At 40.1% G+C, this 72,089-nt stretch overlaps 3 protein-coding genes and 1 long non-coding RNA gene across 7 annotated transcripts in view; 3 read left to right on the forward strand and 1 right to left on the reverse strand.

Moving 5' to 3' along the window:
• Positions 1-5,867: 5,867 nt before the first annotated feature.
• Positions 5,868-6,489, reverse strand: LOC112261023. The gene is made up of 2 exons (XR_002955083.2): positions 6,323-6,489; positions 5,868-6,098 (listed from the first exon to the last, which is right to left on the reverse strand). It is a non-coding gene; the product is annotated as an uncharacterized LOC112261023 (long non-coding RNA).
• Positions 6,490-10,644: 4,155 nt separating this feature from the next.
• On the forward strand, positions 10,645-37,998 carry LOC112260968. The gene is made up of 11 exons (XM_042329538.1): positions 10,645-10,714; positions 11,019-11,056; positions 11,452-11,490; positions 11,854-12,139; positions 12,431-12,569; positions 29,171-29,186; positions 34,216-34,486; positions 36,525-36,691; positions 37,064-37,155; positions 37,263-37,380; positions 37,729-37,998. The coding sequence occupies exons 2-11, from the start codon at positions 11,023-11,025 to the stop codon at positions 37,752-37,754; spliced, it is 1,188 nt and encodes a 395-aa protein (XP_042185472.1). The 5' UTR covers positions 10,645-10,714; positions 11,019-11,022; the 3' UTR covers positions 37,755-37,998.
• A 4,798-nt stretch (positions 37,999-42,796) lies between these two features.
• Positions 42,797-48,331, forward strand: LOC112260969 (fucolectin-1-like). Its single transcript, XM_042329334.1, has 5 exons — positions 42,797-42,861; positions 46,050-46,277; positions 46,569-46,695; positions 47,813-47,859; positions 48,190-48,331. Exons 1-5 carry the CDS (start codon positions 42,797-42,799, stop codon positions 48,329-48,331), a joined length of 609 nt encoding a protein of 202 aa, XP_042185268.1.
• Positions 48,332-55,658: 7,327 nt separating this feature from the next.
• LOC112233951 (sterile alpha motif domain-containing protein 9-like) overlaps positions 55,659-72,089 on the forward strand; it is a 52,113-nt gene continuing 35,682 nt past the window's right edge. Inside the window, exons 1-5 of one of the 4 annotated variants that reach the window (XM_042329478.1) lie at positions 55,659-55,739; positions 55,872-55,922; positions 60,705-63,638; positions 63,939-63,975; positions 67,027-67,910. In XM_042329478.1, coding sequence (XP_042185412.1) covers positions 60,776-63,638; positions 63,939-63,955 — 2,880 coding nt within the window. In that variant the 5' untranslated portion in view covers positions 55,659-55,739; positions 55,872-55,922; positions 60,705-60,775 and the 3' untranslated portion in view covers positions 63,956-63,975; positions 67,027-67,910. Of the gene's footprint in view, positions 55,740-55,871; positions 55,923-57,653; positions 57,768-60,704; positions 63,639-63,938; positions 63,976-67,026; positions 67,911-72,089 lie in introns of those variants that run through there. The other 3 variants (XM_042329475.1, XM_042329477.1, XM_042329479.1) reach the window with 3 other exon arrangements.

Below are 72,089 nucleotides of genomic sequence, written 5' to 3' on the forward strand. Positions count from 1 at the left end.
ACGATGGCGCACGCGGTTTGGGTTCCGTTTTAAATGGAATTGAGTGTATGTAAACTTCTGACCCACTGGAATGTGATGAAAGAAATAAAAGCTGAAATAAATCATTCTTTCTACTATTATTCTGACATTTCACATTCTTAAAATAAAGTGGTGATTGTAAATGACCTAAAACAGGGAATTTTTACTAGGATTAAATGTCAGGAATTGTGAAAAACTGAGTTTAAATGTATTTGGCTAAGGTGTATGTAGACTTCTGGCTTCAACTGTATGTAGCCTTGAGAATAAGTATAACTGGTGAATGTGATTGTGGGTATGTGGTTTAAGTCTCTCTGTGCACAACCATCACAAGAAACTGGGTGATGTGACAAAATCAATTACTTTTCAAAAACCTTTCAATTTCACATTCAGCAGTATATTTTAAACAAATGTTGTTACCTAATACCTCATCAGTGGGGTCTCAATGTCAGTGCTTCCTCTCGTTGGCCTTTGCCTCCCTGCCCTCGGTTGGGTTAGCCTGTCTGTCTATCATAAACGCTGGGACAGACAACGTCTCAGCCTTTCTCGTGTCCCTCCTCCTCACGGATACACTTGCAGCTGATTACCTCCCCTGTTATGTAACTGTGCTAAGAAGCATTATCGGTTGGTAGTATATTTGTTTGAGAGTTTTTTCCTGTCAAGATTCTGCGGTCTGTTTTAATCCCACCAAAGATAAATGTCAGAGTTTGAAGGTATTAGCAGTGGCCATGTCTACTTGTTCATCAATAATACAACACCACAGGCCCTTGGACGGTTAGTTATGTTTTCTTCTACCTGCCGTGCCTGTGACCCATTACTGACTCTGTTCTGTGTTGGTTTGTCTTCAGGAACAGGGGATGTCCTGGTTGTCTTACCTACCATAGATGAATGCACTGACTATAAGTCACTCTGGATGAGAGCGTCTGCTAAATGGCCAAAATGTAAATATATGTAGAGGCTAGTTGCAACTGAATAGCAGATGTACTTGTTTGTGATCCTCCTTGATTGGCCAACAAGTTTTCACTTTCTATCAACAACAGTTATTCTATTCATACTTTGGAAAATTGTGATGTTTTTAAAAAATGTTTTAAATATTGTAAACATTCTAATGTTCAATACAACATTGACCATAATTCATTCAACTATTGTTTACGAGCTACATCTTTTATTAAATGCTTTGGAAAATATCAAGAATCATTTAATCAGAACAAACAATCCAAGTCATAATAATATTACTAAATATTAACAATGAGGATGTAATTAGCTACAATAAAACAATTTTGGGGTCTTGATTATATAAACTTGATATCCTATATTTTCCTCATGAACATGTGAACAAAAAAGTAGTTTTCCTCACCATATCACATATCACATGTCCTTATTTAGGGCCTATAACAATACCATAAAGTTGGTAAGAGGGCACATCTTCACATCTTTGCAACAATGGCTTCTATGACAGCATGGACAGCGACATTGATCGCCATTGATGGTTACTGAAGGCTAATTGAGGGTTATTTGAAGGCAAATAATTATTTAAAGTAATAATAATCCAAGAATTTTAATCATAGAAAACAGTTTGTCTTTAATGTGTAACGGTAATGTTTTATAACTCTGGTCCAGGGTCACATTCCCAGTCCAGAGCTTTGGTCCAGGCCTCCAGGGAGTCTCACTCTCCTCCTGCTCCACAGTCACCTGGTAATGAAACATGACAGACAATAAAACATTAACACACTGCCCCCTACAGCTGAATCACAGGAACAACACTCAGAGATTGGTTAGTGTACAGCAGTACGGAACGCCATTTGGGTCTTAAAGCAGGTGGTCAAAACGCAATATTTTTAATGTTGCGTTTGTAAAGTAAGCAGATGCAGGCGCTAAATTAACGCGTGCTGGCGCTAAATTAATGCATGCACGCGCTAAATTAACGCCCACACTCATCAAATAAGCACGTGCAAATGTGTTAAATAAATGGCTGCAAGTGGTCCTGCACACATCAAATTAACACCTACAGCTGCTAAATATACACCTACACATGCTAACATAACGCATTTTTTAATATGCTAATTTTACCAGCCAATTTCCCTAGCTCCTCCTTTCATTAAATCTGTGTACAGTCAGTTTGATGCAACAACACCACAATTAAAGATGGCGAGAAGGAACTTCAGCTAGCTAACACGGAGGACGGATATGTTTATGGCTATGCAGCTATGTTGGAGGCTTAGACACTGAGACAGCAGTGCAAGTAACTTAGGCCTATGTGTCGCTAATATTGTAAGTCTGATTAGGCCAAGGGAGTATTTTATATTTAGCTAGTATATGTAGAATATATATACATGTTGTTGTAATGAATGCTGGTATTTACATGGCTGGATTGCTAAATGAGTTACTAGTTCTCTTGATAACGTTCCTTAGCCGCACACCCCGGCCATAGCCACAGTGTATGGCGCCGTCTTATAATATTTTTTATAGCCCTGCTTGTTACATAAAGGTGACTTATTATCGAGGAGTACTGACGTCAAACATGTTTTAGTTTTTTTAATGAAAAACAACAACTGAAGGTCTAAAACTTCAGGCAGGCTGGCTGGCTATAATTTCAATGCTACCTAGCCTTAGCCGCACTAGCTCGTGATCAGCATGAAAACATTTACAAAGCTCACAAAGCTCATTTAACCTAGGACAACCCTGTAAAAACTTTGTTAATATCTACAACATATCAGCTTTCCAACAGCACAGATATTACTTTTGAATACCTTTTGAAATATTAATATTTCATCTAAGCCTAGGATGTAGAAAGGAACAACTTCATACATAAACCAGGAACGTTAACGTTAGTACAAGACAGTATGTTGTGCCTCACTCTAATAATTTGATCTATTAACCACTCTTAATTTCGCCTACTATTCTGACTTGGTGGGGCACATGTAGCCTATAACCTATTTTAGAGAAATGTAATCATTGAATATTGTAAGAGTTTTCATAGTCTGCTTATATTCCCCCTTTAATTATCCTACAGTTCTGACTTCGTGTACAGGGAGAACACTGTAAGAACGGCCCATGTTCTGAATTCTGTTGCTGTACAAACAAATAGTTATATTGACTATGTCCGTCCTAGCTCGCTCATGAATGTCTTAATCGAAATCATGGATTGCCTCTTCTCCACTTGTCTTCCCCTTATGCCACAGTTTGTACATCTCAATTGTCATTAGAAACCACATTTGTTTAAGCAAGTCAGCCATATCAGCTATGTTTTCTTTAAAGGCAGAAAATGAGGCTGAATGAACTCTTTTGCTGCCAGAAAAGGCTCCGCTGATAGCCAGGTGTAGAGTGGTAAGATGTTGGGACTGTTGTTGGGACAGCTTTATGTAGGCCCTAACAGTTTGGGGGCACCGTTTGTCACCGTTATAGTGCAATGCATGTATTGTTTAGGGTAGTGTTTTATAGTAGCATTGCTGGCATGCATCCCACAAATGTACATTTTTGGTCCCACCAAGATTTGACATGCTAAAATCGCCACTGAGTAGGGTACTATGGAGCGTTAAGGGAGGTGAGGGTATGAGGTCGAATCCCATTGAAGACACTATTTGGAATTTAGTTTTATGTGAAAGCACACTTTCTGTACTGTTGTTCAAATAATTTGTTTTATTTAGTATAGTATAAGCTTCTGTGTTAAGCATTTTTGAAAAATAGTAAACTTGAGGGAAAAACGGGAAGCATGATGTGAGATACAAACCTGGTATTACAACTGATTATACAAAGGCAACGATTTACTGCTGTGCCACAGAGTACAGAAGAAAACAGTGAAGAAAACAAACGTCTGCTATTTATTGCTGACCAGCAGATGTCCCTACTGTGCATTGAGAATGAAGCCCAGGGCAATGAACCATTTTCTGGCTCAAAATGATGAAAGCGCAAAAGCTAGCCCGTTTCCCATTACTAATAGTTACTAGCCAACCCACTCCAGACACAGCAAACGTTAACTGTTGAATAATACACGCAAAACCAAACCAGCGATTATCTGCTGCATTTAACATAATTATGAGTCCAAAAACAGTATGAAATTATTTTAATCAAACATTTTATAACTTACAATGTTGTGTATGAAATATGCAAAAGTTATGCGGGTTTGAGTGATGAAAGTTGGACAGAGGATCTCTAAATCTCTGCGCAAGAAAAACCTGGATTAAAAACTAATGTTAGTCTATTTTCTGCCAATAGTGATGTTATTATGAGCCAAATGTTTAGGCTACAAATGGCCCATTTGCGAGATTGATTTATCATTTCAATAGGCATAGGCTAGAGACTAAACACTGGGTTTATTATTGTAATTCAATTTTGCCATGGTTTGCTCAGATAAAGACAGGTAGCCTATGGCCCCTGATAGGCCTACATCTCATTTCAAATAGTCTACAGTAGCCTGGACAAGATGTAGGCGAGATGTAAACTGAACCATTAAGCAGCTTGCTTAGTTCAAATTAACAGACTAATTTATTCAACATGAATAGCGAGGTGATTAAGAGTTATGTTCTTGTGTTTCCCAATAGCCTGCTAGAATAGGCTACTGAGGATGGGGTAATCATTTTAATCACCGAATTAAATATTAATAATATGTAAACGAATATGCTTGTCAACAACAGCCAGTGCTAATTTTTAAAATGTGTTTTCCCTGCCTAACCGACTAATGTTACGATTCAATCTAATGCGTGAGCCTGCCTCACTGCCTGACAGTCAGCAGCAGAGGGTCACAGTGAAAGGAATGCCATGGCAGCCGCTGTGCAACATAGAAGTAGCCCAAAAATCTGCAACCGGCGACAAATATATTTTTACCGGGGACATCGTTTTCAAAGTGGTCCAACATTTTTGAAAGCCACGAATATGGTAACACTGGTTTTTAGAGTTTGAAGCCCCTGAATAAATTATTAGGAAACCCCGTTTCAGAGGAGCAGGGCAACAATAACAATGTGTTCAACGATCCCAATGAGCATGCGCAAATGGGTTGAAAACCCTCCCTCTTGTAGTGAAATTTGGGCGTGCGCATAAAACAATATTAATCCAGAACACTAAAAGAAACTGGTGGGCCAACTACTTTTAACAGTTGAACTAAACTTTTTCACATTTCTTTGTCCAGTTTAATTTCCAATGATTGTTGTTCTAACGTTTTGCAAGTTGGCTTTTTTTTTTTTTTTTTTTACAGCGTTGAGATCAAATGACTGGCATTTAGATGCAGTTTGGAGTTTGGACATGTTAAACCTGAATAATTATCATTCATGATTGACAGGGATGATGGCCTATTTTGAAATAAGTATGCCTAACTTGGTATTTGAGGGTATTAAAGATATAAAGATTTCTTGAGACAATATATGTGGGAATATGTAGACTTTGCAATGGACGGATGGTATTTTATGCATATTCTACAATGATATTCAATAGTCTACATCTATCTGTACAAACCTTGATTGAGAAATTATGATGTAATTGAAAAAAATATTTTCATTCCCACACCTAAAAAAACCTCCACAACACCACTGATGTTATGTATGCCTGGGAAATTAACAATTGTTTTGTTGACCATACTAGGTAAAACCCTGGGCCCTAGCTATGAGCTCTAAACAATGACTGGAGTTTTTCCTAGTCAGGTCACATGATCAAGAACAAAAACTCCTGGCTTTCCAATTTTACTCAGCTGTCCCACACCACGCACCTCTCTCAATGGCAAAATGGTGTGTGGCGAAATGTCCTCTTATGCCGAATTGAACTGGTTGATTATCTCGTTAACGAACGTGTTGATGTGGAGGTCAGGACGTTGGAGTCCCTGATATCCCAGTAGTCATAGATACAAGCGTTTGATAGATAGATAGATAGATAGATAGGGTATTTATTCCTCCCTGGGGGACAAATCAGTGTAAACCAGTGGCAGACAAAAAATACATACAATTTACTGTATGAGACATAATACGAAGTTGGGATCCATAGAAAGTTCCATAAAACATGGCGTACATTTGCAGAAGTTTTTTCCACATGGAGTGGAGACAGGGTGGACGAAGAGATCCAGGCAGATGGAACAGCGCAACTGGTCTTCTGTCATGCTGAGAGATGCCATATACATACATACATACATACATACATACATACACATACACACACACACACACACACACACACACACACACACACACACACACACACACACACAAATAATGTTAGGTATCAATTTACAGTCAGTAACATTGTAATAACCCAACAAACAGGATTGTATTAACATGTTGTTACATAATAATGCAGAAATTGCCTTGACAAGGAGTGTTCCTACCTTAATTCTTTAACTTTTTTTCTGTCGACAGTGGAGAACAGTGGAATGTAGTCGCTCACACAGTGAATGGAAAGCAGACGATACCAATGGTTCTCGTTGTTAATCTGCACAAATGAATTATCTGTAACAGTGTCACATACAAGAAATGAGGATCTGGACACTTCCACTTGGAGGTCATCAGCACTTCTCCCTCAGTGAAATATATGTATCTCTTAAAGGCCATGTTTCACTTTAAACCCCGCCCCCCAAACAATAATGAGTTGTGCATATACATTATGTATCAATCTGATATGTCACTCTTTTTCAATCCAACAATGTAAATTGGAGTTATAATCGATTATATACTGTTGGCTGGAGTGTGTGCAGTGTGGGGAGACTGAAATAAAGTGAATTCTTCAAAGCATCCTAAGCACCTGCTTTATCAGGTAATTTACCAACAGGAACATTTCAGTAGGCGGTTCAATAGGCAGGTCTCCAAATTACATGGCACAAATGTCATCTATGTGTCTATACATTCTGGAATGTTTTCCAGCTGGAAAAGTTAAAAAAATAGCTCTCTCAAATAAAGAGTATGTGTGTTTTGTGTTGAAAAACTGAACAGTGAAATGAAGAAAAAGTAACAGAAGAGAAAGGGGGAGATTGAGTGAGGGAGGGAGGGAGGGAAAGAGGGATATGTGGTGAGGTATTTTTCTAACCTCACATCCACTGAGAGACAGACAGACATACAGACCGACCGACAGACAGACGACCTTACCACAAAGGTTCATGCTATCTGGAATGCTTGGGACGTCCCTACCCTATTGAAGATTACATTTAAAATGGTTAAGGTAAGGGTTAAGGTAAGGTTTAAGGTTAGGGCTAAGTAAGGGTTAAGGTTAGGATAAGGGTAGGGGTTAGGGTTTAGGGTAGGGTAGTCCCAAGGATCCTAGATAGAACTTGCAACAAATCTCTACACTAGAAACAGTTTCTCAGGCAATTCAGTTAGGTCCAAATGTCACGTTAGTCGTATTGATGAGACCAAGGCGCAGCGTGGTATCCGTACATACTTATTTTAATGAAGAATAACCACTGAACAAGAAGCTATATACAACGAGTGCTGACAGGCAACTACACATAGACAAGAACCCATCCAAGCCTAAATGGAAAATGGCAACCTAAATAGGATCCCCAATCAGAGACAATGATAAACAGCTGCCTCTGATTGGGAACCAATTCAGGCCACCATAGACCTACAATAACCTAGACTTACAAAAAAAACATAGATCTACAAAAAACCCTAGACAACGCTAAAAGCACGCATACCCACCCACGTCACACCCTGACCTGACCAAAATATTACAGAAAACATATATAACTAAGGTCAGGGCGTGACACCAAATATGACTAGTCATAGTTTGGAATTCAATATAATGTAAATAAATTAAAATGTAATATTTTAATGAAAAAAATAAGAATGTGTAAAAATATAAAAAATACATTTTTGTAAAATACTTTTTATGGAATTGAAAATAAATCTCACAAATGAGACTTTGTATTTTAATCAATTCCATTTTACTGTCCCTCCTGGTTATAATCTGTCGAAATCATTGAAAAAATAAAGGTGGAATTCCACAAAAAATATTTTCCATAGGGACTTATCATCAGTCAATATTTAGACTATAAACTATTTGCATTTCTAAACCATTAGTTGTATGAAAAACACTGTTTGTGTGTTTTGATGCGGCACTGAAACCCCAAAAAGTGTTTTCACACCACTCTCTTACAGAAACCTTCTGTAAGAGACCATATTTAGGCAGAACATGGCTGCCAAAATATGGTTCCCAATCAGAGACAATGACAAACACCTGCCTCTGATTGGAAACCATATTTAGGCAGCCATGTTCTTTGCGTATTTTGTGGGTGGTTGTTTCCTGTCTTTGTGTTCTCTGCACCAGATAGGACTGTTTCGGGTTTTGCCACGTTTGGTAATTGCCGGACTCTCGTTTGGCCGGGTGTCCAGCTCTAGAAAGAGTCTTGGTGGTTCCAAACTTCTTCTATTCAAGAATGATGGAGACCACTGTATTCTTAGGGACCTTCAATGCTACAGATATTTTTGGGTACCTTTCTCCAGATCTGTGCCTCGACACAATCTTGTCTCGGAGCTCTACGGACAATTCCTTCGACCTCATGGCTAGGTTTTGCTCTGACATGCACTGTCAACTGTGATATATACAGGTGTGTGCCTTTCTAAAACGTCCAATCAATTCAATTTACCACAGGTGGACTCCAATAAAGTTGTAGAAACATATCAAGGATGATCAATGAAAACAGGATGCACCTGAGCTCAATTTCGAGACTTATAGCAAGGGGTCTGAATACTTATGTAAATAAGGTATTTCTGTCAAACATTTCTAAAAGCCTGTTTTCCCTTTGACATTATGGGGTATTACAGTATGTGTAGATTGAGCAATATTATTTAATCCATTTTAGAATAAGGCTGTAACGTAACAAAATATGGAGAAAGTCAATGGGTTTGAATACTTTCCGAATGCACTGTGACTAACCATGGGAAATACTGGTAACTGGGTTATTCACCATCACTTAAACCATCCACTTTATATGCATAGTTCTGCGCCCATAGTTACAAGGTATCCAAGACTATGAGTGCTGATCTAGGGTCACTTTTGCTTTTCAGATCATGAAAAATAAGACAAACGGGGACCATATCATGAGTCTCAAAGTAGGAATTATATTGGATGCCATTAAACTTTTTTTTTTAACAGTGATCTTTCACACAATGTTTTATATTTTACAGTTAGTCTAAATTCTGCATTTGAACAGATTTAGAAATCTGGACAAAATGAAGACATCCCTTTTTTAATACTAGAGAATATCTGATACCTCAATTTCATTGTTATGTTCTTCTTCATAAGAAAGTTTAATAAGAATATTTGAATAATAGATTAATTGATTGTAATTCTTCAAAGTCAAATGTATTCTGAGTAAAAGCTCTTATTAAATAAACTACTGTTGACTTATTTCACCTCAGCGAGGGGTTAAGGTTGTATGAATGACTGATAATCAAATACACCCAGGAAGCAACACACACACACAGGGTGGTGGGCTACGGACCATTGCTAAACAAATACACCTCACCTTACCTTCCCCGTGTTTGGCTAATAGAGGGTTGTCTTCAACCCTGTGCTTTGGCAAAGTGGGTGGGGTTATATCCTTCCTGTTTGGCCCTGTCCGGGGGTGTCATCGGATGGAGCCACAGTGTCTCCTGACCCCTCCTGTCTCAGCCTCCAGTATTTATGCTGCAGTAGTTTACGTGTCGGGAGGCTAGGGTCAGTTTGTTATATCTGGAGTACTTCTCCTGTCTTATCCGGTGTCCTGTGTGAATTTAAGTATGCTCTCTCTAATTCTCTCTTTCTCTCTTTCTTTCTCTCTCTCGGAGGACCTGAGCCCTAGGACCATGCCTCAGGACTTGGCATGATGACTCCTTGCTGTCCCCAGTCCACCTGGTCGTGCTGCTTCTCCAGTTTCAACTGTTCTGCCTGTGATTATTATTATTTGACCATGCTGGTCATTTATGAACATTTGAACATCTTGGCCATGTTCTGTTATAATCTCCACCCGGCACAGCCAGAAGAGGACTGGCCACCCCACATAGCCTGGTTCCTCTCTAGGTTTCTTCCTAGGTTTTGGCCTTTCTAGGGAGTTTTTCCTAGCCACCGTGCTTCTACACCTGCATTGCTTGCTGTTTGGGGTTTTAGGCTGGGTTTCTGTACAGCACTTTGAGATATCAGCTGATGTACGAAGGGCTATATAAATAAATTTGATTTGATTTGAGGGGTAGATCTTTGCTATATAATATTTTCGTAGCCTTTGTGTCGGGTCTCTCAACGAATCATCCGAGGGTGGTTCGGCCACCAGCCATCGCTATTACAGAGCTCTCACTAATAACGATTCAGTTCAAGTATAACTATCACTTGTGTGATAAGCTTGTCTCTCCTCATTTGATAATACATAGATTAACCACCACACACACAAATGTAAACACACATGGGGTGGTGGGCTACGGACCACTGCTAACCAAATACACCTCACCTTACCCTCCCCGTGTTTGGCTAATAGAAGGTTGTGTTTATAAGGCGCCAAACGGAAGAAAACAGATTAAAACAAGGAGTGAGGGACTATCTGATCTTATCCAATAACAAACCCACATTTTTGTTTTCCGTTGAAAAAGTTGCTACATTTTTTCTGCTGTGTGCCCTAATGAACATGACCCAGGTTTGCATGTTTGCCAGACAGAGAGAGAGAAAGGAGAGTAAGAAGAATCCATCACGCACACTGAGACGGAGGAGAGGAGCGAGGGATTCAGCGGAGGACAAGATAGCCCTGTCAATACAGGTATGTTAATCTTATGTTTGGATATACTGTTTTATTGTTCAAAACCTTGGCGAATACTATAATAAAGAATTATGATAATATATCAGTAAAGAAATGGGTTATTATCACATAAATAAAAGGTTATTGTTGTGGTGGTATGTGTGGTAATGTCTAATGCTGAAAAGGACAAGAATAGTACATCCACATCCTATACATGGCAGGTGTTGGATGTCCAGAAATAGATCATATTAACTGATCATTTGAAGGGGGAATTGTTTTATGTTATTAATTCATATTGACTGATGAATATGTTGCTACATCCCAGATCCATGGAGTGGAGTAGGAGAGCTATCCCTGTCTCTGGTGAGAACTAAATACCTACAAGGGTTAGGGTCAATTCTATTTCAGTTCCTGTCAAATCAGACAGTAAATCACATTCCAATTAACCTCTGAGAGATTCTTATGACATTGCCAGGAATAAGATTGAGTTGCATTTCCAAAAAGACAAGTCCTGTAGCTTTCAAATGAACCAATCAGAATTGAAAAGATCATTCAAATTTCAGTGTACTTCCTGAATTGACTGAAATGGAAATTGAGTTGACCCCAACCCTTCCATCTAAAAGTCAGAGATCTTTAATGATCAGCATCACCCTATAGCATGTTACACAATTTGTCATATAATGTTAAAGTGTATTCACAATATTATTCTCTATGACAAATTCATAATATTATTCATTCATAATATTGTTGTTTTACAGGGATCTTCCTACTCTTTTGGAGGGTCACCATGCAGATAGGTAAATGCATGTTTAATAAAGCTGACAAACAGACAAAAACAAACAAACCAAATCAACTAATCAATGAATTAACTATCAGTATTGGCCACTGTGACAGACCCTAGGCCTAATAATACATTTTGTTCAGTTAATGTCCCAATTAACAGTTACTAATTACATTTGATAATGTTGATGCAGGTGTGTGTGCAGGGGATATTTCTATATATTTGAGGTGTTTTCACTAGGAACCAAACGGAACAAAATGGCCGAAACAGGGAGGGACTAATCTGAACTGACCTGTCAAACGTTTTTAGTTGCAAAATGTATGGCTACGGTTTGCATGAATAAACCTGTGTATTATATCTGTCTCTGTCACTCAAACAGACAACGTGGCATTGAGAGGAGTGACTGCTCAGTCTTCCCTTTTTTATTGGGAAAATAGTCCAAGTAAACTCATCGATGGAAACCACAATTCTAACTATAACTATGGTGGATCCTGCAGCAGCACTGCATTTAACACCAACCCCTGGTGGAGAGTGGACCTGCTGGATGTGTACAGAGTGACAGCTGTCAACATCACCAACAGAGGAGACTGCTGTCCTGAGAGACTTGATGGTGCTGAGATCCATATCGGTAACTCACTGGAGAACAATGGCATCAACAACCCCAGGTGACACATACTGTAGACATTTGTACATATTTATTTATTCTCTTGTAGGTGTTCAGATATGGTCTTCATTCTTCTGGGGCTGTTCTGGGTCTGTATTACACCGGCATCAACAACTCCAGGTGACAAATGGACATGAGTACATTTTTATGTCCAGTCTTGAAGGAGATTGGATACATTGGTCTTGATCCATGCTTCTGATTCAGTGGCTATATATTTAACAGAATGACTGTATTCTCTATGGTACATTGTAGAGAGTCCTCATTCCCCCCTCCCTCCCCCCTCCCCTTTCAGATGTGTTGTCATATCCCACATCCCAGCAGGAGAGACCTACACCTTCCAGTGTAATGAGATGGACGGTCGCTATGTTGTTGTGGTCATCCCTGGACAGAACAAGATTCTCACTCTGTGTGAGGTGGAAGTATTTGCCACAGTCAAACCTCCAGGTACTTTTTTACCAGTGCGTGTATTTATTCTGTCAGTGATGGTATGCCGAATAATAACTTTAATGACCAGAATAGATTTCCTGTCGAACACATTTAGTGGAGATGATAATTGTTTTCCAATGCATGTTTTTTTGTATTTTTTTGGTGGGAGACAATGCAAATTAGTAAAAATCTGTGTAAAATAAACCGTAAAACTCATAATCTGGCAGTGTGACATTTTTTTCTTCTTCAACAATGTGCGTTATAAAAATAACTCTGTTTATGCATCGCTCAGCTTACTAAACTCTAGTAAAACAATCACCTTTTGAGTTTTGTGGTATTTACGGTATTTTGCACAGATTTGAACTATTTTGCACCATGAAAAATAGCACCAAATGTATTTCAGCCCCAAAGTCAAAGAGAATGGTGGTGAGGATGAAGATCCAATCGGATGCTGATCTGACGGACCAGGCAGTCGGTGACCAGCTCCTACAGCAGGCGAGCGAGAGGGAAAGGGGGAGGGAAAGACAAAGGGAGAAATAGAATGCATCTTTGTATTTGAACATTTATTAAACCGCTTGATCTTTCATCTAGCTGCATGTAGAGCTCGTGAAGCAGGGGGTATCTGACTTTCAACTGCGCTGGAGGACTCAGCCAGATGGACAGATTTTCCACTGTGAGGAAGAAGAGAAGGAGGGTGGACCCACACAGACAGGTAACAACAAGGAGCATATTATATAGACTGTTGTCCTTATTGCAACAGACAGGCATTGAAGACATAGTGCTTTTATCAGAGTTGGGGTCAATTCCATTTCAGAAAATAAATTGATATTTTAATTCCAATTCCAATTTTCCTCATTGTGTTTCAATGATGAACATGTGGAAGTGGAATTTCAGTTTACTTCCTGAATTGACTGAATTGAAATGTAATCAACCCTAACTCTGGGTCTTATTAACTTATTGCCAAGTTGTTATTGTAAGAAGAGAACGTGTTAGCGAGTCATAACTAAATTAGTACATGAAAGCGTTTCTGTATGTAATTTCTCTTTCAGGTGTCTCTGGAACTGAAGGGGGCTAGCCTGGTGAGAGACTCTAAGGAGACACAATAGTTTTAGGATTGGACTGCCTTGACGACATAATCTATCTACCATAAAACTTGAATTAAATGCAAAATCTCAAATAGCTGCCTGTCCCTTCTAATAGCCAATCCAGCAAATAAACGCCTGTTTCAAAGAAACACGGGGTCTAAATGAATTGTTTACAAGGTTACCATGAATTACTGATAGATATGAAATGGCAAGAACAAAAGCATCAACAACTTTGGGAGTACAGACCCCCAGAAATTGGCACCCCCAGTAAGAACTGACAAAAACACAGTAAAAGATGTGAATAATGTTTCTGTCAAGGATTGTTTTTTTTTATAGAGGCATGCCGAGACAAAAGAAATGTGACACAGTGTGTAAACGATAACACATTAGTGTAGGAAATTGATTAAAAGGCTGGAATTTAACAACTAACTATGCAAATGTATAAAAACCTGTGTGCATTAAGGAAATAGATGCCTGGCTCAAATAGAAGCATTTATCTAATATGCGGCTGTTGTGTTCAGTGATTTAAGCAAATAAGTGCCAGGGCGATAAATTGAAGTTGTCCTGTATTTAAATGAATGTATAAACAACATTATTCCTTTCAACATGTATAAGTTAGTATGCAGTTTGGTTCATTTTTATTTCAAATAATGAACATGGTTTAGTCAAGTATATTACTTCAAGCCTCAATTCTTTTGACTTACAAAAGCAGCACCAATGAGTTAGCCAGCCAACTTTGAAAAACAACCAAAATAAAGACTGATTTTCAGGTACATTATGTTTTTGGTTTAGACCATGCCCATTTCAAGCTTATCTTTCTACAATATATAGTTATTTTGGAATATTTAGGCATGTTTGTGGCTAACGCATTGATTCTGCTTGGCAGTATACCCAATCTGGTCTTTTCCAAATCGAAGCTTAGCTTTTGGTGTTTTAATTTAATTGTGCAGAAACCATACATATGTGTGACATAAATTCTCTACAAATTGATGTACTCCCCTGTTAAAACATTGAGACAGAGTTGGGAAATAATATAAGTTAATGTATGAACATTTTATAGAATTTAAATAAATGCAATAACCTGAGAAATATCACAGTGTATCGTCTGCTCTTGGAATGTACCTGCTGTATTACAATGATATTCACTCATTCATTACTGTATTTCAACTGATATTCACTCATTCATTACTGTATTTTAACTGATATTCACTCATTCATTACTGTATTTCAACTGATATTCACTCATTCATTACTGTATTTCAACTGATATTCACTCATTCATTACTGTATTTCAACTGATATTCATTCATAAAACCAGGATAGACCATAACTACTGTGATACTGCAGTGTTCTTTCTCACACCATGTCCAAGAAAACTAAAATGTACATCTGCCCCCAAATAATAACTTGAACTAAATAATCTCACCCCTAGCCTGGTAACCTGACTCAGTTAGCCAGCTAACGTTGACAAAACACCAGATATAACTATTGATTTTCTGGTTCATTAAGAAATCTCACCCCTAGCGTGGTAACCTGACTCAGTTAGCCAGCTAACTTTGACAAAACACCAGATAACTATTGATTTTCTGGTTCATTAAGAAATCTAAACTTAGATCTGTGTTTAAGGTTGTTAAGTTAATTACACCATGCCCATTTCAATCTTTCTCTTTCAAAAAATAAATGAAGTTATTTTGAAAATATTAAGTTATCCATTTCTTACTATTGTTGTCAACATAGTAGAGGAGTTTGTTTATTTGAATCTATTTATGTCCCCAATAGGGCAAAATCTTCCAAGAGTCCATGAAAAACAAAAATTGATTAGAGGACCATATTTTGTCCCCTTGACATGGCTGGGGAGGAGGCATAACCTCTTTGTTATGGCTAGCCTAAATAAGTTCACGAGTAAAATTGTGCTTAACAGATTCAACCACAAAGACCAGGGAGTTTGTCCACAGCCATGCAAAAATGGGTTAACATTATTTTGAATATCCCTTTGAGTATGGTTATTAATTACACTTGATGGTTATCAATACACCCAATCACGGAAAAAAATGCAGGCATCCTTCCTAACTAACTCAGATGCCGGAGAGGAAGGAAACCACTCAGGGATTTTATCACGAGGCCAATGGTGACTTTAAAACAGTTACAGAGTTTAATGGCTGTGATAGGAGAAAACTGAGGATGGCTCAACAACATTGTAGTTACTCCACAATATTAACCTAAATGCAGAGTGAAAAGAAGGAAGCCAGTACAGAACAGTAATATCCAGAACATACATCATATTTGCAGTAAGGCACTAAAGTAAAACAGCAAAAATTGTGGCAAAGAAATTCACTTTATGTCCTGAATACAAAGAGTTATATTTGGAGCAAATCGAACACAACACATCACTGAGTACCACTCCATATTTTCAAGCATAGTGGTGGCTGAATCATGTTATAGGTATGCTTGTCATTGGCCTCGCATTTGTAACTTGTTAGCGAACGTATCACATCAGCAACTGTAAAGCATTTTACTAGATACCTATGTAACATAATTGACGAGGGTTGACATTGGTTATGATTATGACTTTGGATGCATTTCAATCACAAAGCTATAGGCATGACGCAAAACAGGATTCCAAACAGATGTAAATTAGAAGTATTGGATGTCCAGCAAGCAGGCTAGCTAAGTTTACTAGCAAACAGTGAGGTGAATCAATAGTACAACAATTTACTGTTGTAAATCTGTAAAACTGAAGCTGATTGTACTATAAAACATATTTGCTAAGCATGCTTGATGGACATGGCTGTAGGTAGATACTGTCTGCCTACCTACCTAGGCTCATTTGTATGGTCTGGTCACTGCAAAGGTTGAGGGTTGTGCCCCATTTCTTTCTATTAGGCTAGATATTGTTGTATATGTAATCTCTGTGCCTGTGCCCATGCATGCATGTTCAACTAGTCTACCCTAATGTTGATGTTTTGCTGGCACGGTTCAACTGTTGTTCAAACTGCAGAATAGAGTATAATTTTGTTCAATTGTCTTCCAGACAATATTGTATGGTACCTGGGCATCATCCTGAATTGTATTCTAGATACAGAAACAGAAGGCCTTTACATGCGTCATTGTAGCAGAACTGTATCCCGTGAACTGTATCCCTCTCAAGGGATTAGACATTATGTTCGATTTCAAGCAGATGACTCATCAGGAACTGAATGGCAGTTTGAGCATCACACTCCTCCCACAACATTACAAGTATTCCCTGAACTTACTGCATGTTCCTTTGGAATTACAATTTCATAATGACCACCTCTCCCATCATCTGCTGATCACCAGTTCTTTTAGCTACAGATTGTTACACCAGATTACTGGAATATACAGTCTAGGTACTGTTTGGTGTAGCACAGAATGTTCTACCAACCTTAGCGATGCGGTCTTCATCCTCGATTTGGAGAAACAGGAGTCTCATAAAAGGTCTGTGTCCAGTTGCAGGGGGTCAGTTTGATTTTAGAAAATGCTCCATTATGAAATTAAATACTTTTTTTGCTCCATAAAGTAATCCAACAATACGTGCGCCACCATCGTGATCGAGACAGGTCTCAGTCATCAGAAAATGCAGCACTTTGGGGTGGACACCCACCTGTCTCGATCAATGAGAGAAGACTTGAAAAAGACAAGATGTCAACAAAATCCTTTGGGTAAATCACATTAGATACAGTTCTCTGCACTTGTCTGTCTCTACACCTGAGACACACTCGCACAGGAATGTACTACACTGTACATACAACAAAAAAATGTGTTACTTTTACCATTTAACATTGTTGTTCAATACCCAGTTCTCTTGAGTTAGCATTAAATAATGTGCATTGTCCTGTATTTTAGTTTGTTTATTTGTCAATCTGAATGTTTAGCATCTGTTTGATTCTACAGAGCTCTGTACTGCTTACATACATATATTATGTGAATCCATAAGGGCTGACACATTTCTAAGAGTGATAAAACATATCCAAACATATTTCATATTGGCTCTACATCAAGGCTCTCCAAAACTGTTCCTGGAGCTCTACCATCCTGAATGTTTTCACTCCAACCCTAATCTAGCACATCTGATTCTAATAATTAGCTGGTTGATAAACTGAACCTGGTTAATTACAACTGGGGTTGGAGCGAAAAACTACAGGAGGGTAGCTCTTCAGGAACAGGGTTGGAGACCCCTGTCCTACATGGTCTTATGTCGGGATTTCCCAAACTCGGGGCTGGGGACCCCAAAGGGTGCAGGTTTTGGTTTTTGCCAAAACCAAAACCTGTAGCCCTTGGGGTCCCCAGGGTCGAGTTTGTGAAATGCTGTCTTATCCTGTGCCACACTGGCTGCAATTACACAGGTAGACCTGACCAATGCTGATATGTTTCCCACTAGGTGGTCTTAATCACATCAGCTCTTTATCGGAACGAATTGGTCAGAAGACAAATTAGTGAAAAAATGAATATAATTGGGCTGCATGTGACCTCTGCCTGACAACTAGGTTTTCGCTCCATTGGTCAAATGACCAATTAGTGAAATAATGATCATAAAATTGGGCTGCCTGTGTAAACGTAGCCATAGTCCTTTATCCGGCTTCGGTACACTGGCAATGGTGGGCTGGGGAAGCTGAGACTGTCACACACTGATCTGTTTCACGTGTCTTTGTGCTTGTCTCCAACCCCCTCCAGGTGTCACCCATCTTCCCCATTATCCCCTGTGTGTTTATACCTATGTTCTCTGTTTGTCTGTTGCCAGTGTGTTTTGTTTTGTGAAACCTACCAGCGTTTGTTCCCCTGCTCCTGTCTGTTCTTGCTCCTATTTTCTAGTTCTTCTCCGGTTTTGACCGTTCTGCCTGCCCTGACCCTGCCTGCCATTCTATACCTTGCCCCACCTCAATGGATTATTGACCCCTTCCTGCCCTGACTGCCTGCCATTCTGAACCTTTTGCACCCTCTCTGGATTGCTGACCACTGCCTGCCTTTGACCTGTTGTTTGCCTGCTCCTGTACTAGAAATAAACGTTTGTTTAGTCGACACTGTCTGCATTTGGGTCATATCTGAAACCTGATAGTACAAACTAGAGGTCGACCGATTGATGATTTTTCAACGCCGATACCGATTATTGGAGGACCAAAAAAAAGCAGATACCGATTAATCGGCTGATTTAAAAAATGTATTTATTTAGTTGTAAATGACAATTACAACAATACTTAATGAACACTTTTATTTTAACTTAATGTAATACATCAATCAAATCAATTTAGCCTCAAATAAATAATGAAACATGTTCAATTTGGTTTAAATAATGCAAAAACAAAGTGTTGGAGAAGAAAGTAAAAGTACAATATGTGCCATGTAAAAAAGCTAATGTTTGAGTTCCTTGCTCAGAACATGAGAACATATGAAAGCTGGTGGTTCCTTCAAACATGAGTCTTCAATATTCCAATGTAAGAAATTTTAGGTTGAGTTTATTATAGGAATTATAGGACTATTTCTCTCTATACCATTTGTATTTCATATACCTTTGACTATTGGATGTTCTTATAGGCACTATAGTATTGCCAGTGTAACAGTATAGCTTCCGTCCCTCTCCTCGCCTCTACCTGGGCTCGAACCAGGAACACATCGACAACAGCCACACTCGAAGCATCGTTACCCATCGTTCCACAAAAGCCGCGGCTCTTGCAGAGTAAGGGGAACAACTACTCCAAGTCTCAGAGCGAGTGACGTATGAAACGCTATTAGCGCTCACCCCGCTAACTAGCTAGCCATTTCACATCAGTTACACAGGCCTAACCTCGGGAGTTGATAGGCTTGAAGTCATAAACAGCGCAATGCTTGAAGCATGTTATGTCATAATTACGTAAAATTCTGGCAAATTAGTTGACATCGAGCTAGGTGGCCCAAACTATACCCTGACTCTGCGTGCAATGAACGCAAGAGAAGTGACACAATTTCCCTTGTTTAATATTGCCTGCAAACATTTATTTATTTTAACTAAATATGCAGGATTAAAAATATATACTTCTGTGTATTGATTTTAAGAAAGGCATTGATGTTTATGGTTAGGTAAATTTATGCAATGATTTTTTTCTCAAATGTGCTTTTGTTAAATCATCCCCCGTTTGGTGAAGTTGGCTGTCTTTGTTAGGAAGAAATAGTCTTCACAGTTCGCAATGAGCCAGGCAGCCCAAACTGCTGCATATACCCTGACGCTGTTGCACAGAATGCAAGAGAAGTGACACAATTTCCCTAGTTAGACGAAATTCATTTTAGCAGGCATATTAACTAAATATGCAGGTTTAAAAATATATACTTGTGTATTGATTTTAAGAAAGGCGTTGATGTTTATCGTTAGTTACACATTGGTGCAACGACTGCTTTTTTTTGTGAATGCGCTTGTTAAATCACACGTTTGGCGAAGTAGGCTATGATTCAATGACAAATTAACAGGCACCGCATCGATTATATGCAACACAGGACAAGCTAGATAAACTAGTGATATCATCAACCATGTGTAGTTAACTAGTGATTAAGTTAAGATGATTGTTTTTTAGAAGATACGTTTAATGCTAGCTAGCACCTTACCTTGGCTCCTTGCTGCACTCGCATAACAGGTAGTCAGCCTGCCACGCAGTCTCCTCGTTGAGTGCAATGTAATCGGCCATGATCGGTGTCCAAAAATGCCGATTACCGATCGGTATGAAAACTTGAAATCGGCCCCGATTAATCGGCCATTCCGATTAATCGGTCGACCCTTAGGACAAACTGGCCATGACTGACCCAGCAGACTCAGACCAGCTCCACAATAATGTCTCCCTGCAAGGAGCCACCCTTGGAAGACACAAGGAGTTACTTCAAGGTCCTATGGAGGGACTTCATACCCTGACAGGACGAGGCGTTCGATACCATGTTGGAGCAATTCTGCGGATTCCCCACTTGGCTGCGGGGTCACACCCATAATCTCCCAGCCTACCTCAGTGTCCCGAGAACTCAGCTTACCACCTCCGGAGCGCTATGCTGGAGATTTCGGAACCTGCCAGGCTTTTCTATCTCAGTGTTCCCTCATTTTTGAGTAAAGGACGATGCTGCAGCCCGGGAACTACCAGCGGATCTCGACTCACTAATCGCCTTAACCATTTCAATGGGCGACTACGGGAACAATGGAAGGAGAGGAGATTGGATTTCATTCACCAGTCCAAGGATTCCACCTCGCCTCCGAGGTATCCCGGAAGTCTCAGACGGCTCCTTTGCCAAAAGAACACAAGGCTACCTGAGTTCCCCCGAGAGCCTCTGAAGACTGACATGCCATCATGGTCTGGAGCCCGTTCTGCCACACCCATTGGCTGAATTCAGTGCAGCCTGCCCCAGGACGTCTTCCTGGGGGCTCGGAAGTTGCCCTGGACCTCTTCGCCATTCCCGCGGTGTACCAGGACCTCCTGAGGTGTTCAGTAAGGCCCGGGCCACTTCTCTGCCGTCACACCGACCATATGACTGTGGGATTAATCTTCTCCCAGGCACCACTCTGCCCTGGGGACGACTGTACTCTCTGTCGGGTCCGGAGACCAAGACAATGGAGACCTACATTGAGGACTCCCATGAAGCAGGCTGCATCCGTCCTTTTGCCTCCCCCTGCCGGACAAAACCCTGTGCCCGTGCATCAATCACCGGGGTCTCAACGACATAATTGATAATTATGAAGAACCACTACCTGCTACCTCTCATCTTCTTGGCCTATGAGCCGCTCCAGGGGACCACCGTGTTCTTCAAGCTGGACCTATGGAACGCCTACCACCTGGTGCGGATATGGGAAGGGGACAAGTGGAAGACTGCATTCAACACGGTCAGCGGTCACTATGAGTATCTGGTCATGCCATTTGGCCTTACCAATGCCCCTGCTGTGTTCCAGGCTCTGGTTAATGATGTGGTCTGCAATATGTTGAACCGTTTTGTCTTCCTCTACCTCGATGACAGCCTCGTCTTCTCCCGCTCCACCCAAGAACATGTGCTCCATTGGCCCCATCCTACGTCCAGAGTACAAGCTGCAATGTTTCCTGGGATTCGCCAAATTTTATCACCACTTTATCCAGGGCTACAGCACCCTGGCATCCCCCTTGTCTGCACTTACCTCTCCCAAGGTTCCGTTCACATGATCCCCAGCTGCTGACCAGGCATTCCGGGATCTCAAACACCGCTTCACGACAGCTTCCATCTTGATTCATCCTGACCCATCCCGTCAGTTCATGGTGGAGGCTGATGCTTCTGATGTCGGAGTGGGGGCTGCCCTGACCCAGCGGTCTGCCCTGGACCTCAAGTTACATCCCTACGCCTTCTTCTCCCACCGCCTCAACGCCACGGAGAGAAGTTACAATGTGGGGAATTGTGAGCTTCTCGTGGTGAAGATGGCATTGGAGGAGTGGAGGCACTGGCTGGAGGGGGTGGAACATCCTTTCATTGTGTGGACTGACCACAAGAAACTGGAAAATCTCTGCACCGCCAAGTGCCTCAATTCCAGGCAAGCTAGGTGTGCCCTGCTGTTCACCCGGTTCAACTTCTCCCTCTCATACCGGCTAGGATCCAAGAATGCCAAGCCGGATGTGCTGTCATGCCGCTATAGCCCCACGGACACTACCCCGGAATCTGAGACCATCCTTCTCACCTCGTGCCTGGTGACGGCACTCAGCTGGGGAATAGGGAATCAGGTTCGTGAGGCTCAGCATTCCGAGCCGAACCCCAGCGGGGACCCAGATATCCAAATGTTCATTCCTGGGGTGGGCCACTCCTCGTTCCTGGAGTGGGCCCATCCCTCCAGGCTTGCCTGCCACCCGGGCTCCCGTTGGACCCTGGCTTTTGTGCGACAATGCTTCCTGATGTCTCTGCATTCGTCACTGCACATCTCCCTGGACCCAGTCTGTTGGCAACACCGCCATCCTGACTGTGGAATATCAGATTTCCAAAGCCTCCCACTTCATTCCCTTTCCCCAAGTTACCCTCTGCCAAAGAGACGTGCTGCACCAGCTCATGGTGCAGCACGTCTTCCGGATCCATGGACTAACAGTAGACATGGTCTCCGACCGGGGTCCTCAGTTCTCGTCCCGGTTCTGGAAGGCGTTCTGCACCCTCATTGGGTCGTTGGCCAGCCTGTCCTCCAGGTTCCACCCCCAATCCAACGGCCAGTTGGAGCGAGCCAACCAGGACCTAGAAACTACTCTGTGCTGCCTGGTATCCGCCAACCCCACCACCTGAAGCCAGCAGCTTGTGTTGGTTGAATACGCCCGCAACACCCTTCCCTGTTATGCCACGGCCTATCACCCTTTGATAGTTCCCTGGGGTATCAGATAACCCGTTTCAGCACGTTTCAACTGTGGAATGACTCCAGATAACCTGAGTTTCACAGAAAGAAAAGGTCAGAAGAGAAGAGGGGTATATTAAATTGATAACATGGTTTGGAAGGTACTCTGTGGTCCTCAAGCTACCTAAAACCCCATAACACAAACCATACCCAATTCATGTTTATACTATGCTTACTGTAAATTTAAATCTCAGCTGTCAGCTTGTAAATTAGAGGTTGACCGATTAATCGGAATGGCCGATTATAACAATCAGTTTTCATAACAATCGGAAATCGGTATTTTTGGGCAATGATTTTGCCGATTTTTTTCAATATATTTTTTATACCTTTATTTAACCTCGCAAGTCAGTTAAGAACACATTCTTATTTTCAATGACGGCCTAGGAACGGTGGGTTAACTGCCTTGTTCAGGGGCAGAACGACAGATTTTCACCTTGTCAGCGAATGCAGTAGAAGCCAAGGTAAGTTGCTAGCTAGCATTAAACTTATCTTATAAAAAACAATCAATCAATCATAATCACTCGTTAACTACACATGGTTGATGATATTACTCGTTTATCTAGCGTGTCCTGCATTGCATATGCAACGCTGGGGGATGATTTATCAAAAGCGCATTTGCGAAAAAAGCACAATCGTTGGACGACTGTACCTAACCATAAACACCAATGCATTTCTTAAAATCAAAACAGAGAAGTATATATTTTTAAACCTGCATATTTAGCTAAAAGAAATCCAAGTTAGCAGGCAATATTAAGCAGGTGAAATTGTGTCACTTCTCTTCCGTTCATTGCACGCAGAGTCAGGGTATATGCAACAGTTTGGGCAGCCTGGCTCATTGCGAACAAATTTGCCAGAATTTTGCGTAATTATGACATAACATTGAAGGTTGTGCAATGTAACAGGAATATTTAGCCTTAGGGATGCCACCCGTTAAATAAAATACCGAACGGTTCCGTATTTCACTGAAATAAACGTTTTGTTTTCAAAATGATAGTTTCCGGATTCTACCATATTAAATGGCCAAAGTCTCGTATTCCTGTGTGTTATGTTATAATTAAGTCTATGATTTGATAGAGCAGTCTGACTGAGCGATGGTAGGCAGCAGCAGGCTCGTAAGCATTCATTCAAACAGCACTTTTGTGCATTTTGCCAGCAGCTCTTCACAAGCACAGCGCTGTTTATGACTTCAAGCCTATCAGCCTAATGGCTGGTGTAACCGATGTGAAATGGCTCACTAGTTAGCGGGGTGAGCGCTAATAGTCACTCGCTCTGAGACTTGGAGTAGTTATTCCCCTTGCTCTGCAAGGGCCGTGGCTTTTGTGGAGTGATGGGTAACGCTGCTTCGAGTGTGGCTGTTGTCGATGTGTTCCTGGTTCGAGCCCAGGTAGGGGCGAGGAGAGGTATGGAAGCTATACTGTTACACTGGCAATACTATCGTGCGTATAAGAACATCTATTTGTCAAAGGTATATGAAATACAAATGGTATAGAGAGAAATAGTCCTATAAATACTATATTAACTACAACCTAAAACCTCTTACCTTGGAATATTGAAGTCTCATGTTAAAAGGAACCACCAACTTTCATATGTTCTAATGTTCTGAGCAAGGAACTCAAACGTTAGCTTTTTTACATGGCACATATTGCACTTTTACTTCTCCAACACTTTGTTTTTGCATTATTTAAACCAAATTGAACATGTTTCATTATTTATTTGAGGCTAAATTGATTTTTTAAAATTGTATTATATTAAGTTAAAATAAGTGTTCATTCAGTATTGTTGTAATTGTCATTATTACAAATAAATAAATAAAAATCGGCTGATTAATCGGTGTCGGCTTTTTTGTGGTCCTCCAATAATCGGTGTCGGCATTAAAAAAATCATAATCGGTCGACCTCTATTGTAAATACTTCGGCCAACTTACCCTTACTTTGTGCAGAGCTAGGGGTTGGAAGTGCATGTTGGTGGAATCAGAATCTGTACCACCTACAACAAAACACAACAATACACAGTTAATCCACCCCAGTAATTATATTGATATCTATTAGACTGGTGAGCTAAGCATACCAAAAATCAGATATGATTGGCTGAGCCATCTTACTGTGTTCGTCCAGCAGAATGTTGTCATGTTTGATCACACATGCACACGCACAGCGTTGGGCCAGTAACCGAAAGGTTGCTAGATCGAAAACCTGAGCTGACTAGGTAACAATCTGTCGTTCTGCCCCTGAACAAGGCAGCACTGTTCCTAGGCCGTCATTATGAATAAGAATTATTAACTGACTTGCCTAGTTAAATAAAAACACACACACACTCTTGAGGTTGTGGGTTATGGACATGTGAGACCCCAGCACCAAGACCCTCCAGGGAGACAAAATATTTTTAGATTAAACTGAATAAATTATACAAATAGTAGAATATGTTATTCTTTCTTACTGGGAGAAAACATGTATAACTTAATTATAATGGATTTTTCTGTTTGGTTTTGTCTTTAAGTGTATGTCACCTCTAAGATACAGTTCAGGTTTGACAGTAGAGGTTTAATAAAAATACAACTTCAAAGTTGAATATACATTATTATACATTTGAGTAATAGATTCATTGATTGTAATTCTTTAAAGTGAGATGTATTCTGAGTAAAAGCACTGTTGTTAAATAAACCAGTTTACATATTTCACCTTAGGTAGTAGATGAGGTTCTATGGATGACTGCTAACCAAATCCCCCCGGGAAACACCACACATACACGCACGCACACACACATACGGGATGGTGGGCTACGGACCACTGGTAACCAAAGAAACCTCACCTTACCTTCCCATTGATTGGATAATACAGGGTTGTATTCATAAGGCAACAATGGAAAGAAAACAGATTGAAACAGTGAGTGAGGGACTACCTGATCTTATCCAATAACAAATAATCATTTTTGTTTCCTGTTGGAAAAAGTTGTTTTATTTATTTTGTGTGTCCTAATGAACATGACCCAGATTTGAATGTTTGCCAGACAGAGGGAGGAAAAAAAGAGCAAGAAGATCCATCACACACACTGAGACGGAGGAGAGGAGCGAGGGATTCAAGCGAAGGACAAGATAACCCTCTCAATACAGGTACAATATATGTTTATTTTTATTGTTTGATTGTTCAATAACCTCGGCTAATATTATAATAAAGAATGATGATAATATATAAGTTAAAACAATCAGGAGGTAAGGAGGAAACTGAAATAGAGAGCAGACTTGGGAGGGGAATGGAAACAAATAAGCTGCATTATTGTTAAAGTAGAAACGACTCATTTCAGCTTTTGGCTTTATTTATGGTATTTGAATATTTACAATGACATATTTAATTTCCAACAGATTCACAGTTTCCAACAGACTCACAGTTTCCAAAAGGGTTATTCTTGAGTTACGGTGGCAATTAGGCATTTAGAAAATGTAACTTTTTACCTCCATTCTAAATCAACTAAAATCCTAGCTTAAATGACATGGAAAATGCTTTACCATTATGATAACATTGTGCCACCAGTAGCAGCAGTATCACCAATGAGACATTTCAGGTAAAGAAGGGTTTTCTGAAATCAATCATAAAACAATTATGGTCTAAAGTGACATGATTAATAATTATGCTCAAAATCTTATTTCCCTTCAATTAGTTACAGTAACAACAAATGTCACTGGATTTAGACAACAAATGATCAATGGAATCCTCAAATGTATGAAATACTAAAAGAGCGTGATTAGCTAATAATTGTCTTGAATCTAGACCCCTCCCCCGATAACAGTTTGCCACTGGAGAGAATGCTCAACGTCCTTGTATATATTTGTAATTAGTTATTTTGAATGCATTACACCAATTACACAAATGACACAAAACGGAGGGGGGGAAAAAACAGTTAAATTAAACAGGAATTGTATTATTTGTCATGTTTTTGTCTTTTTTCCTTTTACATGGTGCCAAAGTCAAGGGACAGTTTAACACCAGAACTCAAGAATGACTCAATAGATTCAAACAGTATCCAACATATTCACAGTTTCCGTCAGATTCATACAGTTTCCATCAGATTCATACAGTTTCCGTCAGATTCACACAGTTTCCGTCAGATTTATACAGTTTCCGTCAGATTTACAGTTTCCATCAGATTTACAGTTTGTCAGATTTACACAGTTTCTGTCAGATTTACAGTTTCAATCAAATTCATACAATTACCATCAGAATTCACAGTTTCCATCAGATTCACACTGATTCTATCTAGCTGCGGTCAATGTCGTGTATGATGAGGGAGGACAATTTTTTTTCTCATGAACATGGCCTAATTTCTATTACAGCATATTGGATGAATCCCATTCATATCCCATTCATCCAGTTCAATGTAACAGCGATGGGTTCAGGCTACTACATGATACTCACATTTTCCCTATACCCATAACGAAGTTGCTACAACTTAACCTATGAATGAAAGTTTACAATGCAGGTGCACAAAGATCGAAATACAAATTTGAGGGGGCAGACAGTGACACATGGACAGACAGTGACATTCAATACCGCCTTGCACAATATTGCTTGCATATTTTATTTATTTCACCTTTATTTAATCAGGTAGGCAAGTTTAGAACAAGTTCTCATTTACAATTGCGTCCTGGCCAAGATAAAGCAGTTTGACACATACGACATATAGCTGATATAGTGTGTAATCATTAGTCCAACAGTTGCAAAGGAGAGTTGCTATTGGACAAATTAATGTATGTTTATCCCCATTTTGTTCCGTTTGCTTCCGTTTGCGAAACTTTTTTCAACAGAATCGGTGGAATGAATACACCCCTGATCATGCGTAAACACTTCACTTTTATAGCAGCCACAATGTATTCCTTCTATGCGCTCTCCTCCTCTCACCTTGTCCGTTCGCTTGTGGACTTCAATGCACAACACATCAGCTGTATGTGACCAGACGAAAACACCTTTCCAAGCCAAACTGCTACACACAGCCTACATCGTTGTCACCATATTAGCTAAAGTAACGTCATAGTCAGCATAGCTAACAGAACTAACGCGTAAGTAAACCTGCAACAATCATGTTAGTGTACAGTTAGTAATCAGTTTCTCCGATGGGCCCAGGTGGAAATACATTAGAAATACCAAAAGCTTACCTTGACTAGGGGCGGCAGGTAGCCTTGTGGTTAGAGCGCTGGGCTTTCGGTTACTGGATTGAATCCCCGAGCTGACGAGGTCGTTCTGCCCCTGAACAAGGCATTTAACCCAGTGTTCCCCGGTAAACTGTATTGTAAATAAAAATTTGTTCTTAACTGACTTGCCTAGTTAAATAAAGTTTAAAATAAATAAATAAAAAATTGGAAGAGTTCCAGTGTTTGTTTCAGTATGATGTGTTGGATAAAGGAATAAAGACAGACACCAATGTCAAGTTCAATAGCCTTGGTTGTGCATTGTACAAATCCCTACACGTGGATTCCGGGGAACAGTCCGGCTAGTCGATTACCTATCAACTAGACTCCGTAACAGTGTTGCTAGTCATAGCCAGCTAGCTAACATAGCATCCCTCTGTTTGAGCAGGGTGTTTCAGTAGGCTAAACTAGCCAGGTAAACTAGCAAAGTATCTGAAAGTGAAAAAAAATCTCCTTCTCTCTTGCTTCTCCTTCATTTTGTAATACATTAACGTAAACTCACGTAAACATCGCCCTTATTTTAGCGGCCCAGATCAACTGTAATGTCAATACCAGTGTAAAGCACAATTTCTCCCCTTTCCAACAGAATCTATTACATTACCTAAATGCTGCCCGTTTCTGCATAATTCAAGCAGCCAATGAGCCCCGTCGGGTCTTTTTTTAAATGGCGGTTGGGGAAGCGAATCTGATTCGTGTTAGTGAGACCGAGAGATGTGTGGGATTTTTTTTCTTCCCTCCATCTGTCCAATTTATCAGCTTATCGCCTCTAAAATGTAAATAAAACACTATAAAGAGTTTATATAATGTGTCATTACATACCTATTTGAATGTTTTTTTAATGAATTTGAATCGGGTTTTTAGGGCGGTGCTAAAGTGATCTTAGAAGTAAAACAGCGGCTTTGAGAATGATGATCGCATGCAATGATGACGCAAAAAATGACCAGGTATCCCCCCGTCACTGTCCATTTCTTGTTTTTGAAGGATGAGAGAAGTGCTACAGCTGGTGGAGAAAGATTATAAGACATAAATAGTAGCTTTATGTGTGCTGTACGTTACGACATGACACGTCTAGATGTAACGGAGGGTCCGTTTTTTCAACTTTTCTCCAATACTATAGAGCAATTACCATGTCGATCAACGCTTGAATAGAAACCTAGTTCACACCCCCGATTTTGAAGTCAACACAGTCGCTACAGTTCCATTCGTTTTCTTTGTAGCTTTGTTTGAATGTCGTGGTTATGCACATTTGTACGGAATGGGGTGAGTTTACTTTAATTTGTTCAAAACTGTTCAACTATTGTATTTCTCTCTCTTTGAGTCAACTACTCACCACATTTTATGCAATGCAGTGCTAGCTAGCTGTATCGTATGCATTCAGTACTAGATTAATTCTCTGATCCTTTGATTGGGTGGACAACATGTCAGTTCATGCTGCAATAGCTCAGAAAGGCTGGAGGACATCCTCCAGATGTTGTCATAATTACTGTGTAAGTCTATGGAAGGGGGTGAGAACCATGAGCCTCCTAGGTTTTGTATTGAAGTCAATGTACCCAGAGGAGGACGGAAGCTAGCTGTCTTCTGGCTACACAATGGTGCAACCCTACAGAGTGCTGTTGAGGCTAATGTAGACCTTCTTTGCAAACTAGTGTGTTTTAATCTATTGTTTGGTGACGTGATTATATTTAATATACTAGTTGTATCTAAAAAAGATCACTTTAAAAATGTTACACCGTTTAAATTTGTATGAAATTCACAAAGGAGGATGGTCCTCCACTTCCTCCTCTGAGGAGCATCCACTGTTTCCATCAGATTCAAACAGTTTCCATCAGGGACGGAAAAGGCTGAAGTTGTGTAACTATTGACACCTCAGGGAGAGGATGAGGTTATCTGGATGACTGTTAAACAAATCCCCAGGAAACAACACCACACACACACACCGGAAAACACACCGGCACACACACACACAGGGTGGTGGGCTACAGCTCACTGCTAACCAAATACATCTCACCTTAACCTCCCCAACTTTGGCTAATAGAGGATTGTGTTCATAAGGCACCAAACGGAAGAAAACAGATTGTAACAGGAAGTGATCGACTATCTGTTCTTATCCAATCACAAACACACATTTTTGTTTTCAGTTGCAAAAAGTTGCTACATTTTTTCTGTTGTGTTCACTAATGAACATGACCCAGGTTTGCATGTTTGCCAGACACAGAGAGAGAGAAAAGAGAGTAAGAAAAATCCATCACACACACTGAGACGGAGGAGAGCAGCGAGGGATTCAGCAAAGGACAAGATAGCCCTGTCAATACAGGTATGTTAATCTTATGTTTGGATATACTGTTTTATTATTCAAAACCTTGGCTATGATAAAGAATGATGATAATATATAAGTAAAGAAAATGGGTTATTATCACATTAATGAAAGGTTATTGTTGTTGTGGTATGTGTGACATGGAAATGCTGAAAAGGACAAGAATAGTACATCCACATTCTACAGCAAATTTCATGTGTTGAATGTCCAGAAATAGATCATATTAACTGATAATTAAAAGGGGGAAATGTTTAACGTTATTAATTCATATTGACTGATGAATATGTTGCTACATCCCAGATCCATGGAGTGGAGTAGGAGAGCTATCCCTGTCTCTGGTGAGAACTAAATCCCTACAAGGGTTAGGGTCAATTCTATTTCAGTTCCTGTCAAATCAGAACGTGAACCGTATTCCAATGAAGTTCAACTCTAAGAGATTCTTATGACATTGTCAGCAGTAAGATTTTAGTTCCATTTCCAAAAAGACAATGCCTGTAGTTTTCAAATGATGTGTCACTTTCTATTTTCATGTACAGACCCAAAACAACCACTCAGAGTTTAACAAATCATTTGAATTTCAGTGTGCTTTCTGATTTACAGAAATTGAATCGACCCCAACCCTTCCATCTCTAAGTCAAAGATCTTTAATGATCAGCATTACCCTATAGCACATTAGAGAACTTGTCATATAGTGCATTCACATTGATTAATTATGACTAATCATTCATATGCTTATTGTGGCTTTACAGGGATTTTCCTACTCTTTCTGAGGGTCACGGTGCAAATAGGTAAATGCATTTTTAATAAAGCAGACAGACAGACAGACACAAAAACAATCACACAAAAAAGACAGACAGACAAAACAAACAATCTAAATCAATGAATCAATGAACGAAGTATCAGTATTGGCCACTGTGACAGAAGCAATACATTAAAAAAAAGAATAAATAAAAACATGAATGAATAAGTAAATAAATCAACTAATCAATGCATGAAGTACAAGCATTGGCCGCTGTGACAGAAGCTAGGCCTAGTAATAACTTTCATTCAGTTAATGTCACTAAACCCTAAAACCTCAACTAAGTATTGTAATAAATCATGTGGAAATTGAGCAACTTGAGCAAGCTGCTTGGAGTAACACTAGACTGTAAACTGTCATGGTCAAAACAAGTTGATACAACAGTAGCTAAGATGGGGAGAAGTCTGTCTATAATAAAGCGATGCTCTGCCTTCTTAACAACACTATCAAGGCAGGTCCTACAGGCCCTAGTTTAGTCACACCTGGACTACTGTTCAGTCGTGTGGTCAGGTGCCACAAAATGACTTAGGGAAATTGCAATTGGCTCAGAACAGGGCAGCACGGCTGGTACTTGGATGTACACAGAGAGAGCTATATGAATAATATGCATGTCAATCTCTCCTGGCTGAAAGTGGAGGAGAGATTGACTTCAACACTACTTTTATTTATGAGAGGTATTGACATGTTGAATTCACCGAGCTGTCTGTCTAAACTACTGGCACACAGCTCGGACACTCATGCATACCCCACAAGAGGTCTCTTCACAGTCCCAAAGTCCAGAACAGCCTATGGGAGGCACACAGTACTACATAGAGCCATGACTACATGAAACTCTATTCCACATCAAGTAACTGATGCAAGCAGTAAAATTTGATTTAATAAACAGATTAAAAAAACACCTTATGGAACAGCGGGGACTGTGAAGAGACACAAACATTGGCACAGACACATGCATACACACACACATGAATGATAACATACGCACTATACATACACATGGATTTAGTACTGTAGATATGTGATAGTGGTGGAGTTGGGTTTGAAAATAAAAGAGAGCTGCACGCTCTAGGCGCTCAGATGCAAAAATGTAATTACCAACGTTTTGACAGCCAAGCTGTCTTCATGAGGGTATAGTCACAAACACTGCGGGATGACTCGTTTATATAGTGTCAAAAAACACAGGTGTCTGTAATCATGGCCAAGAGTGGCCTAATGTCATTGGTTAATAATCAAATATTAAAATGGCATACAAAGAACAGCATACAAACAACAAATGGATAGCATACGATCATAAATTCATTTTCGACTTCACAAGCTTACAAACAATTACAAAGTCACAATAATCACAAGAATGGCTTCAAAGTCTACTTGAGACCGAAGGGAGCAAGGGTCTTTAAGTTAAAGATCCATGCAGCTTCTCGTTTTAACAATAAATTATCAAGGTCACCCCCTCTCCTAGGGAGGGTGACATGTTCGATGCCAATTTAACGCAGAGATGAAATCGAGTGGCCTGCCTCCAAGAAGTGGGCCGCAACTGGTTAAGTAAAGTTATTACACCTAATGGTGCTACGATGCTCTGAGATACGTACTTTTAATTCACGCTTTGTTTTATGTTTTACCCACATAAATGTTACCACAAGGACAAGTTATAAGATAAATAACTGCCTTAGTGGAGCACGTAAAAACACCCTTGAATGGGTTCAATTTCCCTGTTTGTGGGTGTTTGAAGGATCTACATTTATAAGTGCCATTGCATTGAGCACAGCCATTACACTTGTAATTTCCATCCAGTAGGGGCGCAAAGAGAAGTTGTTCAGGAATATCTTGGGGTGGTAAATCAGAGTTTACCAATTGGTCTCTGGGATTTCTGCCCCGCGAGAATACGACCAAGGGAAGGTCCGAAAACACATTACCGAGACTATCATCGGATTTTAGAATGTGCCAATGTTTGTGAACGATTCCCTTCATTTGTTCAGAACGCTTTGAAAAGCAGGTAGTTAGAACACAAGAATGCGTCTTGATAATTTATTGTTAAAACAGAGAGGCTGCCTGGATCTTTAACTTAAAGACCCTTGCTCCCTTCGGTCTCAACGTAGACTTTGAAGCTATTCTTGTGATTATTGTGACTTTACCATTGTAATTGTTTGTAAGCTTGTGTAGTCGAAAAATGAATTTATGATCGTATGCTATCCATTTGTTGTTTGTATGTCATTTTAATATTTGATAATTAACCAATGATATTAGGCCACTCTTGGCCATGATTACAGACACCTGTGTCTTTTGACACTATATAAACGAGTCATCCCGCAGTGTTTGTGACTATACCCTCATGAAGACAGCTTGTCTGTCGAAAAGTTGGTAATTCAAATTTTGCATCTGAGCTCCTAGAGCATGCAGCTCTCTTTTATTTTCAAGTTTTCTACTCCGCTAGCCTGCACCCCACCTAAATAGGTGTGCGTTTATTTGTCTTCTAGTGGTGGAGTAGGGGCCTGAGGGCACACAGTGTGTTGTAGATATGTGGTAGTGGTGGAGTAGGGGCCTGAGGGCACACAGTGTGTTGTGAAATCTGTGAATGTATTGTAATGTTTTAAAATTGTATAAACTGCCTTAATTTAGCTGGACCCCAGGAAGAGTAGCTGCTGTTTTGGCAGCAGCTAATGGGGATCCATAATAAATTACAAATACAAAGTGCCCAATTAAAGGTAACTATCTACATTTAATACAAGTTGGTGCAGGTGTGTGTGTGTACAGGGGGATGGGGATGTGTATATCTGAGGTGTATTCACTAGGAACCAAACTGGACAAAATGGAGACTGACTAAACTGAACTAACCTGCAAAACGTTTTCAGTTGCAAAACGTATTGCTACGGTGTGCACTAATGAATAAACCTGTGTATTATATCTGTCTCTGTCACTCAGACAACGTGTCATTGAGAGGAGTGGCTGCTCAGTCATCACAGTTTTTGGATCGCAATGCTCACTATGCAATTGATGGGAACAGAAACACAAACTATGGATCCTGCACCCACACTGCACAGGACACCAACCCCTGGTGGAGAGTGGACCTGCTGGATGTGTACAAAGTGACAGCTGTCACCATCACCAACAGAGATGACGTTCCTGAGAGACTTGATGGTGCTGAGATCCGTATCGGTAACTCACTGGAGAACAATGGCATCAGCAACCCCAGGTGAGTAGTGAAATCGAATAAACAGCATTGTACTCAAATCAAATCGTATTTGTCACATACGACCAACACAACATGTGTAGACCAGACAGAGAAATGCTTACTTACAAGCCCTTAACCAACAGTGCAGATCAATAAATAGTTATGAAAATACATACTAAATAAAGTCAAACAAAAAGTAACACAGTAGAAATACACAACAATAACGATGCTACATACAGGGGGCCCAGGTTACTCAAGGGGCCCAGGTTACTCAAGGGGCACAGGTTAGTCGAGGTAATGTATACATGTAAGTAAGGGTAAAGTGACTATGCATAGATGATAAGATGATAAACAGCGTGTAGTAGCGGGGGGTCAATGTAAATAGTCAGGGTGGCCATTTGATTAATTGTTCAGCTGTCTTATAGCTTGGGGTAGAAGCTGTTAAGGAGCCTTTTGGACCTAGACTTGGCTCTCCAGTACTGCTTGCTGTGCGGTAGGAGAGAGAGAACAGTCTATGACTTGGGTGACTGGAGTCTGACAATTCTTTGGGGCCTTCCTTCCCCTGACACCTGACACCTGGGATATAGGTCTTGGATGGCAGGAAGCTTGGCTCCAGTGATGTATTGGGCTGTATACCTTTGGGCCCCCAGATCATAACAATCTAAATAGTTTCAGTCTCCTGAGGGGGAAAAGGTGTTGTCGTAGCCCCTTCACAACTGTCTTGGCGTGTTTCGACCATGATAGTTTATTGGGGATGTGGACACCAAGGAACTTGAAACTCTTGACCCGCTCCAATTCAGCCCTGTCGATTTAAATGGAGTCCTGTTTGGCCCTACTTCTCCTGTGGTCCACGATCATCTCCTTTGTCTTGCTTACATTGAGGGAGAGGTTGTTGGTCTGGCACCACACTGACAGGTCTTTGACCTAATCCTTATAGGCTGTCTCATCTTTATCGGTGATCAGGCCTACCATTGTTGTGTCATCAGCAAACTTACTGATGGTGTTGGAGTTGTGCTTGGCTACGCAGTCATGTGTGAACAGGGAGTACAGGAGGGGACTAAGTACGCACCCCTGAGGGGAACCGGTGTTGAGAATCAGCATGGCAGATGTGGTGTTGCCTACCGTTACCACCTGAAGGCGGCCTGTCAGGAAGTCTAGGATCCAGTTGTAGAGGGAGGTGTTTAGTCCTAGGTTCCTTAGCTTAGTGATGAGCTTTGTTGGCACTATGGTGTTGAACACTGAGCTGTTGTCAATGAATAGCATTCTCACATAGGTGTTCCTTTTGTCCAGGTGGGAAAGGCCAGTATGATGTTTGATTGAGATTGTGTCATCTGTGGATCTGTTGGAGCAGTATGCGAATTGCAGTGGGTTTAGGGTTTCCGGAATGATGGTGTTGATGTGAGACATGACCAGTCTTTCAAATCACTTCATGGCTACCAACGTGAGTGCTACGGGGTGGTAGTCATTTAGGCAGGTTACCTTCACTTCCTTGGGCACAGGAACTATGGTGGTCTACTTGAAACATGTGGGTATTACAGACTCGGTCAGGGAGAGGTTGAAAATGTCAGTGAAGACACTTGCCAGTTTGTCCGCGCCTGCTCTGAGTACACGCCCTGGTAACAGGGGCCTTGTGAATGTTGACCTTTTTAAAGTTCTTGCTAACATTGGCTATGGAGAGCGTGATCACACAGTCGTTCAGAACAGCTGGTGCTCTCATGCATGCTTCAGTGTTGCTTGCCTCGAAGCGAGCATGAAAGGCATTTAGCTCATCTGGTAGGCTCGTGTCAATGGGCAGCTCGCAGCTGGGTTACACTTTGTATTCCATAATAGTTTGCAAGCACCGCCGCATCCGACGAACATCAGAGCCGGTAGTTCTGATTAATTGTAAAGTTTATGGGATTCAGTAAAAATAACAGTTATTACATTATTCATTAAATGTGTTGATATTTTCAGTAATACTTTTGTGAAGAAGCATGTGAACTACAGCACCGCACTGTACAATAATCATGTATCTCTCTCTCCCCCACTGTCTCTTTCTCTCCCTCTCTCTCTCTTTCAGATGTGATGTCATCTCCCACATCCCAGCAGGAGAGACCAACACCTTCCAGTGTAATGAGATGGAGGGTCGCTATGTTGTTGTGGTCATCTATGTCAGGAAGGAATATCTCACTCTGTGTGAGGTGGAAGTATATGGCACTGTCAAAACTCCAGAGTCTTCCACAGAAGGTACTTCTTTCCTGGTACATTTATTTATTCTGTCAGAGAAGGTACGTTGAATAATAACTTTAATGAACATACTTATCGGACTTCGGTTTAGTGGAGATTATACTTTTTTCCTACAATTCATGTTTTGTTATATTGAATGTTATTTTGTGACTATGTGGGAGACATTTTCACAATGCAAATCAGTGTAATTTACACATTGCCCAGCTTACTAAACTTTAGTAAAACAATCACCTTTTTGTACAGTGCATTGTTAAAGAAATATGTTAAATAAAATCATACTGTCAAGACATATTCAGTTTTGTGGTATTTACGGTATATTGCACAGATTTGAAATATTCAGCACCATAAAAAATATCAGCAAATGTATTTCAGCCCCCAAGTCAAAGAGAACGGTGGTGAGGATGAAGATCCAATCAGATGCTGATCTGACAAACCAGGCAGTCGGTGACCAGCTCCTACAGCAGGTGAGAGAGAGGGAAAGGGTGCGGGAAAGGGGGAGGGAGAGACAGACAGAGAGAGTGAGTGAGAAAATAATCTAACAATTTAACCTAAAGCTTGATCTTTCATCTAGCTGCATGTAGAGCTCGTGAAGCAGGGGGTGTCTGACTTTCAACTGCGCTGGAGGACTCAGCCAGATGGACAGATTTTCCACCGTGAGGAAGAAGAGGAGGGTGGATCCACACAGACAGGTAACAACAAGGAGCATATTACAGACTGTTGTCCTTATTGCAACAGACAGGCAATGAAGACATTTGATTTGATCTGTGCTTTCATCAGAGTTGGGGTTTATTCCATTTCAGGAAATAAACTTTATTTTATTTATTCTAATTTCAATATACCTTAATGAGTTTCAATTATGAAAATGTAAAAGTGGAATTTCAGTTTACTTCCTGAATAGACTGAATTGAAATGTAATCAACCCTAACTCTGGGTCTTATTATCTTAATGCCAAGTTGTTATTGTAAGAAGAGAACGTGTTAGCGAGTCATAACTCAATTAGTACATGAAAGAGTTTCTGTATGTCATTTCTCTTCCAGGTGTCTGTGGAACTGAAGGGGGCTAGCCTGGTGAGAGACTCTAAGGAGACACAACAGTTTAAGATTGGACTGTATTGATGACAATCAATCTACAGTAAAACTTTAATTAAACCCAGTCTCATACAGCTATGCAACAACACATTTCAGCAACTAAACGCCTGTTTCAAATAAACTCAGGGTCTAAATCAAATCAATGTTATTTGTCACATACACATGGTTAGCAGATGTTAATGCGAGTGTAGCAAAAGTGCAATACATGGTATAAAATACAGTATATACATGTGATTTTTTTATTTTATTGTACTCGGCAAGTCAGTTAAGAACAAATTCTTATTTTCAATGACAGCCTAGGAACAGTGGGTTAACTGCCTCGTTCAGGGTCAGAACGACAGATTTTTACCTCGTGAGCTCGGGGATTCGATCTTGCAACCTTTCGGTTACTTGTCCAACGCTCTAACCACTAGGCTACCTGCCGCAGAGTATGAGTAATGTAACATATGTAAACATTATTAAAGTGGCATTATTTAGAATGCATTGTATAAAGTGACTAGTGATAAATTAATTGTTTACCAGGTTACCATGAATTGTTTACCAGGTTTAATGTTTGACTTGTTACAGTAAATCATTCAGTAATGACTCTAAAAAATGGTCAATCTTCTGTTTTTATTGCCAGTAAGAAACTGCTAGCCATTGGCTGCTAACAGTTGAGAACTGCTATGTATAAACTGGCAAGCCCAAAAACACTCAACAACTTCGGGAGTACAAACCCCAAGAAATGGGCAAGAACTGACAAACACATGTACTCACTGTTTGTTTGTTACCTATGCATAGTCACTTTGGGCTTGCCAGTTTATACCTAGCAGCCCCACCTACATGTACAGATTACCCCTACTAGCCTGTACTCCTACACACTGACTCGGTACCGGCGTCCCCTGTATATAGACTCGTTACTGTTATTCTTATTGTTACTTTTTATTATTACTTTTTATTTCAGCCTACTTGGTAAATATTTTCTTCTTCTTGAACTGCACTGTTGGTTAAGGGTAAGTAAGCATTTCACAGTGAAGTCTACACTTGTTGTATTCGGCACATGGGAAATAGTTTGATTTCATTATTCTGTTAAGGATTTTATTTTATGGGGGCATTCTAAGACAAAAGACATGTAACACAGTGTGTAAATGATAAAACATTAGTGCAAATAAAAAGGTTAAATGCTGGTAGTGAATGCTGGAATTAAACAACTAACTATGCTAATTAGTAAAAGCTGCGTGCATTAAAGAAATAGATGCCTGGCTCAAATAGAAGCCTGTATCTAATATGCAACTGTCCTGTTCAGTGATTTAAACACATGAACCCTGGGGCTTTTAATTGAAGTTTTACTGTATTTAAAGCAGTATACTGTATTTTATTATATACCAGTATTTGATGCAGGGACCGGTTTGGGTGTTTACTTTACCTTCTATGCCGGTATTTGAATGTTTGGTTTGTTAAATGTGATACGCCATGTATAATTTCAATTTTTATAGTTTTCTTCGCTACTAGTCATCTCTCTCCGGCACTTTCTCTCTGTGCCACTTTCCACACAGACGTAGCCACACCCCCTGTCACTCAAGGAGCACATTTGATGTTCCTCAACCTTGAGAAACTTGTGTTCAGTCTGCATGGTCAATGCAGCACATGCAACAATGCTGTTTTCACTTTGCTTCTTAATATAAATCCACTAGCGTTCTATAATGACACTATTAGTTTGTGTTTCTTACATCTAGTTTCTCTTTTCTTAGCAAGTTGCCCTACATCTTGTTAGCCGCTAATGATAATAGCTAGCTAGCTAGCTAATAAATGTATTGACTAAGAGCGAACGTAGCTAGCTAATACAGCCTGATAATACCAGTGATGGTGTAGACTTAAATCAACATGCTGTTTGTGCAACAGTATCTTCTAAATCAAAGAGGAATATGCAAAGCAAGAATGTTAGATATATCAAGTAGCCAAGAAAAAAAACATGCAATGTAGCCACAGTTTATAGGGTCCCCTAGGAAACACTAATCAACAATTTAGTTCCTACCCTGTCACAACAACTCCTCCCTGGCATTTTAGTTCATTGTCATCTCAAACAACACTGTATTCAAAGTGCCCACTATTATATTCTAACTATAGAATTAGAATAGTCATTATATTTCCATGATTCCAAAAGTTTTGCTCTAATTCGCAAGTCAAATCGCAATTGCAACATTTGGTTAAAAATAAATCCTTGATTATTTGCCCATATTATGCAGCTCTACATGGCAGTGTGGAAATCTCAACTGAGCAGTGGTGTAAAGTACTTGAAAGTATTTTTACTTAAGTCATTTTATTTTGGTATCTGTACTTGACTATTTTTGTTAAATTTTACTTTTACTTCACTACATTCCTATAGAAAATACTGTACTATTTACTCAATACATTTTCCCTGACACCTAAAAGTACTCGTTACATTTTGAATGCTTAGCAGGACAGGAAAATGGTTCAATTCACGCACTTATCAAGAGAACATCCCTGGTCATCTACTGCCTCTGTTCTGGAGGACTCACAAAACACAAATGCTTTGTTTGTAAATTATGTCTGAGTGTTGGAGTGTGCCCCAGGCTATATGTAAATTTAAAAAAAACAAGAAAATTGTGCTATCTGGTTTGCTTAATATAAGGAATTTGAAATTATTTATACTTTTACTTTTGATACTAAAGTACATATTATCAATTACATTTACTAATTAAAACCAAAAACCTTTTAGACTTTTACTCAAGTAGTATTTTACTGGGTGTCTTTCACTTTTACATGAGTAATTTTCTACGTATCTTTACTTTTTCTCAAGTATGACAATTTGATACTTTTTCCACCACTGCAATTGAGTGCAGGAAATGCAGAAATCATAAAAGTGCTGAAATTTGTTTTGGTTGAATTTGAATTGAACAAGATATAATAATCAGAGTGGAGAAAGACTCATTGAAATCACTTGGAATATATATGTGTTGCCACCCTGGGATCGCTCACTACTCATAAAGCACCCTGGGATCACTCACTACTCATAAAGCACCCTGGGATCACTCACTACTTATAAAGCACCCTGGGATCACTCACTACTCATAAAGCACCCTGGGATCGCTCACTACTCATAAAGCAGCCTGGGATCGCTCACTACTCATAAAGCACCCTGGGATCACTCACTACTCATAAAGCACCCTGGGATCGCTCACTACTCATAAAGCACCCTGGGATCACTCACTACTCATAAAGCACCCTGGGATCACTCACTACTCATAAAGCACCCTGTGATCGCTCACTACTCATAAAGCAAATGTAGAACTTTAATTATTCAAAAACTAAAAATACCGACATACTGTCCTGTGATATAATATTTTGTCCATATCGCCCATCTGATTTAAATGTCTGTATAAACAACATCATTCCTTTCAACATATATGAGTTAATATGTAGTTTGTTTCCTATTTGTTTCAAGTAATGAATATGGTTTTGTCAAGTATATTATTGCAAGCCTGCAATCTATTGACTGATCAAAAGTCACATAAGGGGTATACTATAAAGCATCACCAATGAGTTAGCCTGCCAACTTTGATAAACGAAATAAAGACTGATTTTCAGGTGCACTAAGAAAGCTAAACATCAATATGTTTTGGGTTGAGGAGTCAATTAGACAATACCCATTTCAAGCTTATCTTTCAACAAAAAAAAGTGATTTCTGAATATTTAGGCTTGTCAGTGGCTAACTCTGCTTGGCAGTATACCCAATCTGGTCCTTTCTAAATAGAAGCATAGCTTTAAGTGTTTTCATTTAATTCTGCAGTAACCATGTGACAGAAATTCTCTAGAACTGGATGTACTCCCCTGTTAAAACATTGAGAAAGAGTTGGCAAAGAACGTAAGTTAATGTATTAAACGTTTATAGAATATGAATAAATGCAATAACCTTAGAAACATCAATGTTTCGACTGCTCTTTGAATGCACCTCCGACTACAATGGATATTCTCTCACTCATAAGGGCCCGGGTAGACCATAACTACTGTATTACAACTGATATTAACTCACTTATAAGGGCCCGGGTAGACCATAACTACTGTATTACAACTGATATTAACTCACTTATAAGGGCCCGGGTAGACCATAACTACTGTATTACAACGGATATTAACTCACTCATAAGGGCCCGGGTAGACCATAACTACTGTATTACAACGGATATTAACTCACTCATAAGGGCCCGGGTAGACCATAACTACTGTATTACAACGGATATTAACTCACTCATAAGGGCCGGGTAGACCATAACTACTGTATTACAACGGATATTAACTCACTCATAAGGGCCCGGGTAGACCATAACTACTGTATTACAACGGATATTAACTCACTCATAAGGGCCCGGGTAGACCATAACTACTGTATTACAACGGATATTAACTCACTTATAAGGGCCCGGGTAGACCATAACTACTGTATTACAACGGATATTCACTCATTCATAAGGGTCAGGGGAGACCTACTGTTTTACGATGGATATTCACTCATTGATAAGGGCCAGGGGAGACCTACTGTTTTACGATGGATATTCACTCATTGATAAGGGCCAGGGGAGACCTACTGTTTTACGATGGATATTCACTCATTGATAAGGGCCAGGTTAGGCAATAACGTTTGTAACACTGCAGTGTTCTTTCTGTCACACCATTTCCTGGAAAACTCAAATGTACATCTGCCACTAAATAATGAGGGTAACTAAATAATCTCACCCCTAGTGTTTTTATCCTGACGCAATCAGTTAGCAAGCTAACTTTGATAAAACACCAGCAATAACTATTGATTTTCTGCTTCATTAAGAACACATTCTTATTTTCAATGAATTAACTACATTGTTCAGGGGCAGAACAACCAATTTGTACGTTGTCAGCTCTTGCAACCTTTCGGTTACAAGACCAACGCTCTAACCACTAGGCTACCTGCCACGCCTTGCTGGACAGAAACCAGCCCCTTGCCGGTTTCTGTCCCGCAATCTTATTGTCCTCCATAACCCCAATGAGTGTCTGCTCCCTCATGCTTGCGTACCCAAAATGCCCCAGCTTTGGGGACCCCATTGTTAGGTTAGATTACTTGTTAGATATTACTGCATGGTCGGAACTAGAAGCAAAAGCATTTCACTACACACGCATTAACATCTGATAAACATGTGTATGTGACAAATACAATTTGATTTGATTTTCAGCAGGGCACAATGGAATGACTCCAGATAACCTGAGTTTTAGAAGTCAGAGAGAATAGGGGTAGATTAAGTTGATTACATGGTCTGGAAGGTACTCTGTGGTCCTCAGGCTACTTTTAACCACCTGTAACCTCAGAACACAAACCATACCCTATTCATGTTTATACTATGCTTACTGTAAATTTATCTATGCTTACTGTGAATTTAACTATCTCAGTCGTCAGCTTGTAAATACCTCGGCCAACTTACCTTCACTGTGTGCAAGAGCTAGGGGTTGGAAGTGCATGTTGGTGGAATCAGATTCTGTACCACCTACAACAAAACACAACAATACACAGTTTAACCATCCCACTAATTGTATTGATTTATGTTACATTGGCTAGCTAAGCATTCCATAAATCAGATATGATTGGCTGAGCCGTTTTACTGTGTTCGTCCAGCAGAATGTTGTCAGGTTTGATGTCTCTGGAAAAGGACACTCTCTCACACACACACACACATTCTTGAGGTGGTGGGTTATGGACATGTGAGACCCCAGCACTAAAACACTCCAGGGAGACAAAATAGTTTTAGATTAAACTGAATTTATAATAAATATAGTTCATTATATCTATTTTGTATTTCCATCTACAGTGCCTTGCGAAAGTATTCGGCCCCCTTGAACTTTGCGACCTTTTGCCACATTTCAGGCTTCAAACATAAAGATATAAAACTGTATTTTTTTGTGAAGAATCAACAACAAGTGGGACACAATCATGAAGTGGAATGACATTTATTGGATATTTCAAACTTTTTTAACAAATCAAAAACTGAAAAATTGGGCGTGCAAAATTATTCTTGAAAATTCTTCAAAATTATGTTTGAAGCCCGAAATGTGGCAAAAGGTCGCAAAGTTCAAGGGGGCCGAATACTTTCGCAAGGCACTGTATATAAATGTTTTTCTTTCTTGCTGGGAGAAAGCATATATAACTTCATAAATTATTATGGATGTTTCTGTTTATCTGTCTGGTTCTGTCTTTAAGTGTATATCACAAAGTAGAGGTTTAATACAAATAAATAAACTTCAAAGTTTAATATGCATTATTTGTACATTTGAGTAATAGATTAATTGATTGTAATGATTTAAAGTGAGATGCATTCTGAGTAAAAGCAATGTTAAAAAAAACAGTTTACATATTTCACCTCAGGCAGTAGATGAGGTTCTATGGATGACTGCTAACCAAATCCCCCCGGGAAACACCACACATACACGCACGCACACACACACACACACATGGGATGGTGGGCTACGGACCACTGGTAACCAAATCCCCCCGGGAAACACCACACACATACAAACACACACACACACACACACGGGATGGTGGGCTACGGACCACTGCTAACCAAATAAACCTCACCTTACCTTCCCATTGTTTGGCTAATACAGGGTTGTATTCATAAAGCACCAAATGAAAGAAACCAGATTGAAACAGTGAGTGAGTTACTACCTGATCTTATCCAATAACAAACACTTTTTTTAATCCCCTTGCAAGAAGTTGCTACATTTTTCTGCTGTGTACCCTAATGAACATGACCCAGGTTTGAATGTTGTCCAGACAGAGCGAATAATAAGAGAACGAGAAGAAGATCCATCACACACACTGTGTCACGACTTCCGCCGAAGTCGGCTCCTCTCCTTGTTCGGGCGGCTTTCAGCGATCGACGTCACCGGCTTTCTAGCCATCCCCGCTCCATTTTTCATATATCCATTTGTCTTATTTCCATACACACCTGGTTTTCATTTCCCCAATCAATCTACTTGTATTTAACCCTCTGGTTCCCATCATGTTTTGTGTGTAATTGTTTCATGTTATGTGGTGTTAGTTTATGCGCTTTACATTTATGGTCTGTTTTTTGAGCGCGTTTGATTTATGGAGTGCTCTCGTTTTTGGAACTATAATAAAAGTGTGCCTGTTCATTGTACTTTGCTCTCCTGCACCTGACTTCGCCTCCAATACACCATTGACACACTGAGAGGAGCGAAGAAGTCACCGGAGGACAAGATATATTATTTTATTGTTCATAACCTTGGCTAATAATATAAAAATAATGATGATATAAATAAATAAATTGGTTATTATCACACAAATTAAAGTTTGTGTTTGTGGTATGTGTGGTAATGTCTAATGTTGAAAAGGACAAGAATAGTACATCTAAATGCTAAAGCACATGGCAGGTGTTGGATGTCCAGAAATAGATCATATTAAAAGATAATTAAAAGGGGGAAATGTTTAATGTTAATAATTCATATTGACTGATGAATATGTTGCTACATCCCAGATCCATAGAGTGGAGTAGGAGAGCTGTCCCTGTCTCTGGTGAGAACAAAATCCCTACAAGGGTTCGGGTCAATTCTATTTCAGTTCCTGTTAAAACAGACAGTAAATCACATTCCAATTAAGTTAAACTCTAAGAGATGCTTATGACATTGCCAGCAGTAAGATTTTAGTTCCATTTGAAAAAAAGACAAGTCCTGTAGCTTTCAAACGATGTGTGACTTTCTATTTTCTGATTAACTCACCAGGCTCTGTACAGGGACCAAAACAACCACTCAGAGTTTAACAGAGAGTTTAACAGAGAAATTGGAATTTCAGTGAACTTCCTGAATTTATTGAAATTGAATTGACCCCAACCCTTCCATCTAAAAGTCACAGAGATCTAATGATCAGCATTACCCTATAGCATGTTAGACTACTTGTCAATGCATGAAGTACAAGCATTTGCCGCTGTGACAGAAGCTAGGCCTAGTAATAACTTTAATTCAGTTAAAGTGCCCAATTAACAGTTACTAATTACATTTAATACAAGTTGGTGCAGGTGTGTGTGTACAGGGGGATGGGGATGTGTATATCTGAGGTGTATTCACGAGGAACCAAACGGAACAAAATGGACAAAATAGGGAGGGACTCACCTGAACTAACCTGCAAAACATTTTCAGTTGCAAAACATATTGCTACGGTGTGCAGTCCTCTCAACGTGGCATTGAGAGGACTGGCCTCAGTCTTCCCTTTGGGATTTATGGTGTAGGCCAAGCAAAGTCATTGATGGAAACTGCAAATCTGACTTTAACAGTGGTGGATCCTGCAGCAGCACTGCATTTAACACCAACCCCTGGTGGAGAGTGGACCTGCTGGATGTGTACAGAGTGACAGCTGTCAGCATCACCAACAGAGGAGATGTTGTTCCTGAGAGGCTTGATGGTGCTGAGATCCATATCGGTAACTCACTGGAGAACAACGGCATCAACAACCCCAGGTGACACATACTGTAGACATTTGTACATATTTATTTATTCTCTTGTCGGTGTTCAGACATGGTCTACATTCTTCTGGAGCTGTTCTGTGTCTGTATTACAACGGCATCAACAACTTTGTACATTTTTATGTCCTGTCTTGAAGGTGTTTCGATACATTGGTCTTCATCGATGCTTCTGTGGCTGTGGGTTTAACAGAATGATTGTATTCTCTATGGTGCATTGTAGAGTGTCCTCATTCCCTCTAATGTGCTCTTTCTCACACACACACTCTCTCTCTGTCTCTCTTTCAGATGTCTTGTCATCTCCCACATCTCAGCAGGAGAGACCCACACCTTTCAATGTAATGAGATGGAGGGTCACTATGTTGTTGTGGTCATCCCTGGACAGAACAGGACTCTCACTCTGAGTTTTTTAAATGTATTTATTTATTTTATTTCACCTTTATTTAACCAGGTAGGCAAGTTGAGAACAAGTTCTCATTTACAATTGCGACTTGGCCAAGATAAAGCAAAGCAGTTCGACACATACAACAACACAGAGTCACACATGGAGTAAAACAAATATACAGTCAATAATACAGTAGAAAAATAAGTATATATACAATGTGAGCAAATGAAGTGAGATAAGGGAGGTAAAGGCAAAAAAAAGGCCATGGTGGAGAAGTAAATACAATATAGCAAGTAAAACATTGGAATGGTAGATTTGCAGTGGAAGAATGTGCAAAGTAGAGATGGGGTGCAAAGGAGCAAAATAAATAAATACAGTTGGGGGAGAGGTAGTATTTTGGGCTAAATTGTAGATGGGCTATGTACAGGTGTGGTAATCTGTGAGCTGCTCTGACAGCTGGTGCTTAAAGCTAGTGTGGGAGATAAGTGTTTCCAGTTTCAGAGATTTTTGTAGTTTGTTCCAGTCATTGGCAGCAGAGAACTGGAAGGAGAGGCGGCCAAAGGAAGAATTCGTTTTGGGGGTGACCAGAGAGATATACCTGCTGGAGTGCGTGCTACAGGTGGGTGCTGCTATGGTTACCAGCGAGCTGAGATAAGAGGGGACTTTACCTAGCAGGGTCTTGTAGATGACCTGGAGCCAGTGGGTTTGGCGACGAGTATGAAGCGAGGGCAGGCCAACGAGAGCATACAGGATGCAGTGGTGGGTAGTATATGGGGCTTTGGTGACAAAACGGATGGCACTGTGATGGACTGCATCCAATTTATTGAGTAGGGTATTGGAGGTTATTTTGTAAATGACATCGCCGAAGTCGAGGATCGGTAGGATGGTCAGTTTTACGAGGGTATGTTTGGCAGCGTGAGTGAAGGATGCTTTGTTGCGAAATAGGAAGCCAATTCTAGATTTAACTTTGGATTGGAGATGTTTGATGTGAGTCTGGAAGGAGAGTTTACAGTCTAACCAGACACCTAGGTATTTGTAGTCCACATATTCTAAGTCAGAACCATCCAGAGTAGTGATGTTGGACGGGCGGGCAGGTGCAGGCAGCGATCGGTTGAAGAGCATGCATTTAGTTGAACTTGTTGCTGAGATCCGTATCGGTAACTCACTGGAGAACAATGGCATCAAAAACCCCAGGTGAGTACTGAAATAGAATAAATAACATTATACTTTAATTCTGATTGACTGTAAAGTTTATGTGATTCGAAAAGGGCTAGCCTGGTGAGAGACTCCAAGGAGACACATTAAAAACTATGATTCATTAAATATGTTGATATTTTCAGTCTTCCTGGAGTGAAAAGGCATTTTCACTATAGCAACACACTGTATAATAATAATAATGTCCCTAGCTCTCTCCCTCTCTCCCCCACCCCCACTCCCTCCCTTTTGTGTCACCCCTCTCTCCCACCCCCTCTCTCACTGTCTCCTCACGCCCGCCCCCCCTCTTTTTCTCTCTCTCTAATTCAGTTGTGCTGTCATCACCATCCCAGCAGGAAATACCTACACTTTCCAGAGTAATGAGATGGAGGGTCGCTATGTTGTTGTTGTCATCCCTGGCAGGTCGGATTGGCTCACACTTTGTGAGGTGGAAGTATTTGCCACTGTCTAAACTCCAGAGTCTTCCACAGAAGGTACTTCTTTCCTGGTATATTTATTTCTTCTGTCAGAGAAGGTACGTCGAATATTAACTTTAATGAACAAACTTATTTTCGTATCGGACTTCGGTTTAGTGGAGATGATACATGTTTCTTATTTTGAATGTTTTTTTTGTGACTCGGTGGAATACATTTTCACAATGCAAATTAGTACAAATCTGTGAAAATAATACCTTGAAACTCATTATCTGGCAGTGTGACATTCTTCAACAATGTGCAATATAAAAAGAAAACTAGTTACGCATTGCTCATGTTACTAAACTTTAGTAAAACAATCACCTTTTTGGACAGCACATTGTTAAAGAAATATGTCAAATAAAATCATACTGTCAAGCCCTAATGAGTTGTGGTATTTACGGTATATTGCACAGATTTGAAATATTCAGCACCATAAAAAATATCAGCAAATGTATTTCAGCCCCCAAGTCAAAGAGAACGGTGGTGAGGATGAAGATCCAATCAGATGCTGATCTGACAGACCAGGCAGTCAGTGAGGGAGAGGGAAGGGGGAGAAAGAGAGAAATAGAATGTGTCTTTGTTTATGAACAGTTGTGTTTGAGTGCTGTGTGTGTGATTAATTATCAAGATCCAGAGAAGAGCAGTTCAATTCTACAACCACCAGAAATAAGTACTTCTAACACTTTTCATAACAAAGCCTTCATATACGGAGAGATGAACACATAATGTGTTTCAATTATGAAAATGTGGAAGTGGAATTTCAGTTTACTTCCTGAATTGACTGAATAGAATTGTAATCAACCCTAACTCTGGGTCTTATTATCTTATTGCCAAGTTGTTATTGTAAGAAGAGAACGTGTTAGCGAGTCATAACTCAATTAATAACTGAAAGAGTTTCTGTATGTCATTTCTCTTCCAGGTGTCTGTGGACCTGAAGAGGGCTAGCCTGGTGAGAGACTCCAATGAGAAACAATAGTTTTAAGATTGTCATCAATACAGTCCAATCAACCGACCGCAAAACTTAAATTAAACGGCGAGTCTCAAATAGCCGCCTGTCCCTTTTAATATCCAGGCAACGGCACACATTTCAGCAAATAAATTCCTGTTTCAAATTAAATGAATTAAATTAACTTTACGATGTTACCATGAATTGTTTCCAAATGGTTTAATTTCAGTAATGACTCAAAAAAATGATGCCAAAAATACATTTTTTATCGACAGTAAGCAACTTCTAGCCATGGGCTGTTAACAACTGAGAACTGCTATCTAACTGGCAAGCACAAAAGCAGTCAACATCTTTGAGGGTACAGACCCCCAGAAAGCATCTGATTGCCCTCTAGTGGTCAACGTAGGAATTGCCTTAAATGCACAGTCAAAGAGGAGAATAACTTTCTGTCAAGGATTCTTTTTTATTTTTATTATAAAAGCCTACCAAGATAAACCAAGTGTGATACAGTGTGTAAATGGTAACACATTAGTGAAAGAAATTAATTAAAATGCTGGTAGTGAATTCTGGAATTAAACAATGAACTATGCAAATGAGTAAACGCTGTGTGCGTTAAGGAACTAGACGTCTGGCTGAAATAGAAGCCTGTATCTGTTGTGTTCAGTGATTGAAGCAAATAAACTCTGGGGTGATTCATTGAAGTTTTACGGTATTTGAATGTATGTAGAAACAACATTATTCCTTTCAACATGTATCAGTTTATATGCAGTATGTTTCCTATTCATTTCAAGTAATGAACATGATTTTGTCAAGTATATTACTTCAAGCCTGCATTCTTTTGATGAACCAAAGCAGCACCAATGAGTTAGCCAGCCAACTTTGAAAAACAACCAAAGTAAAGACTGATTTTCAGGTATATTAAAAAAGCTAAACATCAATATATGTTTTGCGTTGTTGAGTCAATTAGGCCATTTCAAGCGTATGTTTTTTTTATTTTTATAAAAAGTTATTTCTAAATATTTAGGGAGGTTAGTGGCTGACTCATTGATCCTGCTTTGCACTATACCCAATCTGGTATTTTCTCAATAGAATAAAAGCTTTAGGTGTTTTCATTTCATTGTGCAGTGACCATTCAAATGGGTGACAGAAAATCACCTGTTAAAACATTGAGAAAGAGTTGGCAAAGAATGTAAGTTAATGTATGAACAGTTTATAGAATATATCATTCAGCAATCCTCACTGAACTTCTGGAGAGAGTTTGCTGCACTGAAAGTATAGGGGCTGAATAATTTTGCACGCCCAATTTTTAGGTTTTTGATTTGTTAAAAAAGTTTGAAATATCCAATAATTGTCGTTCCACTTCATGATTGTGTCCCACTTGTTGTTGATTCTTCACAAAAAAATACAGTTTTATATCTTTATGTTTGAAGCCTGAAATGTGGCAAAAGGTCGCAAAGTTCAAGGGGGCCGAATACTTTCGCAAGGCACTGTAAATAAATGCAATAACCTAAGAAATATCACAGTGTATCGTCTGCTCTTGGAATGTACCTGCTGTATTACAATGGATATTCACTCATTCATTACTGTATTACAATGGATATTCACTCATTCATTACTGTATTTCAACTGATATTCACTCATTCATAAGGGCCAGGGTAGACCATAAGTAGGGCACAGAGTTTTCCCTGGTCAGATCATGTTGTCAGGGAAAACTCAGGGCCCTACATGTAAGGGATAATCAACGAGGGTAATCAACGTTCTCTGAACAATAATTAGCGGCTTGGGTGGTGTGTTCCACGACGCGCTAGTGGAGTAAGAGCTGTCTCTTAATTCGTTGTTATTTGAATATGCTGGTAACAGTTTTATAAAAGCAATAAGGCATGTATCAGGAATACAGTCACAGGTAAATGGGTTGACAATCCCGTGGGCCGAACAACACCATTTGCCTGTGACTGCAGTCATGATACAGCCTCTTGTGCCTTATTGCTTAATTAACATTCCTATTACATCACAATAACTATGATTTCTAAGTTTCAATTTATGTGGAAGGAATGTGATGATGAGTATCTGCTCGTGCAGAGAGGTGGGTTGGGAATGTGAACTTGGCACATACTGCAGTGTTCTTTCTGTCACACCATTTCCAGGAAAACTAAAATATACATCTGACACCAAATAATGAAAGTGTAACTAAGAAATCTCACCCCTAGCGCGGTAACCTGACGCAATCAATTAGTCAGCTAACTTTGACAAAACACCAGATTTAACTATTGATTATCTGGTTAATTAAGAAATCTAAACTTAGATGTGTTTAAGGTTGTTGAGTTAATTACACCATGCCCATTTCAAGCTTATCTTTCTAAAACATAAATTATTAATAAAAACTATTTAGTCATATTAGCTGGCTAACCGACTGATCCTGTTTGGTTGTAAACCCCTCAGGTTTAAAATCTGTGTGCGTTTTATCCAACTCTAACTTTACACTCGAGGGAATTGACCTAAATGGACAGGGTCAAATTTCTAACAGAATCAATGTATTCATTTATTTGAGATGGACAATGAACTTTTCTGTAAATGTGTCAGATTTTGTCAGCTGGCTAGTTTTCAGCTGTAGTCCCTGGGGAGATAAATGTTTATATATATACTGTATATATATATATATATATATAAGAATGCTTCCTAAACATTTCACATACACTCCCCCACAAAAATACAGTCCTTAGATCATGGGTTCTCAAAGTGTGGTCCGAGGACCCCCAGGAGGTACTGCCGGGGTTCGCGGCTAGATAGCAAGAATATAAAATATTTAAAAAATGTGTAGAATGGCAGGAAATTAGCTTGAAAATTGCAACATTTTCTCTCCAATGCCAAGAATGCAGGCCTTTAAATGTTCCTTGTCTGGGCCCTAAGACACAGTTCGTCCGGCCATGCTCCGCCAAAGTCATATTAAAACTTCATACAAAAACAAAAGAAAATACAAGAAAACAAAAAAAGAAATAGAAAAAACTACAAACAAGCCAGAAAGTTAACAAGTATCTACAACCCTGCTGCAAATAACATTTGTCATTCTAAATATCCTGAATAATGGAAAGGAATACAACGTTGCGTCTTGCAGAATAACCGGACCGCTTATCTATGTGCTCAGTTGTAGAATCATGTCTAGCTGCATTTCTCCAGTCCCATCCCTCAGCAGTTTACCAACACAGCGGAAAGGTGGACACTTTGTTATTGTTCAAACTGCAGGTTGTCCCTTTAATTGTTCAATTCTTAATATATGATGTAACGACAAACACAGCGATTACTGGAAGGAAATTAAAGTAGAGTCACATGATCCTTTACAAATCCGTCAAGACAGCAACCTTTTGAACATTTTCAAAGTTTTAAATAAACTTGTGAATTTGATTGAATGTAGCTATGTTCCCCTGTTATATCTTAATGTAATAGCAGTACAATGTTCAGATTATCATCAATGACTCATCAACAGCTCTAACAAGTTATCAACCACAGGACATCCTGTATGCATAACCATGGTAACAATTGAAAGGGAACACTTTCGGATTATGGGGAAATTATCAGAACAAAGATGAGGACACAACAGATCACCTGAATACAGACTTTACACTTTTGACTGGGCAGTATACATTTTACTGAACTTTTCATAGCATTTGTTGATAACGAAATCTGGATTTACTCTGGATACATTCAGTAACATAAGAATATTGATGCATAATCTGGAGTAGGTGCAACATAAGATTAAAACAATGCAAGGGTTAGAGTGAGAGATATAACTGGTGTCTCCAAGTTGCCACACAACTCTCATAAGTGTGCACAGTCCCTAAGTCATTTCAATAAACTTTTATGACTCATGGAAAGAGCCTTCAACTGTTAGGTTCTCTCCTAGCTGTGCCGTTGAGGAAGTAAAGCAAGCACACTTGTATTTTTTTGTTTGGAACACAGACATCACAAAAGCAACCCAGAAGCAGGTTCTTTTGGCTGAAATAGTTGGCTGAAATACTATTCACACACACACACACACACACACAAACACTTCATGTTTCTAAAGGATTTCTTTATTCAGACGAAGGGTACTTCTATGGGACCCCATATGGCTCCTAACTATGCTAATTTGTATGTGGGTTACATGGAGAAACAGTCCATTTTCAATCCCTTCAGAAATGTCAATGTACTGTTTCCAAATAATAATCAAAACAATGAGAACCCTTTTTGTTCTATGGAGGGGTGATGCAAAACAGATCCAGACATTCCATGCTTTTCTTTTGTTCTGATCACCTGATATTTACTATTCAATCTGACACACATGAAATCAGTTTCCTTGATCTTCTGATTTTGTGTGATAATGTTCTATACACTTATCTTTACAGGAAACCTACTGAACATAACAGTGTGTTGAGGGCTGATAGTTGTCACACACTTCCCCTTGAAAAACTGTTTGCCCTACAGCCAATTGTCGAATCAAAAGAATTTGCAAAAGAACTGTCAGATTGCGACAGAAATATGGCTGAGACGAGAGGGGGTACAAAAATGGTCAGATTAATGCGGACATTGAGAAAATTCTAAACAGAGACATGATCTCTTTCATGGACAGTCTCGCAAAAATAAGCATTCTAACTACCCGCTACTCAAAGTGCTATGAACAAATTAAGGGAATTGTTCAAACATTGGCACATTCTAAGATCCGATGACAGTATCCGTAATGTGTTTTTGGACCCTCCCTTGGTTAGAATCTCACAGGGCAGAAATCTCAGAGATCAGTTGGTAAACTCTGATTTACCACCTCAAAATATCCCTTCACAACATGTATTTGCACCTCTACCGGATGGAAACTAAAAGTGTAATAGCTGCACTCAATACAATGGCACTTGCAAATGTAGATCCTTCAAACACCCCCTAACAGGAAAAAATATCCCAAAGAAAGGTGTTATCATGCGCTCCACTAAGGCAGTTATTTTATCTTATAACTTGTCCTTGCGGTAAACAAATTGGGTTAAACAAAGTGCGAAATAAAACTACAAATCTCCGAGCATCGTTAGGTGCAAAAACACGACTTACCCACTTTTCAATTTATTGTTAAAACGAGAGGCTGCCTGGATCATTAATTTAAAGACCCTTGCTCCCTTCAGTCTCAACATTGGCTTCAGATCAAAGTCATTCTTGTGATTTTTCTATTCATTGTTAATGTTTGTAGGCCTATGTAGCCAAATTGTATCTATTATGGTATGCTATGCATTCATGTTTTTGTATGTTCTTATATCTGAGAGTATACCAATGATGTCAATCCACCCGGTCATGATTAGACACCTGTGTGCGTCCTTTGACACTTTATAAACTAGTGACCCGCAGTGTTTGTCATGATACCCTGATGACGACCGCTTGTCTGTTGAAGAGTTGGTTATTAGGTTATTACATTATTGCATATGAGCTCCTAGAGTGTGCGGCTCTCCTTTTCTTTTTCAAAAACCCCAAACCCAGCAGCTTTCACGCTCAGTTTCCTGTGTGTATCAAGAATGGTCCACCACCCAAAGGACATCCATCCAACTTGACAACTGTGGGAAGCATTGGAGTCAAAATGGGCCAGCATCCCTGTGGAACGCTTTCGACACCTTGTAGAGTCCATGCCCCAACACATTGAGGCTGTTCTGAGGGCAAAAGGGGTGCAACTCAATATTAGTATTGTGTTCCTAATGTTTGGTATACTCAGTGTATATTGCACAAATGAGAAGGGAATGCTCTTTCTCAATTCCTTGCATCCTCACCGCCTTCTCGAAACTCATTGGAAAAGAAGGTCAGAGGAGGCTTGGACTTCCTCCTCCAATATGGTTGAGGAGGCGAGGAGATCCGATTCAAGGAATTGAGAGTTACAGCATGGGTAAATACCTGAACAGGTTCTCATCTGCTTCTCCAGGTCATGGGGTAGTGGTGGTGGAGTGGAGGGGGGAGGGGTGTGGTGAGGTGTTCCGGAGGGTGTGGGTTGAAGTGCAACTGGTGTCAGCCTGCAGGAACCTGGCCCTTCATAAGGAGTTGCTAGGGCATAATGAGCAAAGTAAAGCCCCCCCAGCCAAACCTGGACGACGGGGGAAAAGTTGTGCTCCGTCCTATGGCACTCCCAGCCACAGCCGGTTGTGGCACAGCCTAGGAATGAACCCGGGGCTGTAGTAACACCTCTAGCACTTAGACCGCTGCGCTACTCGGGAGGTCCCCCAACTTATTTTCATTTACAGTGAAATGTAACTTAAGTTAACAATGACAACTTCATCATCATCTAATCTGTCCAGGTCATCCAGTTTACCTTGGAAACTTGGCACAGACTGATGCATAGAGACCAACTACACAGGGAAATACATCAACCTGAACCGGTTTGAATGTGGGTGGCTCAACTCAAATTTGACTATAAAAGGACACATCATCCAGGGTCAGTCATTGCATTTCAAGAGCCAAGACAGGTAATAACTTAGCAACCTATGATTATAAACCATTTCATGTATACAATACAAAGGTTGTACTTTCAGATGAACCTGATTTCAGATTAAAGTAATTGTTTCTCTGAAGTGTAAATATGATATGTTTCTTTCCAGACTCGGCCGTGATTCCCACAAAAATATAGAACCTTCTTCAAACAGACAAAGGTAAGAGTAATGTCTATTTTCAATGGAATATTTTATCTTGGTTGGGAATATCAAATGTACTCATTGAAGTTAGTCAACAACACACAGAATTATAAGATGATTGATTAACTTTACACTCGAGGGGAAAAGGCCAAATTTCCAACAGAATCAATGTATTTATTTATTTGTCATGGACAATGCACATCAATGAACTTTTCTGTAAATGTGTCAGATTTTGTCTGCTGGCTAATATTAATCTGTAGTCCCAGGGCAGATAGATACAAACATTGAGGAAAGCATCCTAAACATTTCACAATAAACTTCCCCCAACATTCAGGTCCTTGGATCAGGGGTTCTCAAATTTGGGTCCACGGATCCCCAGGAGGTACTGCAGGGGGTCCGCTACCAGATCTTAAAATATAAAATATTTCAAAACATTTCTTTCTCTGCCCCATGAATAAAATATGTTGAATGGAAGGAAATTAGCTTGAAAACGGCATCACTTCCTCTCCAATGCCAAGAGGCAGGGCTTTAAAAATGTTCTTTGTCTGGGCTCCGAGACATGGTTTATCCGGCCATGCACTGCCGAAGTCATAGTAAAACTTTTATCTCACTCGAGTTGTGTTCTGATTTTGAAGGGGCTCCTGATAAATCACAAAAAGGGTCTCCAGGCCCAAAAAGTTAGAGAACCCCTGCCCAAGATGGCTGTTAAAATAATAGGAGAAAATAGATGTGAAAAAGAAAATACAAGAAAACTACCAACCAAATAGAAAAAACAACAAACAAAAAATGTAATAAGTGGCTACAACCCTGCAGCGAAGAACAAAAATAGGACAGCACTCCAGTGCTGGAGTATTTATATTGGCACACAAACGTTTCACTTCCTGGTTTTCAACCATCTTTTCATTTGTGTTTAAGGAAATACAGGAGTGCGATTATGAAAACCACATGATCATTTTACCGAATGGCATTGGTTCAGATGAGGAACTTAAAACTCGTGACTCTCTCTACTGCAGTGCCATTGATGTGGATCAGGACATGTTCCCTCCTCTGCTTCCTAAAGTCAACAATCAACTCCATTGTTTTGCTGACTTTGAGGGATAGGTTGTTGTCATGACACCATAGTACCAGTTCACTTACCTCCTTCCTATAGGCTGACGCTTGGTTGTTGGTTATCAGGCCTACAACCGTGGTGTTGTCAACAAACTTGATGATGGAGTTGGTGTGGTGCAAAGCAATGCATTTGTGGTTGAACAGGGAGTACAGCAGAGGGCTGAGGACACACCACTGTGTTAAAAGTCAGTGTGGGGGAGGCGCTGTTTCCAATCCTCACAGCTTGTGGTCTGCCCGTCAGGAAGTCAATGATCCAGTTGCAGAGGGTTGTGTCCAGACCCAGGGTTCTGAGCTTGTGTTGGTGTTGTGTTGAGTGCTGAACTTTAGTAAATGAACAGCATTAGTTAAATAAAAGGTTAAATAAAAATAAATAAATAAATAAAAAACATTCTCACACAGGTGTTCCTCTTGTCCAGTTGTGTTATGGCTGTGTTAATAACGATGAAAATGGCATATTCTGTGGATCTGTTGGCAAATTGGACTGTTTCCAGTGTTCCTGGCATGCTGGCCTTGATGTGGGCCATGACCAGCCTCTCGAAGCACTTCATGATGACCAAAGTGAGTGGGACGGGGAAATAGTCATTTGGGCATGTCACCTTGTTTTTCTTGGGCACTGGAACGATGGTGGTCTCCTTGAAGCTGGTGGGGGACTACAGCCTGGGACAGATTGAAGATGTCTGAGAAGATGCCCGCCAGCTGGTCAGCCCACACTCTGAAGACGCGGCCAGGGATGCCATCTGGGCCAGAGGCTTTGTGAGTATTCACTCTTTTGAGAGTTTCCGTCACATCAGGCTTGGAAAGCGAATGCACCTGGTCGTCCAGAGCAGCTAGAGCCTTCCTGGATGGCTCAGTATTGTCTGCCTTGAAGGGAGCATAGAATGTGATGAGCTCATCTGGGAGGGAGGTTTTGTGGGCACCACAACTGATGGATTTTCCTTTGTATTTTGTGATAATCTGTGGTCCTTGCCACAAGCCACGTCTGAGTTGCTTGCCTTGTACACGTTGGGCTCTGTTCTGCTGAATGCAGTATGGGCTCTCAGTATTGTACGAGTATCTCCGTTAATCCAGGCGTTTTGGAAGGGGTGAACAGGAGCTTGCAATGTTTTCCACTTCGGTACACCACACATTTTTGATGCGGAAACAGAAGCCGCCGTTGGATCAATTCGGAATATGGAGAAGCCGGCTGGTTGAATAGCAGAGTCCAGTGTATTTTCCATAAGCCAAGTCTCTGTAAAAACAAATACATAGCATTTTCTGATGTCCCTCTGCGATGGAAGCCTTGATCTGAGTTCACAAAGTTTATTTTCCAGCTATCGGACATTAGCCATCAGGATCCCTGGACGACAAGGCAGTGTAGCCTATCTTTTCAGCCTAGCTTGGAATCCATGTTTCATTCCTCTTCTTCATCACCGACTTTGCCTTAGGTTAATCTCGGCCAGGAGCAACAGGTACACCCACTGTGTGGGGAACAAAGTAGTGAATGTAGTATTTCAGATCTGGAAGGCTGCGAGATAAGTGAGTAGTTTACGATTCATGATCCAGAAGTGTTTGTTGGTCGTAGGAAATTATTGCACAAACATTCTGAGCAAACAAAGTAATAATTAATACAAACATAGCCGTAAAAAAGCGAAGTTGGACAGGAACCGTCAAGACAAGCGTCCTCCTCAGTGCCCCCATCTTTTAGCTTATGAACCATATGTCAGATTTATTCCAGACTTTGTATTTAGACTCACTACAGCAGTTTACAATGTCCACACTCTGTAGATATCGAATTAGCATAATAGCAAAATCCCCATAAAAATCTGTCTGTTTAAGATAGAGATATGTGTTATTGCAAGGACTGGGTCTCAATCCACTGCATCGACTGCTTCAGCCTTCGACCATCAGACATGGCGGAAATCGGTCATCTCACGGAAATGTTTCTAGTGTTGTAACGGTTTGGCCCACAAACTACTATGACCCCTATATGCAACGATGAAGCCCTCCCGAACACGATGTTGTTCTTCGCTCTACGACCCACAGAAGCGCCACGGGACTCGTCTGAATTCGGTACCGCCGATCTGGCAAATTCTGTCTGTACCGTATGATCAGTTTGGGCTACACACTAATATGACCAATCTATGGAAAGGTGAGAGTTTTATTTTATGGTTGGTTATGACATCTACATACTGTAAGTTTCAAACCAACAAAACCCACTACACAAGGCAAAACATTCCATTACACCATATCATACTTGTCAATAGTATGATTATGTTATATAACATGTTCTTACTGTATTAAATGATCATTGTAATTGTGCACACATTGATGTCAGACATGCACCAACCCCAATGCTCTGGTGCTGATGACTGGGATGAATGCAGGAGCAGATTTCAGGAGAAGGACACCCTCTTTTTGACTGATGACTGACAAGGACATGTAGTGACAGGCCTATTTGGCTTGTATGATTATGTTGGTCATAATGCTTCTTGACAGTGCGATAAAGTGCATTTTCTTAGTCCAATTAAAGGTATACAGAATGGTCATAATGCTTCATGACAGTGTTAAACTGTAGTTTCTACAAGTCATTTCAAATATTATAGAAATAAAAATGACTGCAAAATATTCATTACAACAACAACAAAATTGCAAAAGAAAGGAAACTTCTTGGAAGGGAAACAATACATTTGAATAAATGTGGGTTTTGACACTCTTATGTAGGTGGGGCGGCAGCGTAGCCTAGTGGTTAGAGTGGTGAGCTGATCCCCGAGCTGACAAGGTACAAATCTGGCGTTCTGCCCCTGAACAACTGTTCCTAGGCCGTCAATGAAAATAAGAATGTGTTCTTAACTGATTTGCCTAGTCTAAAGGTCAAATAAAAAATACAATAAATAACCAGCCATGAAATAACGCAATATATGCCAAAACAGATGTAAATATATGGGTCATGACAGTGTTAAAACCATATTATCACAGGTTATGACATGTTATGTCAGCAGTTATGACATACAGTATTATGACATGGTTATAACCTGTCATAATGTGTTATGACAGGGTGGGTGTCAAGTAAAGTGTTTATAAAGACTCTATACCATTTTTTTTTTACCTTCCAAAGTAAATTCATGTCAGTTGATATATTCATGATGTAAAATATATAGATGTTTACAGTATTCATCAATTCTCAAACTATATATGTAAACTAGACAATACAATTTTGGATCAGTAGTTAGCAGTTTTTTAGCAGTTTAATTAAGTCATAGTTTAATGTATTGTTAACAAAAGACAAAAAAACATATACAAATAAATGTGAATATAACATTATGAAAAGCAGATACTTATATTGATATCTATATTATTATAATTTGTTTGAGTGATTTGTTGCAGGGAACAAGTGACTTTGTGCATTTCTTTACTGTACTCAGTCAATTGATTTATGTGCTAAAAATAAACCACATACTAGTGAAAATTGCACAAATGTGATTGATTTTTTTTTAATCAGAGGGTAGCACCAAGAAGCAAAAAACACATAGGCATGCTGTTGTATTTATCAGCAGGATGCAATGTCTGTAGATACATCCAACCAATGTCCAATCTATCAGCTATATAAATGAAAGTCCAACAAAGTCAAAGATATACTGTAATCAGCCTTTTGTTTATAACCGTTAATGCCGTTTGACATTTTTACTGAAACATTATTGTCTCCTTTCTCAGAGTCCATACCACCTAATGAAGAACAACTAATATTCAGAACACTGGTTCAGCTTGGGACGGAGACAACGAAGATGGCACACAACAAGGGGTCGTCCCTGTCCAATGCCCGTGGCCGTGAAATTTATGTTGGAAGTCAAATCAGGGATTCCATTTCCCTTCTGGATGTTTTGTACTCAAATGCATTCGAAGAAGAGGACATAGACTCAGCAGTAGCGAAAAAGGCAGAGGCAGATTTTTACAGAGGAGCCCCACCTCAATGGCTTAACTTCTGCTGGGCTGAAAAGGCAACATCAGCTATTAAAACTACCCCCTTTATCAAAAGAGATGGGTACACGGAGCTGATACAAAATATTAAGAAACAGCTTAAGGGCGACCTGACTTCTACCATGAATCTGCTGCATCAGCCAGGCAGCGGAGGAACCACTCTGGCCAAGCAGGTGCTCTGGGATATGCGTAAAAAGCTCAGATGTGCTGTTCTAACAGGTGCTACCTCAGACTTCACCGCTATCGCCAAGCAGGTGATTCACCTTTTCACTGCAGGCAGCCAAGGCCACCAGAACACTGTGCTCTTACTGCTGAATGATGTGTGTATTCAGAAGAATCTGCAGGATGCCATCATGAAAGAGATTACAGACCGAAACATTACAACCCACATGCCTGTGGTCATCATTTTAAACTGTGTGCGTAAGGCAGTTATCAAACAAGAGGACCATAACAAATCAAGACATGTTATTCTCAGGGCGGAACTTTCTGAAGCAGAGAAACAACAGTTTGAGGAGAAACAGATTGAGATCAGTAGAAGCTACAGCAATGAACACAAACAGTTTCATGGCTTTAACATAATGCGAGAAAATTTTAGTGGAGATTATGTTAAAGAAACATGTGCCTTTTTAGATGTCAGGAAAAAAAGAAGGCCTAAAAAATCCCAGCTTCTTTCATTCTTATCACTGGTGAATGCCTACGTCCCTGGATCCCACCTTCTGGAGTCTCAATGTCAGGCATTCCTGGGGCCTCCAGATCCCATTTATGGAGGCCCTTCCTTTGAGCAGCGAATGGAGCCTTTCACTCATCTGATAGTGACATTCCCTTCACAACAGGGACAAGACAAACATGTCCGCATGGCTCACCCACTGATTGCACAGCAGTGTGTTGAGTTACTGGCTACAGCAGGTGTGACCAGGAGTGATACAGCAAGGAACTTTCTGACAGACTTTTGTGGAGAAGAGGTGCAGCAACATTTGATGCCTGTCATCAAAGACATGCTAACTAAGAGGGAAATCACTGTGGATGTTAAGCAGAGTGCAGAATGGAAACGAGACATGTTAACGAAAGGGGAAATGAGAGAAGAAAGGAAAGGCAAGTTTTCCAGGTTGATTCAAGATATTGAAAATACTGAAGGCAAAGAATCCAAAAGCATGTGTGTATCTGTTTTACAACTAGCTTCAGAGAAATTCAAGCAAAACCCATTCTTTCCTAAAGCTCTTGCTCGTTTCTTTTACATTGAGACAAGAGCCTATTCTAAAGCGGAGAAGTGGGCAAAAATAGCAAAAGACAGAGATCCCAACAATTCATTTGTTGCTGACACTCTGGGGCAAGTATACAAGAACCATTTGATGAGCAGGATGAAAGTAGAGCAGAGTTCCTTCAGGGTTCCCAAACAGCTGGGTTCCATCTCTGCACAAGAAATTTTGCAACTATCAACAATGGCCTTTGAGGCTTTCAAAGATGAGGAAAGGGCTGCTGAAAATGAGCAGGGAGCAGAAATGCAATACGATGGTATGACCAAAGTCTCACACATCTATAACAACAGAGGACTATTTGGTTATCTACAGGTTGCCAACATTGTTTTTGACTCACTTGTCTCTCTTGATAAAAACTGGCAAAAGGTCCTTACCATGGAAATATCCGCTGACTCTTTCTTCATATCAATCGGACAGAAAAAGCTCTTCAAGTACAAGCCACTCATCATCAGCCTCAGGGATGAGGTGGAGAGGAAATGTGAGTTTTTTGATGGTTACCTGACTTACTCTAAGCCCAACATTAAAGAAAATGAACCGCATTACTTTCAGACTGATGTCAAGAACTGCTACCGCAAATACGTGGGGACATGTACACCTATACACTCAGAGTCTGCAATAGATGTACCCCTCCAGAAGCTCAAAGAAGAAATGGCCATTGCCTTCCCTGGACTGCTTTGCTGTCTTGATAAGGGCTATGATGAATCTAACTTACGCCGAATAACAACATTGTGGGGGGAAATAAAAAATAAAAAAAACAAGAAAGATGGTGAAAACAAAGCGTCCCAAAACTTCATCCTTGCCAACATCATCTTAAGCAAAGTGGAAGCAGCATCTCCAATGCTTACCCCGTTGCCAATCCTAAGAAGCAGTCTGGAGAGACATCTAGTGGCTAATCTCAGTAACCAAACCCCAGAGTTTTACTTCTTAGTCCTTTTGCTGTTTTGGCCTGAGGAGCAGAAGAAAATGGATTTCAATATTGACCTCAACAAATGTGTTCTGGAGATGCAAGAGTCCTACAAAAACACATACAAAAAGCATCTTCGCTCAAGGTACCTTCTCCCCCTTATTTTCCTGGGTAAGGGTGAGGGTTTGAGCAGACTGGTTCATAGAGCAAAAATAGACAACCTATTGATAGAAGAGAATCCAATGGCAAGGCCAGAGGCAAGGCCAGACTTTATCTCTCAAAAGTGGAGCAGTGGTGAAGTGTGGAGAAAACCCAGTGTCCAGGACCTTCTTCTTCCAGTCAATGGAGTGGTTAGACAGCACCGGGTGTTTGCGCGCGTTGATGGCAAGGAGATTAACGTTTGTGCCGGCCAACAAAGCAAAGTTTGGAAGTCTGGAGACGTCTGCTTCTACCTTGGCTTCACCATTAGAGGTCCTGTGGCCTACGACATCATCTACCCATCCTATTCAGGTAGGATTAAAGTATTGAAGTACCGGACATCGAATTGATCAAAGACCGGTATTTTTCAAATTTGTATCTCTATATTCTCTCACTCATGTACAGGCTCTTGATATTTTAATGTTCTAATACACAATATAATGACACGGGACGTCCAAACCTCCCAATCTACACAGGGGCGGGAGTGACACTGGTATTTGTGATATCATTGATTTTAAAATGCTTTGTCTACCAGGAAATTAAGACCACTGTATTATCACTGAGGTTAGTGCTTGGTTTGGCTGATTTTCTGATTGATGTGTCTGTCCCCAGGGCCTGTGAGAAGTTGAACAACGTGCTTAATGTGATGGTGAGTTAATGTTTGTTACAGTATTCATAAAGCGTACAATAGTAATAGATAAGTGTTTGACAAATGCAACTTTACCACCACCTATGTTGACTGAGCTCTGTATACATGAATATTAAATAGTTTTCATGAAAATAACAAATATGGTGGGAAAATCCTACATTTTGCTCCAGTTTCACAGCTGGCAGCTGCATTCTTAGAATGTCATTTGAGTGCATAATTTGTCAAAATGGGAGGTGATGGAACAAAAAGTGAGCGTAAAAGGGGTGTTACCTGGTACCTGGTACCAGAACACATGAAAAAATAACTTTTATAATCAAGCATTGCATGCGTTATCATCGCTCATTCACTACTCTGGACAGTTCTCATTTTGTCTGTCATAGTTGAAGTGTACCTTTGATGAAAATTACAGACCTCTCTCATCTTTTTAAGTGGGAGAACTTGCACAATTGGTGGCTGACTAAATACTTTGTTGCCCCACTGTATATCGCACTGGTCATCCCCAAAGCCAACACCTGCTTCAGACAACTTTCATTCCGGTTCTCTGCTGTCAATGACTAGAACGAATTGCAAAAATCGCTGAAGTTTGAGACTTATATCTCCCTCACTAACTTTAAGCATCAGCTATCTGAGCAGTTTATACCGATTGCTTCAGCTGTTGCCTTGCGGAGGGAATAACTACACTGCGTATAAATCTACACTGCGTATAAATCGACATTATTATCTGAGGCTTCCCGGAACATTTCCCAGTACCGTGCTCAATACAATCTTGAAGCGTGGAATCCGATTGGTCAGACCAGCATTGAAGGATTCTAGTCACAAGTATATCCTCTTTGAGTTTCTGCCTATAGGACGGTAGGAGCAAGATGGAGTCGTGGTCGGGTTTGCTGAATTTTCTGAAGGGAAGGCGGGGGTTGGGCCTTGTATGCATCCCAGAAGTTAGAGTAGCAGTGATCCAGTGTATTGCCCGAGCGGGTGCTGCAGTTAATATGCTGATAGAATTTAGGTAGCCTTGTTCTCAAGATAGCTTTGTCAAAATCCCCAGCTACAATAAATGCAGCTGTTTGCTCAATTGGCCTACTTGGAAGTTGATAACATATTTGGTAGCCTGCAGACAAATTAGTCTTCTCTTTTCAGTAGAATAATTGGCTTTCCAACCAGTGCTTTCCTGCGACTTTTTATATTTGAAAGGCCTTTTTTGCTACATGCTGTTCACTGGCAGATTTGCTGCGCTTCCCGACTGTAGGCCTTGTGATTGGGCTTCACACAATCCACAGCTAGGCTCTTTATTTTAAATAAGCTATTGCTCCTCTGTGGCTGAATTATAGGCCTACTCCTGGTGTAGTATTCTGAATTATTAAATTTATTTCTGAACAGACAGCAGTAATTCTATAACTTTGGCAAATGTATTTCAATTTATCAGGGGTGCTGCGACACCACCAGCACCCTTCCGCGGCTATGACTCTATAAGGAAAAATATATATTATAAAGAGCAAAGTTCCAGATTCTCTACTACACCGATATGTTGCATTCAATTATAAACCTATATCGGCACACTCAATTAAGTAGCCTAACATGTAGGCTAATCTTAAATTAAAGTTGGCAAATCACCATAAAATATAGGCCTAGTCAACGGCTGCGGGATGAATGAACAATGAAGAAGGAGTTTTACGCATGTGTCTGTGGGAGCAGCCAGGAAAGACAACTCAAGGACCACTACTGCATCCGCAAACCAGCTAACCTGAGACGCTGTTTGATTCAAGGCTGGATTCTCCCTTTATTGAAATAATCATTGATCTAAATATTTGGCTATTAGATAAACGATGACATGCTAAAAATAAATAATCGCTGATCTGACATGACTTGGTTGTAGCCTATAGCGCACGCATTCTATTATTTCACTATCCATCTTTTGGTGAAGCTTTCAAGGATTGGAGGAATGAAGGATGCATAGGTTATCCCAAAACAAATGCATCATCTCCATTATAGGCTATTTGTCTCAGCTATACCGTTAATTTAGACTACCACTTGTTCACATTGTAGAGAATAGTAGAGTATTGTGGCTATGCAAGCTCCTTCACTTGGTTTTTGGGGGCAGCCCTTGATTCCGACAGGGATGCGCAATCGTTCTCTACTCAATCCTTGACCTACATTCACAAGATGATAATTATAGGCCTCTTCGCAGTCTTACAACGCTGACAATGTGTGTCTGTGAAGCCTGTTTGAACGAGTGTATTAGACCCCCCCACCAAACACACACACACCAGCATACACACACAACTGTCTATGTATGTAGACACACAAACTGGGATGAAATACCTCATCCAATTCCGTGTGGCTCCTTCTTCTGAAAATAATCTATGACACGACCTCTTGCAGGTCCTAAAATGTCTACTTTTAATAATATGGTAAGTATGTTCTAAAAGTGAAAGGATTTCCTTGTTACAGAAGCCAATTGTAAAGTATAGCTTCACCAGGTCATCAAACTGCAGGCATTTCAACGGTGGCGTGCACAGCAACAGGGAGCCAGGGAGACATGCACTTTACCTAATCCCCTACTTTAGCCTTGAATTATAACTGAATTTATACTCAAAATGTTGACTTTATTCTCAAAATTACATTTAGTCTATTCTCGAAACATTGCCACTTTATTCCCGAACTACTGCCACCTTATTCTTGAAATATTGATACCTTTTTCTCGAAATACTGCCACTTTATTCATGGAATTTAATTTAGACTATTCTCTAAATATTTCCACTTTATTCTCTACATTTTGACACTTTGTTCTCGAAATATTTCCTCTTTATAGTCTAAATATTGCCACTTTATTCACAAAATTTAATTTAGATTATTCTCGATTTAAAAAAAAAAATCATATATCATTTAAAAGATATATAATAATCCAAGTACCACCACCTATTGCCGTTCAGTTATTTTTTATCTTCACTTGACCCTAGTAATCTCCAGTAGCATCCAAGCTTCAGCCCCATTTATCATGTTTTTAATGTCGTTTTAGTGTATTACATTTGTGGATGTCATTGTGTTTAAATGCAGTTGTTCTGCGACCAATCTTTACCTCAGACCTCAGGCCAGCACTTTGAGGACTTCACCGGACAGAACTGATCTAGAGAGTGAACCAGGTGAAGCCCATCTTGGATAAACTCATCACTGACAAGAGCTAAAGTTCAGTACTGGCTGAACGCACCACACAGGACCAGATGGGGGAGCTCTCCACAGGACTGAGGGCAAGTGGCATCAGAGCAAAATATATTTTCTATGAAATCCTGAAGGAGCTGGAGCCACTGCTAGTCAAAGACCTGAAGGGTGAATGAGGAGCTGGAATGGTGAATTGGGGACATTTAAAGTTTGTTTTAGGGGAAAAGGGCATAAATGACGGCAGTTCCGCTTTGTTTTACTACTTTGTGTTTACAATAAAACACAACCTAAGAGAGGTATAGCCTCATTCTTTTATCATTCTTATTTTTCTACATGTAAATATTAGTAGCCAGCAGAACAGCAACCAGCAACCTAGTGTTTTAGCCTTCAGGCTTTGCCAAAGATATAACATTTTGAGCGAGCTTGGGGGTCTTGTAAAAGTTGGGTTGGAAGATAAATGCTCAACCATCTCACCTAGATACTCTGGATCATTTACAGACAAGAAAATATATAAAGAAAATATGTAATGAAAATACAAAAGTATACTGTGTAAAGAATCGATGATAAAAAGAACAATTCAATTATTTTGGCTACTAAATGATTGAGAAGTCAGTGAGGGTAAGGAATACCAGCGATCTAAATACATGTATGATATGACTTTGTAAAGCTTTATGTACAAGCCTAATACAACTTTTTAAACAGTAATGATATGTGCGAATTTTTGTGACATTTTCACAACACAGGTTTTAGAATATGTATTGAAATAAATACCTACGTACAGATGTGTCTTTGTCCTGATTTAAATGAGACTAAACTGAAATGATGCTATTTTGTTCGTGTGCTAAAATGAATATACATTTGAGCCCTTGTGGCTCAGCTGGTAGAGCTTGGCACTGTGTTTTGGGTTAAATTCCCATGGTGGAGAAATAGAAAAAATGTATGCACTCACTTACTGTAAATAGCTCTGGATAAGGGTCTGCTAATACATACAGTGCTTTTGGAAAGTATTCAGACCCTTTGACTTATTCCACATTTTGTTACGTTACAGCCTTATTCAATACCCCATACTGACAAACTCAAAATTAAATATATAGTATAGTACCAGTCAAAAAAGTTTGGACACTCCTACTCATTCAAGGGCTTTCTATATTTTTACTATTTTCTACATCGTAGTAACCAAAATGTTTTAAACAAATCAAAATATATTTTAGATTATTCAAAGTAGTCACCCTTTGGCTTGATGACAGCTTTGCACACTTGGCATTCTCTCAACTAGCTTAATGAGGAATGCTTTTCCCACAGTTTTGAAAGAGTTCCCACATATGCTGAGCACTAGTTGGCTGCTTTTTCTTCACTCTGCAGTCCACCTCAACCCAAACCATCTCAATTGATTGGGTTGAGGTCGACTGATTGTGGAGGCCAGGTCATCTGATGCAGCACTCCATCACCCTCCTTCTTGGCCAAAAATCCCTTACACAGCCTGGAGGTGTGTTTGTCATTGTCCTGTTGAAAAACAAATGATAGTCCCAATAAGTGCAAGCCAGATGGGATGGCGTATTGCTGCAGAATGTTGTGGTAGCCAGGCTGGTTAAGTGTGCCTGGAATTCTAAATAAATCCCTGACAGTGTCACCAGCAAAGCACCCCCACACCATCACATCTCCTCCATGCTTCATGGTGGGAACCACACATGAGATCGTCAGTTCACCTACTCTGACTCTCACAAAGACAGATTTCCACAGGTCTAATGTATATTGCTTGTGTTTCTTGGCCCCAGCAAGTCTCTTCTTATAATTGGTGTCCTTTAGTAGTACTTTCTTTGCAGCACTTCGACCATAAAGGCCTGATTCACACAGTCTCCTCTGAACAGTTGATGTCGAAATGTGTCTGTTGAACTCTGTGAAGCATTTATTTGGGTTGCAAACTGAGACTGGTAACTCTAATGAACTTATCCTCTGCAGCAGAGGTAACTCTGGGTCTTCCTTTCCTGTGGCAGGTCCTCATGACAGCCAGTTTCATCATAGCGCTTGAAAATATACAATAGAAATATTTTTTAAAAACAAATACACTCCCCTCAGTATGTAATTGGACAGTGAAGAAAAATGACAAGCCAAATGCTACAATACCTGTGAGTTGACAGCTCGTTGTCGTTCCAGTTACACTTCGACAAGAGATACTGAGGTTGGCTCATGATGTTACTATGGCAGGCCATCTTGGGGTCAACAAGACGTATGACCGTACTTTTGTTTCACAGTAGATTTGTTTAAGCCCACCAAGAAACACCTGATTTATCACACAGGATTAATTAATAAGCTGGGTAGAAAATGAATCTGTTTAAGTCATAAGTAAAGACCTTTCAAAAATAGGCTGGCATGATTGACTGTGACAGCCCCCACCCTGGAGAGCAGCTCTCCTACCTAGGAAAATCACCTGTTGTTTGGGTATCGTTATGTATATATGCCCTCCTATTGTTGAATTGTTTAGATTTAAAAAAACATTGTTTCAAACAACCCTGCAGAGACACACACACACCAGGATAGATCAAATGCCTACACATGCTTTAACATATACAGATGCACTATCTTGTTAAATAAACACCAACTAAAGCGTGACAGCTTCAAAGGAATAGATGCACTATATGCATAAATTAACACTCACTCTAAGGCGTGAGAACAGGAACAGGATGCCCATATATGGGCATAACCACGTGATAACTTCCCGCCAGGATGTCCTGACCGGATTCCCAAATATGAGCATTTACACATCATCCGGACATAGGGTCATAAATCAAACGTTTGACGTGTGCCGATTACTTTATTCTCTCTCATGTAGATAACATGGGTGGTGGAGCACATAACAATGTAATTTATTTGGAATCGTTTTCCTGTACGTACTGTGGGCCAAAAAAGTATTTAGTCAGCCACCAATTGTGCATGTTCTCCCAATTTAAAATATGAGAGAGGCCTGTAATTTTCATCATAGGTACACTTCAACTATGACAGACAAAATTAGAAAAAAAAATCCAGAAAATCACATTGTAGGATTTTTAATGAATTTATTTGCAAATTATGGTGGAAAATAAGTATTTGGTCAATAACAAAAGTTTATCTCAATACTTTGTTATATACCCTTTGTTGGTAATGACAGAGGTCAAACGTTTTCTGTAAGTCTTCACAAGGTTTTCACACACTGTTGCTGGTATTTTGACCCATTCCTCCATGCAGATCTCCTCTAGAGCAGTGATGTTTTGGGGCTGTTGCTGGGCAACACGGACTTTCAACTCCCTCCAAAGATTTTCTATGGGGTTGAGATCTGGAGACTGGCTAGGCCACTCCAGGACCTTGAAATGCTTCTTACGAAGCCACTCCTTCGTTGCCCGGGCAGGTGTGTTTGGGATCATTGTCATGCTGAAAGACCCAGCCACGTTTCATCTTCAATGCCCTTGCTGATGGAAGGAGGTTTTCACTCAAAATCTCACGATACATGGCCCCATTCATTCTTTCCTTTACACGGATCAGTCGTCCTGGTCCCTTTGCAGAAAAACAGCCCCAAAGCATGATGTTTCCACCCCCATGCTTCACAGTAGGTATGGTGTTCTTTGGATGCAACTCAGCATTCTTTGTCCTCCAAACACGATGAGTTGAGTTTTTACCAAAAAGTTATATTTTGGTTTCATCTGATCATATGACATTCTCCCAATCTTCTTCTGGATCATCCAAATGCTCTCTAGCAAACTTCAGATGGGCCTGGACATGTACTGTCTTAAGCAGGGGGACACGTCTGGCACTGCAGGATTTGAGTCCCTGGCGGGGACTCAAATCTTGTGTGTCACTGATGGTAGGCTTTGTTACTTTGGTCCCAGCTCTCTGCAGGTCATTCACTAGGTCCCTCCGTGTGGTTCTGGGATTTTTGCTCACCGTTCTTGTGATCATTTTGACCCCACGGGGTGAGATCTTGCTTGGAGCCCCAGATCGAGGGAGATCATCAGTGGTCTTGTATGTCTTCCATTTCCTAATAATTGCTCCCACAGTTGATTTCTTCAAACCAAGCTGCTTACCTATTGCAGATTCAGTCTTCCCAGCCTGGTGCAGGTCTACAATTTGTTTCTGGTGTCCTTTGACAGCTCTTTGGTCTTGGCCATAGTGGAGTTTGGAGTGTGAATGTTTGAGGTTGTGGACAGGTGTCTTTTATACTGATAACAAGTTCAAACAGGTGCCATTAATACAGGTAACGAGTGGAGGACAGAGGAGCCTCTTAAAGAAGAAGTTACAGGTCTGTGAGAGACAGAAATCTTGCTTGTTTGTAGGTGACCAAATACTTATTTTCCACCATAATTTGCAAATAAATTCATTAAAATCCTACAATGTGATTTTTGGGATTTTTTTTCTACTTTTAGTCCTTCTTACATCAAATCAAATCAAATCAAATTTTAGACATCAGCTGAAATTTTAGACACCAGCTGATGTCTCAAAGTGCTGTACATAAACCCAGCCTAAAACCCCAAACAGCAAGCAACGCAGGTGTAGATGCACGGTGGCTAGGAAAAACTCCCTAGAAAGGCCAGAAACTAGGAAGAAACCTAGAGAGGAACCAGGCTATGGGGGGTGGCCAGTCCTCTTCTGGCTGTGCCGGGTGGAGATTATAACAGAACATGGCCAAGAAGCTCAAATGTTCATAAATGATCAGCATGTTCGAATAATAAGAAGGCAGAACAGTTGAAACTGGAGCAGCAGCACGGCCAGGTGGACTGGGGACAGCAAGGAGTCATCACGTCAGGTAATCCTGGGGCATGGTCCTAGGGCTCAGGTCCTCCGAGAGAGAGAAAGTTAGAGAACGCACACTTAGATTCACACAGGACACCGAATAGGACAGGAGAAGTACTCCAGATATAACAAACTGACCCTAGCCCCCCGACACATAAACTACTGCAGCATAAATACTGGAGGCTGAGACCCCCCTCCCT

This window comes from Oncorhynchus tshawytscha, linkage group LG10 (assembly GCF_018296145.1).
Source record: "Oncorhynchus tshawytscha isolate Ot180627B linkage group LG10, Otsh_v2.0, whole genome shotgun sequence".
Taxonomy (NCBI): Eukaryota; Metazoa; Chordata; class Actinopteri; order Salmoniformes; family Salmonidae; genus Oncorhynchus; species Oncorhynchus tshawytscha.

Bases quoted from the DNA above. Each gene is read 5' to 3' on its own strand.
- LOC112260969 (XM_042329334.1), top strand. From the start codon at position 42,797: ATGAGTGTCTGCTCCCTCATGCTTGCGTACCCAAAATGCCCCAGCTTT. The intron at 42,862-46,049 runs GTTAGATTACTT...TTTATGGTGTAG, and splicing joins TTTGGGGACCCCATTGTTAG to GCCAAGCAAAGTCATTGATG. The intron at 46,696-47,812 runs GTATTTATTTAT...CTTGTTGCTGAG, and splicing joins TCACTCTGAGTTTTTTAAAT to ATCCGTATCGGTAACTCACT.
- LOC112260968 (XM_042329538.1), top strand. From the start codon at position 11,023: ATGGAGTGGAGTAGGAGAGCTATCCCTGTCTCTG. The intron at 11,491-11,853 runs GTAAATGCATGT...TCACTCAAACAG, and splicing joins GAGGGTCACCATGCAGATAG to ACAACGTGGCATTGAGAGGA. The intron at 36,692-37,063 runs GTACTTCTTTCC...AATGTATTTCAG, and splicing joins TCCAGAGTCTTCCACAGAAG to CCCCCAAGTCAAAGAGAACG.